Source organism: Peromyscus eremicus, chromosome 5 (assembly GCF_949786415.1).
Source record: "Peromyscus eremicus chromosome 5, PerEre_H2_v1, whole genome shotgun sequence".
Lineage (NCBI taxonomy): Eukaryota > Metazoa > Chordata > Mammalia > Rodentia > Cricetidae > Peromyscus > Peromyscus eremicus.
The window spans coordinates 129,477,738-129,534,317 of record NC_081420.1 but is presented as its reverse complement, the minus strand read 5'-3'; the positions used below and the strand labels follow the sequence as shown (position 1 = coordinate 129,534,317).

At 53.1% G+C, this 56,580-nt stretch overlaps 1 protein-coding gene across 1 annotated transcript; it reads right to left on the bottom strand.

The window, feature by feature from the left end:
- Positions 1 to 2,988: 2,988 nt before the first annotated feature.
- Positions 2,989 to 26,688, bottom strand: Adcy7 (adenylate cyclase 7). Its single transcript, XM_059264520.1, has 25 exons — positions 26,278 to 26,688; positions 24,781 to 24,984; positions 23,644 to 23,811; positions 22,785 to 22,934; positions 22,326 to 22,474; positions 21,308 to 21,419; positions 18,814 to 18,941; positions 17,339 to 17,497; positions 17,061 to 17,193; positions 14,891 to 15,082; positions 14,596 to 14,630; positions 14,003 to 14,083; positions 13,756 to 13,828; positions 12,638 to 12,735; positions 11,019 to 11,103; positions 10,661 to 10,786; positions 9,827 to 9,919; positions 9,033 to 9,208; positions 8,237 to 8,408; positions 7,857 to 8,012; positions 7,259 to 7,405; positions 6,244 to 6,348; positions 5,954 to 6,068; positions 4,891 to 5,015; positions 2,989 to 4,740 (listed from the first exon to the last, which is right to left on the bottom strand). The coding sequence occupies exons 1-25, from the start codon at positions 26,446 to 26,448 to the stop codon at positions 4,594 to 4,596; spliced, it is 3,300 nt and encodes a 1,099-aa protein (XP_059120503.1). The 5' UTR covers positions 26,449 to 26,688; the 3' UTR covers positions 2,989 to 4,593.
- Positions 26,689 to 56,580: the final 29,892 nt, after the last annotated feature.

Here is a 56,580-nt window from a genome sequence, read left to right as displayed (position 1 = left end):
TGTTTGATTTAACTGACAAAACCCCGCTTTATTACTGTGGTGGTGGTTGTTATTATTGCTGTTGTTATTGTTGTTGTTATTATTATTATTATTGGATGTATGTTATATACACATTGGGCACATGCATGCATGCCCTGGTACCTGTGTAGAGGTCAGAGTACAACCCTTGGGAGTTGAGTTTCTGCTTCTGTTGTGGATACCATGGATTAAACTTGGGTCACTAGACTTGTCAGAAAAGGCCTTTTTACTCACAGACCTTCTCACTGGCCCAGGACCTGGATTTTTAAGCATAGTCCTGTCCAGTGAGATTTTTGTAGCATCACACCATGAAAGTGAACACACTCAAGATTATGTTAAAGTTTCCTGGTATGGTTCTGCCCTCTGTGTACCTGATGGGAATGGTGTCCCCATTTATGGTTATTAGGTGCTACATCTGACCCCAACATACAAAAAGAAAACAAAAAAAGTGGGCTAGGAGATTCATGGTGATAAAACATGTCTAGTGGGTTTTTATTGTGGGTTGGGTTTTTTCGTTTGTTTGTTTGTTTTAGTTATTTGGAGCCGTAGCAAAAGGACACACAAATATGACCAAATCATCCTTAGACACATTAGAGTCTAGAGCTTAAAGGAGAGCTTGCCTCTGCTCAGTTTCTCCAAGGCCACCTGTTTCATGTGTGCCCCGGAATCATTTCCCTTTGTCTGAAATACAAAGGTCAAGTGACCAAGCAGATTAAGTAGGAGACCATTAGATATTTCCCCTTCTATCACTTCATCACTGGGCTGAGATAAGTGATGATTTTTCTAAATCTGGATCAAGATCTAATGTGTTTGAAAAGCAAGCTGGGTATGGTGGCTCATACTTAGAGTCCCAGTACTTGGGAGGCTGAGATGAGAGGATTGCCATGAATTTGAGTCCAGCTGGGTAACATAATGAGACCCTGCCTCAAAAAAAAAAAAAAAAAAGGTGGGGATAGGAGCACTGGAGAGATGGCCCAGCAGTTAAGAGCACATACTGCTCTTGCAGAGGACTAGGGTCAAGTTCTTGGCATCCTTATTGGGTAGCTCCAAGATACCTGTAACTTTAGCTCCAGGGAATCTCATGCCTTTGGCCTGCTCTGCCAGCACTGGCATGTGTGTGTACATACCCACATGCACACACACACACATACACATGATTTTAAGATAAATAAAATTTCAATGTTGATATACCCTAGTTTAGTGAACAGATAGATGTAATACCCTTTTACAGAGCCTGTCTGCAAAATATTTAGACCAGAAGACATACCTATTTTTCTTGATTTGAAATCATTATTAAGCCAGAACAAGGAAAGTAAAGAAAAGTTGATTCTCCCAAGAAATTATAGAAGCTGGGCATGGTGGTGCATTGCTTTAATCCCAGCACTCAGGAGGCAGAGGCAGGTGGATCTCTGTGAGTTCAAGGCCAGCCTGGTGTACTAACCAAGTTCAAGGGCAGCCAGAGCTACACAGAGAAACTGTCTCAAAAACCAACAAAAGAAAGTCAATTCAAGTGTGTTTATATCAAGTCTTTTAGATTTTGATTTTAGTTTTTAAAACAGTTTAAGGGCTGAAGGGTGTAGGTCTGTTGGTAGACTGCTTAAGGGTTAGCATTTGTGAGGCCTGGAGTCAACATAAATTGGCCACAATAAGCAGCAAGTGGAGGGTGCCTCGGTGGTTAGAGAGCTTGTGCAAGCTTCACAGCCCGAGTTTGAATCCCTAGCACCCAGGTGAAAAGCTGGATGCAGTGGTGTGCATGTCTGCAATCTGCACTCCTATAGGAAGATGGAAGGCAGAGACCAAGGAAGCCTGGACATAGGGCAGCTAGCATGAAGCTGGCAGAAGAGAGAAGGTCTGACTCAAGATACCCAAGGTTGTCTTCTGATTTCCTTCTGAGCCAGCAGATGTAGGCCTGCACACACATGAACGTGCATACACACCCAGAAAGAGACTGGCTGTGGTGGCACATGCCTGTAGTCCTGGTACTCTAGTAGATGCTGCAAGATCAGGAGTTGAAGGTTTAAGGACAGCCTGAGTTATAGGAAACCTTGCCTCAAATATTTAGGCAATAACCCATAATTCACCAGTAGATCCACCTGCCACAAGTCAGTTCCTGAAGACCCAGAAATACTTTAATTCAAAACCCCTTAGGACACTCAGGTTTTTAATTGTCGGTTGAACACATAAAAGAGCCAGGCACTCGTTTCTGAAATTGAAACAAAACACTGAGACAGATGTTACAGAGCTATAAATATTAAACATACAGAACAAACCATAGTTATTTGCTTGCACCTGCTCAAGGCATTGACCGGTTATCCATGAAGTACACAGTAATGATAATCTTTTGTTGGGAAGTGTCCTTAAGTAAGCCAGAAGTCTTGGCGTATTACTTCTGTAGTCGGTGAGGGCCACCTTAGTGGATAATGAATCCTTGACCCACAGAAGGGTTTAAAAAAAAAAGTCCCTATGATAAAACAAGACACTTGTGAAGAAATCACTTGGAAATTAAAAAACAAGTATGTGCATAACTCCCAAGTGATTTTTTTTTTTTTTGTCAGTTACACTTTTTTTTTTGTTTTGTTTGTTTGGTTTTTTTGTTGTTGTTTTTCGAGACAGGGTTTCTATGTGTAGCTTTGCGCCTTTCCTAGAACTCACTCTGTAGTCCAGGCTGGCCTCGAACTCACAGAGATCCACCTGCCTCTGCCTCCCGAGTGCTGGGATTAAAGGCGTGCGCCACCACCGCCCGGCTGTCAGTTACACTCTTAAGACCTGAACAATAACTTAAAAATACTCCTAGCACAGTGCTTCAGTTGAAAATAAAGAACAATGTGTGAACAGTAGCCAATTATTTTTCAAGCTAGGATTTCTGTTGCTGGAGGGAAAAAGTAACTTGGATGTTAGAAGAGAAGTGTGTCAGCCTCAGGGAGGCTCATTCCTGCTCCTGCTCCTCCTGCTCCTCCTGCTCCTCCTGCTCCTGCTCCTGCTCCTCCTGCTCCTGCTCCTGCTCCTGCTCGGGGTGAACTGTATCAGTGGACTCAGCAGGAACCTTCCTAACCCCAGGGGAGACTTGCTGGGAAGCCCTGACCACTGCTAGATTCCTTTGTGCAAAGTAGAACCAGCCCCCCTCTTCCCTGGCTCCATAGGACACAGTGCTGGCAGATAGGTCCTGTCTCCTCCCATCTGCATCCCTGACTACTCATCCTGGGACTGAAGTCCCAGGTAAACCTGGCTAGTGAAGCACCCTGGCTGGCTACACCACTTATATCTTTGCAGACTCCTGTGTGCCTCATTTTCTGTACTGTATGTAGTAGGCTCCTTGGCAACTTCTAAGAATACCATGATGTAGTGAAATTCTGTGGCAGTAAAGTCACTTCCAAAAAGGAGTGGGATGTTTGGTCATCTCTCAGTTTGAATGGTCTGGAGCTAAAGCACAGTAAGACACCATCACACAAAGATGGCTTTTGCCTTGACTCGTTTGAGTGAGAATAACTTGGCATTTGTTGAGGGGCCCAACTCACAGGCCAGGGACCTCAACACATGTTCCTGCCAAGTAGATTGTAGCTGCAGCTCTGCCGTCAGCTGAGAAGATTAGAGAAAGGGCAAGAGGTACACAGATTGTCCAAGCCCTCTCTACACAGTCTTTCCCAGGGAAAAAAAGCTGGCCATGGTAGTGCGCATCTGTATTCAAAGCATGCAGGAAAGTTGAAAGTTTGAGGCCAGCCTAGGCTGACCTTGTTTCCAAAAAAAAAAAAAAAAGTGCAGACAGAAGAACTGAAACATTATACCTCATTTCTAGACTTTCAGCTTCCTGAACCTTGTCCCAAAAGACATCAAAAAAGCTTGATGCAGATCCAAGGCTTCACTGCTCCTTGCGTCTTGCTGTGAGCCCCATTCCTCAGACCTCTATCCTGCAGCCAAGCTAATCCTATAAACTGACACTGAACAGCAGTCCTATTTACATGTAGTCAGTGGTTAAGAAGAGAAAATATACTGGAAAGGAGTTTTTTTGTCTAGCATCTAAGAGTCCGTAGTAGATAAAACTCCCATTAATGACATGTCCATTTCAAACATAAGCCAGAGTTGGTAAAAAGTGACATATCAGTTAGAAATTTTTCTCTACTGTTTGAAACTACCTACCAGTATGCACAGTTTTCAACTCCGTTTACCAGAATGCCTACAGGAGAGATTACTGTCCCATTGTGGGACTGATGGGAAGAGGGAGGCTTCAACCTATGCAAGACAGCCTGGCTGAGCCTGCTGGGACCAGGAGAGGGTTTGTCACCCTGTGTATGCTCTTCACTGGCCACCAGGTGGGTGTTAGTTAGTCTTGGTCATGCACTAAGCTCTCTTCCCCAACACCTTGGGAACACCCCCAGCCTGCAGTGAACCAGTGATCTAGCTAACTCGGAACTGCAGAGGCTGAAGCGCAGAGGTTCTCTGGACAACTTAGCTGCTTCAAACAGAATCTGACGCACGTGTCAAAGCCATCCTGTAGTGCAAGTCCAAAGAAGCCATCTGCAGCTGGCATGGGGCTGCATTCTTGGCTCCCTCAGGGGAGGAGACTGACTGCCAGACACCTCAGTTCAGCCCCAGCCCTTGAAACTTGGCAGTGTCTGCACAAACAAAGTAAGTCCGCAGCTCTCCTTTGCCTTTGACGTTGATCAGCCCTCGGCACTCACAGGAATAGCCTAGTCCCTGGAGGATGGTGCACGTCTCTTCTGTAACCTGACATGAAAAAGAGCAGGGGGTCTGTTGTCTGTTCCTCACAGTGACAGCCAAAGCCACACAGCCAGGTGAGAGAAGGGCCAGGTCCTGAAAGGATACCTCCTCGGGACATGTCTTTTCCCCGAGTGGATGCTTCCCAGTGGACTTTACCTGGATTTTCCCAAGCTCCCCAGTGCTCTCCATTCGGCTGGCAACATTGACTGTGTTTCCCCAGATGTCATACTGAGGCTTGCGTGCTCCAATCACTCCAGCAATCACAGGCCCATGGTTTATGCCTTAAGATGGTTTACAGTTAGCCATTTATAGTAACACTGAGGGAGCCCATAGGGGGTTAACAGGGCAATGGGGGTGCAAGTTCCCTTGGAACTGTTCTCTGCAAGTTGTGCCCCTGCGGTGTGAAAGGCCCCAGCTGTCTCTTGTCCGTACTCCGGGACTCATTAGCTCTTCTCTAGTATCTGTTAATTTCCTTTTTAAACCAAAGTAAACAGGCATTAAGTGCCTACCTGTAAAGCTGACTATAACTGGTTAGTTTAATAAATCTGTTTTCTCTGTATTTTAAGATTATTTATGTGTAGCCATGATTCTAGCCCACATTTATATAGTTATATATTCCTAAATTTTTCAAAGGTAAGGGTGGCAAGATGGCTTATCGGGTAAAGATAAGTCTGGTGATCTGAGTTGAATTCCCAGAACCCACACAATGGAAAGAGAACCAGGACCTATTAAGTTGTTCTCTGACCTCCATACATGCACTGTGGTATGTCACACACCAAATAAATGTAATTTTAAATTTACTAATAAAAAGGGGTTGAAGAGATAGCTCAGTTCGTCACACACTCAGTTGGATCCCCAGCACCCCATGTAAAAAGTGTGATGAGACCTGCAGTCCCAGTATTGGGGATGTGGACACAGGCAGATCTCTTGGGCTCACTGACCAGCCAGCCTAACCTCATTAGCAAGCCCCAGGTCCAAGGGAGACAGTCAAGAAATAAGATAGTCAGCTCCCGAGGTTGACCTGGCCTCCATACATACATGCTCCCACAGATACATTCACATTTTCACCCAAAGGTAACTAACTACATCAGCATATGCAAGGGAGGTCAGTGTTCATGATAACATCAGAGGGTCTGCTGAAACCTCGTAGCAGAGGGCCCAGGACACCCTCCAACCAGGAGAGAGTGCACAAGGCTGAGCTGCCCATGTGTGACCTCACCAACTCGGAGGCGGAAGGAATTGAAGGAGTGCCTGTTGATTCCATCCAGCTTGCTCATCAGGGCCATGCTGAATTCCACCAAGACACCAATATGCACATGCTGCCGCTCCAGGTCCTGCAGGACATGCATTGCATACTCACTCTATGCAGCCTTGACTCGGCACACACATCCCGTGGGGATAGGGTTCCTGTTCCCACCAGGGGTCTCCAGGCTGCTCCCAAAAAAGGCCTCTGCTCCCTGACACAGAACCTTTAATATAAGGGTTAGGACTAGGGATAGCCTGGAGTACCTGGTTCTCGTGTCCTGAGGGGACACTGAGCCCTGCTGCGGCCATGTAGGTGCTGCCGATGGTTTTGATCTTCTCCACGCCACTGAACTTGGGCTTTAGCAGCAGCTGCAAAACAAAAAGAAGTCACTATAGCCTTGAGAAAAGGAAGAGAGGACCCACCCGCCTTCCCCTGATGGACAGTGCAGACACATCTCATGCATAGCCTTGTCCATCTGAGCTCACGCCTGCAGATGGGGACTCCCGTCATCTCATCCCTTCCCTTCTATGCACTCTGATCCTTTTTCCTTTATGTTTTGTTTTGTTGTTTGTTGTTTTTGTTTTCGAGACAGGGTTTCTCCGTGTAGTTTTGGTGCCTGTCCTCGATCTCCCTCTGTAGGCCAGGCTGGCCTCGAACTCACAGAGATCCGCCTGGCTCTGCCTCCCGAGTGCTGGGATTAAAGATGTGCGTCACCACCGCCCGTTGCACTCTGATCCTTTTAAGAGCAACCTATCTAGCATTATTTACTTAGAGGTGGGTCAGTGTCTCCCACAAACCAGCCCAAACTGACTTCCTGAAATGGTTGAGTGCATGGGCTCAGCCTGAGTCAGTTGTTCTGGAAGGACCTAAATCTACCTGTTGGCACCTGTCCAATAGAGAGTTAATAAAAGTTCACTTACTCACTTGAAAGAGAGAGAGAGAGAGAGAGAGAGAGAGAGAGAGAGAAAGGGAGGGAGGGAGGGAGGGAGAGAGAGAGAGAGAGAGAGAGAGAGAGAGAGAGAGAGAGAGAGAGAGAGAGAGAGAAAGAAAGAAAAGAAAAGAAAAGAAAAAGAACCTACCTGTGTCTTGGTGTTTAATGTAATAATACAGTTCCTGCTGGCCTCGTGTTTTGTTTAACTACTGTTTTACAGGACTAAGGATCGAGCCAGAGTCTCACACATAACTAAGCTTGCATTCTACCACTGAGCCCACCCTGCCCTCCCTGCCACCACAGGTGACCGGCTGGCTGTACACCCCTTGCAGACTGGCCAGGCGCACCTCGTCAAAATCAGCGATGATCTCGTTCAGCAGGCGCAGGCACTCCAGCCCTTCTTTGTTGACATCGCACTCGGTGTAGAACACTTTGAAGTCCGGAACGGATGCGAACATGACGCACACACAGTCATAGGACTGATGGTACCAGTCCTGCAGCAGGGCAGGACAGAAGAAACGGACCCTAAGCCCACTAACCTAGGGCTGCAGGTGCTGGTGGAGTGCCGCTCCAGGCCGGTTAGCTGGGTGAGCGTGACAGCGTGAGTACAGCGAAGGCGGAGGAGTCCAGTCAGGGGGGGTTTACACTGAGCTATCTGTCACTGGGCCTGTTTGCCATGTCAGAACGGGTCTGCTGTATGCACCTTATAGGAGTCTTCTCAGTATAGAACATCCAGATGACAGACACCTCAGCATGTGTCATGATCTGTTTTCAGGGTAGAAGTCAAGGCCAGGGAGGCATCTTGCCCACAGCCCCTGGTAGACAGAGTCCTCTGACTTGACTGCAGGCCTGCCCTTGCATCTAGCATACTCTGGGGGTAATGTGCTAGCACTGTGCTAGCACTGGGCAGCTCTGCCCACAGACTAGTACCCCGCCTTCACATACCTCAGCTGCCTTGTCACCAATGAAGTGGGCAGCCACGTGCGCCGGCAACACGTTTTCTAGGAGGAGGCGGTTCACGTTCTCCATTGTTTCAAACTCCTCATGCTCCTTCTTGAACTTTTTCTTCCACAGACAGTCCAAGCGGCAGTAGTAGTCAATCTGCAGACCAGGGAGCCAGTGTCATACCTGTCACACCTGACCCACCAGCCAGGACTGGGACTTAGGGTGCTGGACCAGCCCACCTACAGTGCTGCCCACCCTGCCCAGCCCTGGGCAGGACAAGACCAGCACCTCCACGGCAGGCCTCTGCCATGCTGGTATCTCAACCCCAGCCCTCCACACCGATGTCTGCTCGGCACAGGCTGGGCAAGGAGCCTACACACCTGTCTAGACAGCAAGATGAGGGTGGCATAGAACAGGACCAGGTAGAAGTTGATCATAGTCTTCAGGTCTCTCTCTAAACATCTGCTGGGGAAGAGGGCAGTCGCCTGGGCCCCCAGAGCAGGGGTGTGGCTGTGCGTGCCTTGTGCAGCAGGCTCTGTGTGGGGAAGTGTCCTAAGGAGTAGGAAGTGAACAGTTGGAGCCGTGCAGGGAAGCAGAGGGACTGAGGTGGCAGCCTCAGTGAAGGGATTTCTGGGTCACTCCAGAAGGCCCGTTTGCTGAGTGAGGAGCCACAACCGTGACTGTAGATTAGCATAAGGAAGGACCTGGCCAGAGGAAGGCGGACAATTTTTTTCTAGCTCCTCAAGCTTCTAACCACATGGACTGGAAGAGATCCAAGTCCTTGAGGGCTGCAGGCCCCTTTTCAACCCACAGGAGTGTGCACCTGCCCAGGAGGCAACAGGCATCTACACTCCTGACACTTGTGATCCAGGCCACAGGGCAGACTTAGTTGGCTCAAGGCTTCCTTCTCAAGGGGTCTTCACCCCTTGACAGGCTCAGAAAGAGAAGGAGCCTGATTGCTAGGACCTCCCCAAGAACCCATCAGTAAGCCATACACCCAACTCTCAGGGCTGGAGACCTGGAGCCTGGACCAGTCCCTGTGGCTCTGTAAAGCGGAACTCCATTTGTCCACAGTGCCTGGTTCCGTGCGACCAGGGACAGAGATGCACCATGCTCTAGCCAGGCGCTAGGTCAAAACAAGCCAGCTTGCAGAGACACCAGCAGGTAGGGCCCCACCTATCTGTACTGTTGGCCTCAGTGCCATTGCCTGGGACGTGCCAGCATGGGGAGAGGTTGAAGAGCAGCAGGTAAGCCACCAAGGCCACTGTCAGCAGCATGGCCTTCAGTTCCAGACTCATCCGCAGGAAGACGGAGCACGAAATGAAGCCCAGGATGCAGCTGCAGGTGTAGTACTGTGGGGGGGACAAGGTCCTGTGTCAGTCACCAGGAGGCATGCCTGGAGCAGGCTAGCATTACCAACCTACTGCCAGCTCCCTCCTCGGCCCACTGCCTCCCTTTCCAGCAGAGATCAGCAGGGGAACTGCGTGGCACTGGTGTGAGGGTCAGCCCTAGCCTCTCCACTTCTCATGGCTCCTGTTCTTGACTTGGGCCTCTCCAGGCACAGACCTTGGTTTATATCAGCTGCCCTGGCCCAGCCCTTCATTCCTTTAAGGCCTCAACCTCTCTGAGTGCAGAGAATCTGACTGCACAGGGGAAGTGACCCACAGACACCCTCTAGTGCAACGGATGCTGGTCTGCAGGCCCTGCCCACCCCAAGGCTTAGAGCAAGCAGCTAAGACCCAGTGTCCTGTTTCCCTGGCATTGGGGCAGGCAAGGAACGAGCTTGGCTGCCTGGCCCTCCTGGCCTTCTCCACTTACGCTGGGAGACATCGGACTCATTCTTCCTCTCCAAGGCCTCAAGATTCAGGCCTTCGAACCATGCGTTGTACACTCTGGCCAGAGAGGCCCAGCCGCACCAGAGGACTGGCCAGGGGCTGGGTGGTGCTAAAAGCCAGGATGAGCATACTCACCGGGAGGAGCTCACAAGGGGTCCCAACTCCGTTCCTGGAGTGGCTTGTGTCATTGCCGCTGGGCTGCTCTGGGCCTGAGTTAAGCATCAGTGGCTGAGGAGAGACAGATTGCCATTAGAGCGGATCCAGGGATGAAGACCTGCCAGGCCCAAGGCGGGTGACCCAAGACAACCGTGGGCACCAAAGGTGCCCTGAGGCTGGGTGCTAGGCTCTCAGCTGAGCCCAGCAAGTGGCTGTATCCACAGCAACCACCAGGTGTAGAGTACCTGGGGTGGGGAGAGATATAGAACAGAAATGTTGAGACAACAGCAGCCCAGGGCGGGCATGAGAGAAGGCTAGGATCGGCCCTCTCAAGAGCCCCTTTCTCCTGGACCCCGAGAGAAGGGCATGAGAGTACACTCCCAAAACTACAGCCCACAGTGTCGGGGACAGTGTGGAGGAGACCTGTCCTAAAGGAAGGCGCAAGCATAAGGCAGGGTTGGGAGTTCCTACAGGCTGCTCGGCATGTGGCTCGGACCAGAGGGCAAGTCTTATCCCTTACCGAGGAAAATGAGTTCCAAAGAGCGTGGGAAGGAGGAACTGGCAGCCAGCATATATCTGTAGAGTTGCTGGGCACCTCGAGCCCTCCCTTGAAGGGATAAAGAGCTCTAAGCCTGTGCTGGGGACTCCACAGACCACTGCAGAGCTGTGGAGGGGTCACACCCGATGGCACTGCTCAGGCAACAAGCTGCAGTCCTAGGATCTGGCTTCCCCGGGTCTAGGACGGTTCCTTTCCCTGGGGATATACCCTTGGCGCGGCCTGCCGGGGCTTGCCGTCCTCACCCCCTAACTCACCATGTTGATGACAGCAACAGTCAGTAGGCTGCCAACGGTCAGCACAACCAGGGACAGCCTGAGCAGGGGCTGCGTCTCCACACTCTCCGAGATGGCCTGCAGTGTACCTCGGGCTGGAAAGCACCGCTGTGGAGAGGGACAAGTCATGCAAAACAGCAATGGGACAAAGACTAGCCTTCTGCAGGAGGACGGAAGGCACTAACCAGCCTGGGAGGCTGAAGACTTGGGAGCAGTCTGTAGAGACTCAGTTGTCCTGGAGGTAAGATGGGGCCCCCAACTGTTGCCCAGAGCAAGACTACTGGTGAGGGAGAGGCCACAGGGATCAGAAGGGGTGCACTGAATTCAGGGATCCACTCACCGAGAACTCGGTAGCAAAGCAGAAACTTAGCACCAGCACCAGCAGGCAGGCCACCAGTCCAAAGGACACACCCAGAGTGGCCATCCTGGAAAGGAGGGAAGACTTGAGTCCAGGTCCCCCCACCGCTCCCCATCCTCCAGTTCATGGCCACCTGTCCCTCCCCAGCAGATATTCTGCATCCAGCAAAGGAGACTTTGAAAAATGACTCCCAGTGTCCCAGAGACAATCATGAAGATCAAGGTTGTCATCAAGTACCCCTAGAGGCCAAGTTTTTAAGAAGTGAGTCACATCGTGAGCTTCTGGAACCATGTCTGGCATGTAAGACACAAAAGCATCCGTACAGGGGGCTGGAAAGATGGCTCAGGGGTTAGGAGCATGTGTTGCTTTTGCAAAAGGATCCCAGTTCGGTTCCCAGCACCCACATGGTGGTTCCCAACCACCTATAACTCAGGTTCCAGGGGATCCGACAGCCTCCTCTAACAGCCTCAGGCACCAAGCACACGTGTGGTACAAGTACATATTCGGAAACAAAACACACAAATACAATAACCAATTTTAAGCATCCATATATAATTTTATTTAGTTTGGTTTGTTTGGTTTGGGTCCTGTTGTTTTGGTTTTTCAAGACAGGGTTTCTCTGTGTAGCCCTAGAACTCATTCTGTAGACTAGGCTGGCCTTGAACTCACAGAGATCCACCTGGCTCTGCCTCACGAGTGCTGGGATTAAAGGCGTGCGCCACCACCGTCAGGCTTTAGTTTGGTTTTGATACAGGGTCTTACAGCTCTGATTGACCTGGAACTTACTATGTAGACAAGTCTGCCTCAAACTTGCAGCAATCCTCATGTCTCTGCCACTGAGTGCTGTGGAATCACAGGCCTAGGTCACCATACCTGTTTTTAGCCTGTGTGTGTGTGTGTGTGTGTGTGTGTGTGTGTGTGTGCGCGCGCGTGTGTGTGTGTGTGTGTGTGAATGTAGGCACCTACATGCCATAGCATACACGTGGAGGTCAGAGAATAAGCCTGGAGTCAGTTCTCGCCTTTAACCATGTGGGTGGCAGGGATCGAACCCGAGTTCTCAGGCTTGTTGGCAGGCGCCTTGAGCTGCCGAGGCATCTCACCAGCGCTCCGTAGTCTATTAAGCACACCCGAGCCACAGTGCCGGCACAGCCAGGCTTTGTTTTAACTGCCTCTGGAAGCTATCTGTTCCTTCTGGCCCCTTGTCCCTGTCCACAGCAGCAGGACCCCAGAGCCTGAAGTAGGGATTGCAGGGCTCTTGGGTCCAGGCTGGGTGCCACCGTCCCTGTGAGTCTCACTGTCCCCACGTGAAAGGAAGAAAATGACAGCGCCCACTGTTTCCAGAGGCTGAGACCACACAGATAACAGGACTGGGCAGCAGACGGGGAGCCTGGGACAGTTTCGCACCCAGTCACGAGGGGCCAGTAACTCCAGCTCTGGGGCTGTAACCCCTGCTCCAGTAGTGGGGGATCCAGAGCTGAAGTCACTGGTCCCTTCCAGCTAGCCATGAAGCCCCTTGCCAGTTCCTGCTGGGTCCTGCCAAGGTCACCTCCCCTCCGGCTGGACCCCAGTGGGCTTGCTCATCCTCCCCACCACAGGCTGACCTGGGCATCACTAGAAGGTGGACAAGCAGGATGCAGACGAAGACAAGGCTGGCACAGGCGAAGTCGTAGCGAGCCCGGGGGATGGGCACCAGGCGGTACTGGGTGGGGGGACATGACCGTGAGAGACAGCTACCAGCAAGGTCCCTTTAATGCCCACCCCAAGTTCATAATCCTAAAATGAAATGCCTGGCACCACTCCTGGAGTTCGAGGGAGTGCTACACGCAGTCACTCACCTGCCAACATTATACAGTTCCTCTCTGCATGGGCAACGCTCAGTGCCCAGCAATGTTCTTGTTCTCACTTCTCAGGCCCCGTGATGGGACCCAAGCTTGAGCTCCTGGGGCTGTCAGTAGGCATGACCTCACCCCTTACAAGGAGTATTATCTGGGCCTGGGGCCCTGGACAAACAGGTAGCCAGGACAAAGGCCACCCCTGGGGCTGTCCCTCCACATGGCACCACTCTGTTACCACATCATCGTGCTCCGATGGTAGAGGAGCATCCAAGACTCAGGCCATGTGACCCACAGCCAGGGGAAGCCCCGTCCACTCTCTTCCCAGTAACTGCTCGGAGATCCCCAGGGAGAAGGTTCCTCCCCTCAATATTGGACACCAGGCCATGAAGGCCAGTACCCTCCTCAGATGGCCACAGCCTAAAGCTAAGGACAACCTGCTTCAGCACCTGTGGGCTGCTATCCAAACTGGACCTGCCGGGATGCTTGGGAGAAAGGTAGATTCGATCCTGATACGGACCCAAGACTTGCAGGGAGCCATGGGTTGCTCTAGACCTATACAGCCATTAGGGCACAGTAAGTGTGACACAGCACCCACGCAGGAGGTCCCACAGTTATGCAACCAGAGCCTGGATTTGGGGTATCTTCTTCCTGGAAGTCTGCAGCACTCACTCATCCCAAACCTCAGGGACAAATCTTTAGGGTGGTGTCAGGTAAAGGGGTGAGGACAACAGAAAGAGCCACTGCACAGAACCCTGTCCACCCCAACAGCCAGTTCAGAGACCCCCACGGGCCTCCCCACCCTGTGGGATCTGCTGGACCCAGCAGGTCATGCCCCGCCCACCAGGCCTAGACCTGCTCCTCGGCCGTAGCCGCCCCAACCTCACCTCACGCTCGAAGCCCTTCTCCAGGAAGATGGGACCAAAGGTGTGGAAGTCATCAGACTTGGAGCAGCAGGGCCTGGGGAAAACAGCAGCACCATGTGCCTGCCCACAGAGCAGGAGAGGGCCACACTCTTGGAAGAAGCCCCAGGGGAAGGGAGAGTACAGACCACAGCCAGGGCTCAGTATCCAGCAGCAGGGGACCAGCCCTGCTGTTGAGGGGGAAGAGGTGGGTAGAGATCACAGTTCTCACCTGGTGGAGCTGAGCCCCTCAATGGCTGACAGCATCTCATCATCACAGTCATCGTCCAGGCGCCCCTTGGGGGATGCACTCCTGGAATTAGACCCAACTACATCACCCTGGGAACCTACTTGGCCGGAGGCTAGGCTATGGATGTTGGATTTACCAATGGGATTACTAGTATCAGGTGGGGGGGGGGGTCCCTGAGTTCATGAAAGGGGGTGGGGTTAAGTGAAGGGCCAGCAGCCCAGCAGGAAGCAGAGGACACATCCCTAACCCCCAGACCAAGGCCACCTCAGCTAGGGGCAGGACCAGCACAGAAGCCAGAGAGACACCTTTCCTCAGCACCGACACACAGCAAGCCGCCACCCCAGCCCTAGGGTAGCATGCAGCAGGCATCCCATCCCAGCCATTCAAAGAGCCTGGGACCTGGGAGTCCTGCACCCAGAGAAGACAAACCTGAGCCCTGGCAAACCCAGGGAGGCCTGGGCTGGGCCTGGAGGGGCTGCCCCAGACAGAGACTGGTCAGAGCACCCGCCTGCAGGAGGAGACTGGCACAGTACCACCAGTGAGCAGTGTGCTGGGCGGGCAGGGCACCTACCTACCTGTCAAGGGCACGGTGGCGGCGCAGAGAAGTGGCCTACAAGGGGTGAGAAGGAGAAAATGACCACCCCTGCAGACTGACCCCCATTCACCATGGGTCTGTCTTCCTTCCTCAGACTAGAAAAGGACCAGGAGATTCTAGGACATTCCAGACCCTACTGGAGCATTCTCCAAATATTCCAGAAGCGGGGTTTGGCAGAGACTACCCACAATGCAGCTAGAGGAGAAGGGGGGCAGAGCCTTTTGCTCCCTGTCCCTTCTCAGAGAGGTCCTGACCCAGATGGGAGGGGAACCTACCTTTGGCCTCCGTCCATTGGGAATGGGGGTCTCACTGCTGCTCACACTCTCCCGGTGGTTGAGGTGTGCAAAGGGCCGCGCTGCCCCCCAGGACTCGAGATAGCGGGTTACACGAACGGAAGCCCGCATCTTCAGGGTAGCATCCCCCTTGGGCTTGGGGAGGTGATGGCTGGGTGGGGGCGGCTGCTGGCTCTGCAGACAAGACACGACCCATTCCACATGCTCCCCTCTCATGCATGCATGTGAGCGCGCCTGGAGCACCGGCTGCTCTGGTAAAGGGGGAAGTGGTAGGTTTCTGAGCCTCTTCTTGAAGCATGGGGTGCCCTGGGGACTGGCTGAAGCCCTCAGTTATCACCCCTGCCCCAGGTCAGGAAGACGCTGGTGGCCACACAGCTCAAGCTCAGGCCGTCTCGAGGAAGGGGTAAGCAGGAGCCCTGCCTGCCCACATGTGGCTCACACATGCTCCCTCTGGTGAAAGCAGTGGGAGAAAGATGGCTGCTGGCCTGAACCCAGAGTGCCAGCCCACTCCAGGACAGCCTTTGCAGGCGGGCCACACCCAGCCTCAAGTTCAGCTCCAGGCACCATGCTGGCATCTCAGTGGCTTGGCCAGACCCCGAGTGAGGGTCCAGCTCTGCCCCCGGCTCTAGTGCCCCTGAGCTCCAGGTCCCCTTTAGCCCACGCCTGGGTCTTCTCCAGTCAGGGTGGCCAGGTATGGCTGGAAGCAAGAGAGGAAAAGAGAGAGCCCCAAGGTCATCAGACACAAGCATGGCCTACTTTGTGTCTGCTGAGGCTCTTGTTCCCTCACCCCCAGCATCTCAGACACTCCCTCCAGAACCACCTCCTCAGACTTGCCAACACCAACAGGCAGCAGCCCACCGACAGCCCCAGACCTGGCCAAAGAACAATGGCAAATTTACTGGAAACTTCCAGTGTCTCTGGGCATAGAAACCTCTTTAAACCCTCACTGCCCACCATCTACTCAGCCTAGGACCAAGATGTGGAGACCCCCGCAAAGTTCCGAGAGTCCATACAGAGGACAGCCAAGCCACGCAGTGAGCCAGAGCTGCGGGGTCTGGAGGTGTCTGAGACTCCTCTCCTGCTGGTAACCCTGGTCACACGCTGGCTGGAGACGAGAATGAAGAGGAACTCCCACAGGCCCCTCTAAACTGCCAGCGACATGAATGAACGGAGGAGCAGAGCTGGAGAGAGGGACCAGGCGGAACCACTGTTCCACACTGCCAGGGGCACACACATGCCGCTGCTTCTCTGGAGCTTGGCTGGAGTCGGGCCAGCATCCTGCAAGTCTGCTGGCTCAAGCCGGCAGCCCTGGGGGTGAGCTTTGGAACCATGCCTGCAGAGGAGGCCTTGGAGGCTGGGGCTTCTCCATTTCAAAGCCACTAAGTGCATGCTTAGAGCGGAGCTGGCGATCTGCAGGCTGAGGGCCAGTGGTCTTTGGCAGAGGGAGTGACAATAAACAAGGACAAAGATAAATAAACAGGACCACACGGGGACAGTAAGGCCAGCAGCAGGCATTTTCCTGGATGTGGTGGCTGCCCTGCAGACGTTAGCCAGGTAAGGGGGACAGAGTGAAGCCAAGACATGCAGCGGAGCCTAGGTGGGTTCGCAGGCTGCCCCCCGTCAGAGCCAAGGGCCAGGACCGAGGGAGCTGGAAAACGCTCCTGCCAGTGTTCTGGAGCAAACTCCAAGGATGGTCCAGGAGGCTAAGGCCACAGACAGCAGAAAGCAACAGACTGCCAGCCTGGAGCAGTCAGCAGACAAACCCAGCTGCCTCTCCTGTTGGGCCACCAGGGCAAGCTGGGCTCCAGGAGAGGAAGCAACCTGAGTCACCTGAGAGGCCCAGACCCGCAAGCTCCAGGAGCAGGCTGCCTGGCCGTTCCCTGCGTCTTCACAGGGGTGAAGAGACCTCCCTGCACTTAGCTTCACGGGACTGCACTAACACCACGCTCTGTGCCCGGAGTTGCTCACACAGCCCTTGCTCCCCACCTCACAGAAACACAACAGGTTGCTCCTTGGTGCCTAGAGTGTGCCCAGTTCAAGGAAGTGCCCTCCTAGCCTCTGCTACCTCGCCACAGTCTGGAGCGTCAGTTGCTAGTAGTTGGGACCCTGCTCCCAGGCTGCCCAACCCCCACCCACCCCCAAGCCCTCGTACCCGAGGGTCGATCACCAGGTAGGTTCGGATGTTCATCTCTTTCAGATAGGGGTCGCGCTGCTGCCCATTCCCATCCTCCACCTCGTACGCCTTGTCCAGGTGGTTCAGTGTCGCCTCTGTGATGTGCACCCGGCTGGGGAGACCCAAGTCAGACAAAGCAGCATGGCCCAGGAGCCCACTTAGGGGTGCGCAGCAGCTGGGGCTGGCTCCATCCCCTGCCTCCACACCTGGTCCCACCCTGTCACCCTGGCCTCTGCCTCTGCCCTGCTGAAACTCACCCGGGGACTCCAGCTGCCTCCATCCTGTTGGCGAGGGACACATCATGGGACCACACATCATACTGCCATTTGCGGAGCCCGATGACCCCACACAGCACATTCCCAGAGTGGATACCCACACGCATGCTGATGTCCACTCCTGTGGCCTCACGCACCTGCCTGGAGCAAAGCAGTCTGTCACCTACAGCAGCTCAGGGACACACCGGAGGTCTTGGGCATGGCAGGGCTTCCTCTTCAGAGAGGCCAAGAACCCCATCCCTGGGAGTGTGCAAGCTCACACCCAGCTCAAGGGTGTGTAGGAAGAGAAAGGGACTTAGGATGCCATTTATGCTGATGGGCCACATTCTGTCCCTGGTATCTCTTGCCCAGCACCCTGGTTGGCTCTGATAAGGCTTCCAGGGTATTGAGGATGCTAAGCCCTACCTAACACCCAGCATAGACAAGGACCCTGGGGGCTTCTCTACTCCAGCTGCAGAAAGTGAGGGCCCTATTCAGTACAAGGAGCTTCCAGGGTGGAGCCTCCCAGGATGTGGCACCCACCCCCATTCCCCAGGCCTGAGCAGAGCTCTACATTCCTCAGGCGAGCTGGTGGTTAGGGACACAGGAGCCACCAGCACCTGTGTCCACCACTAGAACTGGGGGTGAGCTGGTCACCAAGGCTAGAGGCAGCAGGAGCAAAAGCTGCCTCTACACAATGCAGAATGGGGACCTGCTGGGTCCCATGGCAGCCATCTTGGGAGTCCTGCACTGTGGACTACCTTCCCACCTGGGGGAGTTCTGGAGGCACAGCAAAGTGGTACCGGATGGAGTACCTCCTCTGCTGCCTAGAAAGGCCGCCTCCACCACCACCTCATGATTCTTCCTGCACACCCCTGAGCACCTCGCCAACAGACGTGCTAGCTAGCAGAAGGACCCAGAAGATCCAGGCCTCCCTGTCGCTAGAGAGTAAGTCCTCTGGCACCAGAAGCTTCCCAGAGGAATGGAAAGCTGAAGGAGTCCTGGAGCTGGACCTTGCCTCTGGAAGGCCTTCCTGCTATCTGCCCCAAGCTCCTCCTACAATCTCAGTCCTTGGAAAGGTGGAGCCCAGCTGCCCAAGCTCAGCTTTTTAGTTATTTTGGTTTTGTTTTGGGTTTTTTTTGTTTTTGTTTTTGTTTTTTTTTTTGTTTTTGAGACAGGGTCTCTCTATACAGTCCTGGAACTCACTCCGTACACCAGGCTGGCCTTGATCTTGCACAGACCCACCTGCCTCTGCCTCCTCAGTACTGGGATTAAAGGCATGCACCACCATGCCTGGCCTAACAGCTTTTTAGATGCTCCTAGGGCTTGAAGCCACGGGTGGCCCAGAGGAAGGGAGGCCAACAGGAGTTTGCATCCTCCACATGGTGTGCTGAGAATCTGGCAAGCCTCACACCCCCCCACCTCAGTGTGTGGTTCGGCAGGGACATGCTCCTGTGCCCTGGCCCACCCGCACCTACTTAATGGCCTCACATATGTCCAGCCCCATCTTGACGCAGTTGCGGGCGTGGGTGGGCAGCGACACAGGCAGGCCTGACACACAGTAGTAGCAGTCACCCAGGATCTTGATCCGCATGCACTCGTTGGCCTGCAGGGTAAGCAAGCAAGGGGTGTGCTCAGGGCAGGTCCGGGGCCAGCTGCTCGCCGCCCTGCCAGGAACGGCCTTCAGTGCCGGCTCAGCAGCCGCTGCAGAGCCCGGCAAGAGGACCCGAGAGACCCGGATGAGAGCAAGGCTTAGTAAGGGCTACGCAGGAGGGACTGTCTTTTTTATTTGTCTGTGTAATGTCTGAGCACCTACTGTATACCTGGCCAGGGAACACGACACAGCAGCAAACTATGATATAAATCTCGCAGCTGTGGAATGACCATGCGAGTAGAGGGTTGGGACTAAATCAGTATCACCCGGAGATACACCCAGAAGAGGATGAGGCACTGGAGAAAGAGGAAGGGCCCAGGAGACCAGAGCCATCACAGCCCTCGAAGAAGAGCACTCTAGGGGCTGGAGAGATGGCTCAGCAGTTAAGTACACTGGCTGCTCTTCCAGAGGTCCCAGGTTCAATTCCCAGCACCCACATGGCAGCTCACAACTATCTGTAACTGTAGTTCCAGGGGGTCTGACACCCTCATACAGACACATAAGTAATTAATTAATTTTTTTTTTTTTTTTTTTGGTTTTTCGAGACAGGGTTTCTCTGTTTAGCTTTGCACGTTTCCTGGAACTCACTCTGTAGCCCAGGCTGGCCTTGAACTCAGAGATTCACCTGCCTCTGCCTCCTGAGTGCTGGGACTAAGCCTAGCAATAAAATATTTTTTTAAAAAGAAGAGCATTCCAACATGTGCAAAGGCCCTGAGGCCAGGAAGCTACTTGAAATAAAACTAGAGCAGTCAGTGTAGCTGAAGCAGAGGAAGTCAGGCAGGGGTTGTAGCAGGCATCCTGAGCAGAGACCAGCAGCAGTTAAGCCCGGAGACGCTATGCTGCTAGATGGGGGCCGAGGAGGGCAGGAGGGAACCAACAAGGGTGAGACTGGGTCCCCACAGGAAATGCTCAGGGAAGGAGGGTCCTGGATGGGAGTCTACAGTCCCACCAGAGACTGTGCTCAGGCCACCTGTGGGGGTCTTTGCTTTGCAGCTTCTCGAACCCTGCTCGTCACCCCTACCCCAGTGCCCCAGCAGACAGCTGTTCTCTGGCTCTCAAGGGGAGGAGCACAGGGCTGGAACAAGGACATCTAAGTAACTGTGCCCAGGCCAGCCCTGCCCTGTGTCCAGCCAGTGCTCAACTGGCTCCTGACCCCCTGTGCCTCTCTTGAATGCCCGTAACTCTTGGGTCATGAGTGCCCGAAGGGCAGCCCCCACCACACAGCTCAGCACCAAGGCTCAGGAGCCACGGGGAGATTTGGCAAAGGATGAAAATCTGTTCCTGGGGGCTGGAGAGATGGCACAGAGGTTAAGGGCACTAGATACTCTTCCAGAGGACCCAGGTTCAATTCCCAGCAACCACATGGTAGCTCACAATTGTCTGTAACTCCAGTTCCAGGAGATCCAGCCCACCCACCCCCCCAACATAGACATACATATAGGCAAAACACCAATGCACATAAAATAAAAATAAATTAATTATTGAGAGAGGGAGGGAGGGAGGGAGGGAGGGAAGGACGGAGGGAGGGAGGGAGGGAGGGAGGGAGAGAGGGAGGGAGGAAGGAAGGAAGGAAGGAAGGAAGGAAGGAAGGAAGGAAGGAAGGAAGAAAATCCTGTTTGGTACTTGCCAGGCTTCTCAGCACCAGAAGGACAAATCCCACTCTTTGTCTAGACCACCATGTCCTTGTCTGTCTCCCTGATACTCTGCTCCACACACACCGAGCTGTCCTCACATCACATCTTTGTGTCTGCTCGTCTGCTCCCCTACCCCACAGGCTTCTCTTCCCTCCCTGGGTCTGGGTCTGAGTCTGTGTCTGCTCCCCCGCCCCTGACACACACACTGCTGGCCTCAAACTCACAGAGATCAGCCAGCTCTGCCTCCCAAGTGTTGGGTTAAAGGCGTGCGCCATCACACTGGCCATGAGTTTCTTTGGAAGGCTTCTCAAGCTTTCTTATATGCACAGTTCACCTGGGAATTTGTCAAGCTGAGACTCTGAGTGTGGCTGGACATTCTGGGTGCTCCCAGAGCCCCAGGTAAGGCAAGGCTGCCAGACTGGAAGCCATGTGCAGGTTGCAAGTTTAAGCCCCCACCTGAGCTGGACCCATAAACACCCCGGGCATGCACTCATAACTTTGTTCTCCTCCTGCTGAGGTGGGAGCCAGCTTCTGCCCCTTGGAATCCCACTCACATGGAGCACGCAGAAAGCACGTCCTACCCAGACACTAGCACTGAGCCCCAGTCTCCCACCCACTCCCAGCTCATGCAGCACGGGATGCCCTGTGGCGGCAGCAGCCGGCTGACAGCATGCCCAGGCTCACCTTGGCAATCTGGTCAAACTTCCCGAACAGTTCATTGAGCACCACCACCAGCTCCTTGGGGGAGCAGTCGCTGGCCAGCCGTGTGAAGCCCACGATGTCTGCGTACAAGATGCTAGTCCGGGGGGGGGGGGGGGGAGACAGAGCTTGGATCAGATCCCTGGGAGGTGGCCCTGCCTCGGCCCCCATCAGCCCCAAAGGCCAGAAGATTGCTCCCAGCCAGCTTGACCCATCTTAGTTCCAAAGGCCTCTCACTACAGCAGGGCAGAGCACACTACCCACACTACCTGTCACTGCTCAGCTCCCAGCACCCTCCCTGTCCCTGCACCTGCACCCAGAGAGTCGAGAGACCTGAACAGCCGGAACACATCTCTCCTCCTTCCCGTCCTCCCCAGGCCCTGAAAGAACTACATGTGAGCAAGCTGAGGTCCCAGGAGGTAGGCGGCGATGCCCTCAGGCCTCGCTGTGTAAGACCCCAGGCCGATAGACGGAGCCCTGACTTGTACTAATAGACGTCTGCTGGTACATAATGCTGGCCCTCGGGCAGACACCAGGTGGAGCTGAGAGTGACCACACTACACCTCACAAGAGATCCTGCACCCTGTCACATCACTAAGGCCAGGTAAGGGCAGGGGCACCTGGTCACCTCCTTTGGGGAGAATCATCAGAAAAACCCTTTCCCCGCACCCAAGTGTCTGGCTAGTTCACATGGACTGCTTTGATTATGGAGGGACACTGGGTCTTCTTCCCCTAGTACCACCCTAGCCCTTTAAGAGCCTTGACCTGATTCACCCCGTGAAGAAACAGGAGAGGGGTTAGGGATTTAGCAAGCGCAAGGCCCTGGGTTCAGTTCTCAGCTCCAGAAAAGAAGAAGAGAAACTGAGGCCCACAGAAGGGCCTGGCCGCCAATCCCTGTATGGACTGAGGCTCCCGACAGAGCACTATCGGCCCAGGACCAGGGGAGTGGTGGCTGAATTCTCAAAGGATGCCGTGCACCATGCATTTCCCGAGCCCTGCCCACCTGACATTCTGGTGCCGCTTGACATAGAGGCTGTGGAAGTTGTTGTCAGGCATGTGGCGGTTGTCGCCACCCTCTTTGAGGCGCTCAATGATGGCCAGCTTCATGCCCATGGATATGTGGGCTGGGAGCACCGAAAGCAGCAGGTTCTCCTGGGTACCGGAGGGCAGACCAATGGGAGGACCGGTGGAGACAGGCAGAGTATCAGCAGGCCCTAGGCTAGCCCCCTGGACATCATTCTTCCCACTAATGCTGCCCATGATGCCATTGTTCCCTGCTGGGTTACATGTACACAGCATCACCCTGGTGGAGCACCTCCACCCTGTCACCCAAGCTCCCAGGAGTAAGGCCTGCAAGGGACCAGCTACATGGGCCACATGTGGGGCACTTGGCCCAGGGAAGGGAGGACAAGGTGGGGTACATGGCAGTCGGGGAGAAGGAAGGGGGGATGCAGGTCCCTACCTGCTGGCGCTTCTCCACACGCAGCTTCCGGCGGATCTGGATGCACTTGACGGTGTAGGTGAAGAGGTCCCGGGAAGCATCCTGCAGTTGGTGCTTGTGAAAGGCCCCCGTGAAGTTCCCACCCAGGAAGATAATGGCGTTGGCCAGAAGCTGAGGGCAGCCAAGGGTAAGCAAGGCTCAGCGTGGGCCAGCCAGCACACTTGTTCAGCATGAACCCCACAGCAGACATGGTGGCATTTGTCCCCATTGCCTGACCCAAATAACCTTCAAGTTGTCGTTTTCCTGGGTTAGGCAAAAAACTGAGGCCCAGGTGGCAGCTGACTCCCTAATGAGTTGCTATGACCATAGGACCAGGGCTTGGGCCTTCTTTGCCCTACCAGACACCTGCTCTGTCTGTGACGGCCAGGGTACCAGAGTCCAGGGATGCCAAGTACTTCCAAGGAGATGGGGGCTACCTCACTGAGCCCCAAACCCAGTCACCGAAGGTGCAGCACCCAGCTGGCTGCCCAGACCTCTGACCTCTCCCCCAGAAGTGGACATCTGGGCCAGACAAAAGGAAGACACATCCCTGCACCCCAGTGATGTGACTTGGGGGCACACTTACTCAACAGAGTTACACACACCAGTACTGGGGTGCTATCAAACTAGGTCAGAGTCCTGGGGAGAGATGCTCAGGGCAGGACCTTACCACAGCAGAGCCCTGAGCACAGCGAGGGCCCGAGTCCACAGAGTATCCTAGACCAGCATCAAGACAGACAGGACAGGGCCCTGCCTGCTGCCACAGGTCTGCAAACACAGTCCCCGTGCTCAACCTCCACCAGGCCAGAGCCTGCCCCCACCCAGCCTCTGTCACCCTCACCTGCAGCCCCAGCTGTGTGCCGGACATGGACATCTTGAAGGCTCCTGTCACGGCTCCGAACACCAGGAGGTGGGAGACAGTGGAGACCATGCCCACTGTGATGGCTGCCCGCGTGCTGAGGGGCAGCAGTGCGTACACCACAAAGACGATGAACAGGAAGAAGGGCACCTGGGGACAGTGCACCCCGAGATGCAGCATGGCCCAGGACCAAGTAGGAGAGGTCCTCAGCCTGTTGTCACCTGGGACATCCCAGCCCTGGGACCTCTCGTCTCTCCCCTACATGGTGAGGCACAGGGACAGACACACAGCAGGACAGGAAGACCTAGAGCGCCTTGCTCATCATCTGAATCCTGAGTTTCTGTCTGTGTCAGCACTCTCAGCTCCTGGCCTGGAAACCACTGGAAGGCTGGGATGGGGCCAGACCACTGTTGTCTCCTACAGGCTGAGTAGCCTCATTCCCTGTCTGCCCTTCAGTCTACGGTTTCATGAGCCCGACCACCCTACCGGCGGGAGCCCACCCTACCTCAGCCCGAGCCCATCCTACCTCAGCCCAAGCCCACCCGACCGCGGCCCGAGCCCACCCGACCGCGGCCCGAGCCCACACAATCACAGAAAAAGGCACACCAGCTGTGATGGGTGTATGCCACTTCCTGGCAACTGTGACAAACCAGGCCAGGCCGGTGCAATTCAGCCAAGGTCTCCAGCCGTCACCTGGGATGGCTGGCCTAGTGAGTGAGCAGCCATCACAGGCTCCACCTGGGGACAGGCTGCTGAGGGACAAAGTAACACAGAAGAGACAGAGTCCAGAGTGGCCAGGCTGCTGGAGCGAGGGCCAGCCCTGCTCAGTTCTTCCTGGCACTCAAACCCACTGGTGCCTTTTTGCGTCCTTGAGTTGGAATTCTGCCATCTTTAACCACACAGGTTCTATCCAAAATGCCAGATACCCAAGGGGACACTCCGAGAAGAGAGTCAGCTTGGGGCCATCTTAAATCCAGTGTCATAGCCTGCAGGGAGGCCACAGCACAGGCCTGCGCTGGCCCACTCCCATAAGCCCGAGGCCACACGTGGGCAGAAGGCGCCGATTGCATATTCCAACTGCTCGCACCCAAGCCCAGGGCCATCGGTTCCCACCATTACCTGCTCCCACGCACAGGCTTCGTTCTTCCAGGAGTCCCACACCAGCACGGAGCCTAGCATCATGAGGCAGGCCCAGGTGAGGAGAGCCAAGGCACGTAGCCATCGCCGCACCAGACACTCAACATAGACCAGCGCGTAGAGAGCCAAAAACAGCGTCAGCATGAAGAACGCAGTGCCCAGGAGAGCCTGGTGTCTGGGGGGACCCTGGGTAGAGCAAACAGACAGAGTACCCTGACTTCCCTCTGTGGAGCACCCATTCCTCCAGGAAGTCTACCCAGAATCACTTCCAGCATCTTCCACACAGCAGCGTTGGGCTCCCCATAACCTCAGGCCTGCGGGTTACGGCATCTCTGCTAGCACTGTACTTCTCAGTCTCTGCAGCAGCTTGAACACCCCCCCACCCTGCCCTAAGAGAACATTGGTCTCCTGTGGGGAACGGGGGGACCACTGGAGCCAGAACAGGGCTCTTCTCAGGCAAAGCCTTGCTTAAGTCCTGAAGGAGAGGAATTTGCGCACCGGCTTTGGAGGGACACAAAGAGCAGGCACCCCACACAGAGGTACCTTGGAGTAGAGGAGCAGGTGGGAAGAAGGGTCCTGAAGACAGATGCACCCAGAAGATCCTGGGTCCCCCACAGACGCTAAGCGTCAAGAGGGCTGAAGCACTGGCCACCTCTGGACAATGACGGGAAAGCGGTGCCTGTGTTGTAGCTGCAAGGTCTGGCTGTCCCTTTCCACTCCCTACAGGGCCCTGGCTACCGACACAGAACCCCTGCAGCCTCTGATATGACTTCGGGAACTTCTGATGACGTTTACAACAGTCACCAAGAAAATGAAGAAGAACAAAAAGCTCTCGGCCACATGCTGAGTGACCGACAACTGCACATGCCAGTGGCTGCTGCAAAGCAAGGACACAAGTCAGGAGCGATGCTGGCGATGTCTGCCCCGACAGTGGTAAGGATTCTGCACCAGCACTTAGGCTGTGAATTCAAGGCCAGCCTGGGCTACATAATGAGACCCTGTCTCAAAAAAAAAATAAAAATAAAGAAAAGAAAAAGGAGGAAGAGGATGACAAGGAGGAGGAAAAGGGGGAAGGAAAGAGGAAAAGGAGAAGGAAAAGTGAGGGAAGGAGAAAGAAGATGAGGAGGAAAAAAATCTGAGATCACAGCTAGATTCAGAAAGGAATACAGGGATCGATTGGTGATGTCTGCCATGGTCAGACAAGGGAAGGAAGTGATAGACAAGCCTTGACTCAGAGCTTTAACAGATTGAATTTCATGGTGAAAAAAAAAAAAAAAAAAAAACCTGAGGGTGATTTCATACAGTTGATATAATAGCTAAAACCAATCAGACTTCAAGATCAAATTCAAATTGACTTGTTTTCCACCTGCCTAGCAGTTCACAAAGGAAGAAAATGAAGCTTCAGGCAGGCAGGCACCACCATGCTAAAGCTTTCCCATCAGAGCAGGAAGGCCAAAGTGCCCTAGCCCAGGGTCTTACCTCATGGCTGAAGGCGATGCTGATGAGCGCGATGCAGGTGGCCACAGCCACCAGGAGGAGCAAGAGCAGCAGTGGCCCATGCTGGCTGGTGAGGCGGTACTTCTCATAGAGCGCTGCCTGGTTGGGGCCTTCATCACCCTCATTTAGGAAGTAGCGCCCCTTGGCTGGCATCTTCTTCGCCGGTGGCCCGGTCCAGCAGCCTGCTCACGAGCCTCACAGCCTGAGATGCATCTGTCTGCTGACACTCTTGTATGTTGCCTACGCCTCTGGCTTCTCTGAGGCTAGCAGGCAGGACTGGACAGAGGCACCCAGAGCCTGTGGCTCCATGGGCACATGGCACCAGCTCCAGACTGGGTCTTGGTCACTGGTGTCTTCAGGGTGTCTAGGATGGGCTGACAGGACCTTCCAGGTCCTCAGATCTGTGGAGACAAAGCAGACCAAAAACATTTGATATCCACAGGCCAAATTAGGGAAGGGCAGGTGTGAGGAAAGGTGGGGCCAGTTCCATACAGTGTCTGGGCATGTGTGAATTCAAAGTCATTAGAAATGGAATTATGGAAGCTGAGGCAGGAGGATTGTGAGTTTGAGGACACCCTGGACCCCATCTAAGTAAATTCCCAGCCCCCTCAGTCACACTAGTCACTTTCTAAGGGCCACAGGTGCACATAACTTGTGGGTACTACAGTGGATGACACAGACCCACAGCACCTTTATTACCCTGGAGACTGGCTCAGCACGCTGCCACTCAAAGCCTGCCTAAGCCACTTCCTGTTTGGTGACTGACTTCCCAACATCATCTGTACGATGTGAGGCTAGGCCACAAACATTTCTTTTTCTAAGTAGATCCCTAGTGATCTCCACAGACCTCGTAACTCAGCCTTCCTTTGTTCCCTGAGCTTCAACAGAGCCACCTGCCAGATCAGATGAGCATGGTGTAAGATCCGGTCTAACCTGTGCTCTATTCCCAGGGTCCCTGTGTGAACAACATACTCTCTGGATGCCTGGAGCTCAGTCTGCATCTTCAGGTCTACAGGGTCCCAAACTGAGATCCTGGCAGCCTGGGATTAAGGCAGTCTCAGGATCCAGGTGGTTTGGGGAGGCCGAGAAGCCACAGGCTCAGCTTCCACACTGCTAGCTTTAATCAGGGCAACCTCCTGTACCTGGGCTCTGCTAAGTATCCACGTGAGACCGTGTTTTCTTTATTTTATTTTATTTTATTATTTTATTTTATTTTATTTTGAGACAGGGTTTTCCTGTGTAGCCCTGGCTATCCTGGAACTTACTCTGTAGACCAGGCTGGCCTCAAACTCAGAGATCTTCCTGTCTCTGCCTCCTGAGTGCTGGGATTAAAAGCATATACCACCACCACCACCCAATTATTTTTATTTTTAATTATATGTATGTGAGTGTGCGTATGCCACACGTATGCAGTTGCCCACAGAGGCCAGAAGGCATGAGACGCCCTGGAGCTGGAGTCACAGGCAGTTGTGAGCCACCCACCGTAGACAATGGGAACTGGACTCGGATCCTCTGTAAGAGTCCCAAGTACTCTCAACCACTAGCCATCTCTCCAGTCCCGGAGGTGTTTTTCTTGTAGGTTTGTTGTTGTTTGTTTGCTTCTGTTTGAGACAGGGTCTCACTATGTAGCCCTGGCTGGCCTGGAACTAACTTTGAGGACCAGGCTGGCCTCAAACTCAGAGATCCACCTGCCTCTGCCTCTCAAGTGCTAGGATTAAACACCACGCCTGTGTTGCTAGAGTTTTCCTGCCTGGCCCACGGTCAGGGCAAATCTCTCTCAGGCTGGAGAATTTCTCTCCAGCTCCCGCCACCAAGTCCCGCCAGTCCCAGAGCCCACTTATAAAATAAACACACAGACTCTTACATTATTTAAACTGCTTGGCCATTAGCTCAGGCCTGTTATTGTCTAGCTCTTACTCTTATATTTAGCCCATTTCTATTAATCTTTACTTTGCCACATGGCTCATGGCTTACTGGTACCTTACATCTTCCTTGTCCTGATGGCGGCTGGCTGTGTCTCTCTCTCCGCCTTCCACTTCCCAGAATTCTTTTCCTTGTCCCGCCTATACTTCCTGCCTAGCCAATGGCCAATCAGTGATTTATTTACTGACCAATCAGCAACACACTTGACATACAGACCATCCCACAGCACTTCCCCTTTTCTTTTCTTAAAAAGGAAGGTTTTAACTTTAACATAGTAAAATTACATATAACAAAACAATTATCAAGCAAGAATTACAGTTACAATATTAAAGAAGAGATCCTATCTATCTTATATTTGTAAGTTTAAGGTTTTATATCTAACTTATCTTTTATTATAACTAAGGAAAATTGTAAGTATCTAGTCTTTAACCACATCAAAGACCTCAGAAAGATATACTACTACCTGAGAAATGGAGAAGGATATAAGCAACTTTTAGGAGTCTTGTAGGGTAGACAGAGACAGCTGGCAGCCTGGACAGTCATTCAAAGTTCTCTTGTAAAGTTGGGGCATCTGTCTTCAGCCCACAGGCCTAGAGTCTCTTATTTACTTTTCTCTATGTCTTGTAGAATGTCTGGCAGTTTTCTCTGCAAAGCAGGAACCTGAAGGACCATTTTGTCAAGCAAAGTTCAGTGGTCACCTTCTTATGGGTCCTGCATGTCCAGTTGATCAAGCAGTCCAGGCAAGAACAGTTTCTTGCCCAAATGGCTATTTTTGTCAAGGTGAAGATAAACTCCATATGGAGTGTCTTCGATGCCCATCCTCCTCTCTGAAGTAAACCGGTGCCGTCAGGAGCAGACATGTCTCACTGTCCAAAAATTCTAAACTTTTAAAACATTTTAAATGCCATATTCTGTAGGTCTTTGAAGTGTTTGAAGACTACCTATCTATCTGAAATATATCTATGTATACCTAGAAGACTTAACTAACATGGCTACAAATATTATCATAGATGACTAACTATTAATCTATTTTTTAATTATCCATTACAATTTTAAATGAGTTACATAAACATAATACCTCAAACAAGAATAGAAATATATATACAGTATAACAAAATTAAGTTTAAATTTGTATCAATAAACTAAAATCTATAGCAATGTAAAACATTTTAAACAAGTTGTTACTCTTTCAAAGTAGGTTCATTAATCTACCCTTTCATCCTATCATATCTAAACTATCCCCCTTTTTGTTTTAGAAAGAGATTGTATTTATAATCAACCTGATTTAAATAAAAATATTGGTTTTTCTCTGTCCCACACCAGCCGCCACCACGCCTGGCTTGAGATGTGTTTTCTTAAAGGACCCACAGACACATGAGTTTCTTCTGATACCAGGAGTTGAACCTGGAACCTCACATATGCTAGGCAGACACTTTTGTGGAACCATAGCCCCAGGCCTCTCTTTTCTCTATTTTGAGACAGGGTCTCACTAAGACACCCAAGCTGGCCTTGAACTCATTCTGTAGCCCAAGTAGGCCTTGAACCTGCCATCCTTCTGCCTCAGCCTCCTATCTAGCTGGGATTACGGGAACGTGACAGCCTTCACTACGAAGCTACAGGTAGACTCCAGGCTGGCCGTGCTCACCACAGACCGGCCCCTCTACGCTTGGCGTCATCCACCCATCAACACAACTGTGTACTCCCAAAGGGCTTCTCAGCCACACTTCTGGTGTGGCAGCTCAAGACACCTGTGGCTCAGGCTATGATGGTATTCTTGCTTGTCAACTTGACAACATCTGGGTTCAACTAAACCCCAAGGCCTGGGCACACCTGTGAGGGACTTGTCTTAATTAAATCATTTGAAGTGGGAAGACCCTCCTTTAGTCTGGATCTTTTGAGGTGGGAAGATCTACCTTTAATCTGGGCCACACCTTCTGGTGGCAGCCTATGTAAAGGACATGGAGGAAGCAAGCTTTTGCTCTTTGCCTGCTTGCTCTCACTCTTACTACCAAGGCCCTTTCTTCACTACATTAGAGCCCACTTCTTCAGGATCCCAGAGCACACAGAGACCAGCTGAGACATCCAGACTTGTGGACTGAACAGCTACTGGATTCTTGGACCTTCTGTTGGTAGACAGCCATTGTGTTGGACTACAACCTGTAAGTCATTCTAATAAATCCCATATATATATTCTAATACATTTTATATTTCTATATGTGCTAATAAATCCCATATATTTTTTTTCAGTCAGTAAGTTCTTTTCCTCTAGAGCGGTTCTCAACCTTCCTAATTCTACAACCCTTTAATATAGTTCCTCAATGTCGTGGTGACCCCCAAGCATAAAATTACTTCCATTGCTACCTCATAACTGTAATTTTACTACTGTTATGAATCGCAATGTAAATATGCATTTACATTGTAAATATGCAGGGTATCTGATACGCAACCCCTGTGAAAGGGTCATTTGACCCTAAGGAGTCACGACCTACAGGTTGAGAACCACCATTCTGGAGACTCCCGACTAGTACACAGGCTGACCTTCCCAACCTCCAAGAGAAGTACAGACCGAGAGACCACCACAGACTCCACCTGGAGGCAGCTGCCCTACCTACCGTAACAGAGGCCTTGTATAAAGAGCCGGCTCGCACCAGGAACTAGTGACCCCTCTAGATAGGCCTCGCTTTGGGGTGACAGGGCAGAGGGCACAGGGTGGGCAGGCTGCAAGAGGTCACAAAGGGCAAGCAGCCAGCCGCCATTAGAAACGGCAAAGAAAAGTATCCAGGAGGGAACAGAGCCCTCAGCGGCTGGCGCAGAGTCCCAGGGAGCCCACTCAGTGCCCACTGCTGAGACATCCCTGGCTACTCCTCCAGCTCTGCCTCCCTCTGCCCTGAGCACAGGCCCAGAAACAGAAGGAAAAGCCTAGGGACTTGGGACCACACCCAAGCAGTTGTCCACAGTACCTGTCTATCCAGGGGTCCTGGGCCTGAGCCCAGGCTTCCCAAAGCCTGCAGCAGGAGGCATCTTACCAATTGCTATCTAGGAGAAAAGACCTCCTCCAGGCCGGCAGTCCTGTTAGCACGGAGCTCCCTGCCTCCCCTCCATCTAGGCAGGCCGTTTTCCCATCCACAGGAGTGCTGACTAAGCACCGGCTATCTGTGCCCAGCCCTAGACTGTGGGCGGCAGAACAGGATCAGGCCTATCCCTGAGCAGTGCCCAGCCTGGGCAGCCTGAAGAAGCTCCTCAGCTCCCGCACACACACATTCAACCACTTGCTAACAGATGCAGAGCTGAGCCCAGAGAGGCTCAGTAGTTCACCTCAGATCACACAGCAGGAGGTGCTTGCCAGAAGCGCTGGGATTCAAACCACAGCTCCCAGGCCGCAGGCTTCTCCACTGCCACTTCAGGGGACAAAACCAAATGCCACAAGCACACAAACAGCAGTCCTGCCTGACCCTCTGGTTCAACGCCAAACACCAGCAGGCTAGGACTGCTGGGCCAAGAAACCCCAGACACCAATGGTTGAGACAGCTCTCCAGGGACACTCCTCCAGGCAAAGCCAGGCTGCCGGCCACCAGGACACAAGTGTGTGGTGTGAGGGCACACACGTGCACACTCAAACACATGCTCATGCCTCCTCTGGTCCCAGGCATGACCTATCTCCCCAAGCACAAAGCCAGGCTGAGGAGCTGCTGCAAGAGCCCCCACCCCACCCCCAAGCCAGTGGGGAACATCTTTACTTGTGGATCTGATTAAGCCACTTCCTGGGCAACAGTGGCTGGGGATGGAAGTGGACAATGGGATGCAGCAGGCTTAAGGCTTCAGCCCACCCAGGGCTCTCGTTCGGCCCCTGGAGCAGCTGAGCAGAAGAATGCAAGGCTGCATCTGGGAACAAAGTTCCTGCAGCTGGACCGAGGAGAAGGTTCAGTGGGTAAGAGCATGCGCTGTGCAAGTCAATGTAAAAAGCTGGGCCTGGTCTCGCACGCTCCTGAAAACCCAACACTGTTTTGTGCAGAGATGGGTGGATCTCTGGGGCTCTGTGATCACCAGCCCTGTCAAAAAAAACGTGCTCCAGGCCCAGTGAGCGGCCCGTCCTTAAGTCTGCACACCTGCCTGTAGGTCTGCTGTCCCTATTCCCTGCACGCGGGAAATGAGTTACAGAGAAGCTCAACCATTTGCCACACAGCTAAGGAGACAGAAGACGGTAATTTGAACTCAGGCCATGTACAGCCCACGCCTCACCCTGCCTCTCACCCTCACAGAAGTAACGACCAAAAAGCCCCTGACACCTCAAAAAGCCGACCCGACCCCTTTCCTGTCCCTATCCCGTAAGGCCAAGACAACATGATAGTGAGAAAGGGTAGGAGCTAAGTGGAGGCCTTCAGACCCTTCCCTCTGCCCTACAGGGGCAGGGGCAAGCAACAGGGTCCAGGAGGGGGGCCTCATCCAGGAAGCCCTCTGAGCTATGCACTTATTCCTTTCCGGTGTCCCAGGCAGGACTGGGAGCTCCTCGCCTATCCTGACCAGTGGAGTCCGTGTTCCTGGTAAGACAGTGACAGAGGCAGACGGCTGGGACATCACAGACTGGCACACGGTCGGGCCTTCAGGCTGCCTGGGAGACCCACCCCCGGGGAGCCAGCAGCCGCATGTTCTAAACCACCCATACTCGTACCCACTTCCTTACCCAGACAGAGCCGGCAGGAACCCCAGTCCAGCTTCCTCAGCAAGCATGGAGCTGCAGAAGGCCTCGGGGCCCTGGTGTCCTCAGAAAAGGGAAGTGGGGCCTTGAGGCATGAGGGCCCCTCTGTAGGCCTGTGAGGAAGAGAGGCCCCACCAGGCCCTGGCCCCACCCCAGCCTGGCCATCTACTGCTCCGGACACACCCACAACAGACCCTGTTCCCGAGCCTCAGTGGGGACCACTGCACAGTGTCACCACGGCCAGCAGGCTCATTTGCTGAGAAGGTCTCATGCCTAAGCCATCTCTTTCAGAAGCCCCTGAGCTTCATGCACATTCGACTAGAAGGGGCAGGAGCACCCAGGAAACCCCAGGACCAAGTGATCCCACCCTATGGCCTCTCTCCTTATGCCTCCCCAGCTTGGTCCTGGCCCCAGAGCCCTGAGGCTTCCATGCTTCCTTCCAGCTCAGTATGTGCTGGTCAGACCCCAGTACCAGCCTCCTCCCAGACAGGATTCCTTTTTCTGTCTGTCCTACAGCTGGACCCAGCTAGTCTTTGAGAAGTAAGCCTGCAACAACGCAGGGTGGGGATGGGGAGCCTGCGAATGGCCAGGGAAAACAGAGAAAGCAGCCATGGGCCGGAAGGCAAGAACCCAAGGGGCTTGCTTCCCTTAGTAGAGTGGAGGAGCCTGCGGCCTGCTGTACTATACGGCTCCCGGGTGCTGGTGTTTAGCCAGCTCTGTACTGGCTGGTGGAGGGGCAGTGTTGCTCATACTCTGTAAGGGCCCTAACTTCCTCTGGATGGACAAGGGGGTCTACAAAGTTACAAGCCTGCTGGACCAAGCTTGCAAGATCAAAAGGACATGTGAGTCCCAAGATAAGGGCCAACCTAGACCAAGGAAGTCCTTCAGGACCAAAACCGAGCAGTGAGGCCCGACATGCAGGGGTAAGTGTGGTAGGACCACCATGGGGAGGTAAGTGTGGCAGGGCCAACATGGAGGGGTGTGGTAGGACTTGGCCCCAATGTGTCTTCCACCTCCCCACATCTCCAGAGGACAGCCTGCCAAGCCCCAGGCAGAGCAATCATTAGACACTCCCAGGACAGCTAGCTTCAGATTCCTGTTTCCTCCAGGATGGCTTCACCTGGTCCCGGAGCCACAGCTGTGGTCCAGACAAGTCACCATCTTGAGGCCCTGGCCTGAGTTGGGCCTCAATTTCCCCTTTATCAAAAAAATGCAGTATGCCAGATCTCTGAGGGCTCAGCTCTGACCTGGGCTCTGCTGGGCCTTGGATGGAAACTTTCTCACTCAGTGAAGAATCTGAAGGCTGAGGACAAACCAAGGCCAGGCTGGTACCACACCTGGGCTGAGGGAGAGCATGGTCCTGGGCAGTGCGATCCTCCCTTCTCCCACGGCGAAGCAGGAGGCAGCCTCCTCGGCCTCTCCCATTCCCTGACAGCTTTTCTTCTGTGTGTGGGGGGGGGGTAGGGTTTGGGGTGCCTGTGGAGGCCAGAAGAAAGCCTCAGATCGGTTTGCCCCTGGAGTTACAGGTGGTTCTGAAAAACCAGACGCAGGGGTTGGGAACTGAACGTCAGTCCTCTGGAAGAGCAGCAAAGGGCCCTTAACCACTGAGCCATCTCTCCAGCCCCTCATGGTTTGTGACAAGGTCTTACTATGTTGCTCACACTGATTCCAACTCCAGATCCTCCTGCCTCAGGCTCAGAAGTGCTCAGTGCTGAGATCACAGGAGTGGGCCAGCACAGCTTCTCTGTAAGATGCAAATACAAGCCGGGCGCAGGTGGCGCACGCCTTTAATCCCAGCACTTGGGAGGCAGAGCGAGGTGGATCTCTGTGAGTTCAAGGCCAGCCTGGTGTACAGAGCAAGATCCAGGACAGGCACCAAAACTACACCGAGAAACCCTGTCTCGGAAAAAAACAAAACAAACAAACTAAAAAAGATGCAAATACAAGAGATGTGTCCACCAATCTGGTGAGGGCTGGTGGACCTGCCCCGGAAGAGCTGGCCATTCCTTCCTTCACTCATCCCTGGGCACGCATTCCAAATACAGTAACAACACCTGTGTGCCAGGCACCTGGCCAGGGCCAGCAGAAGCTACCCACGACAAGCTCTAAAAGGCAGAGGACTCAGGGCCTCCATATCATGTCTGGGGACTCTGCACACGGTGGGAGCCAGGCCATGTGTTAACTGACACGTGATCAGCCGCCCAAGGAACATCAGCTTTGCCCCCCCCTCTTCTTTAACTTTAAAACAAAGATTTACTTATTCATGCGTAGGCGTGCTCTATTTGCATGTATGCCGGCATGACAGAAGAGGGCATCAGATCCTGGGAGAGGAGGTTGTGAACCACCGTGTGGGTGCTGGGAATTAAACTCAGGACCTCTGGAAGAGCAGCCAGTGCTCTTAACCGCCATCTCTCCGGCCCCTTCTTTAACTTTTTACACTTCTTTACTTTGTGGGTGGGTGCACACGTTTGTAGGTCAGAGGACAACTTGGGGGAGCATTTCTCTTCTTTCACCCCGTGGACCCTGGGATTAAACCTACATCATCAGACTTGGTGACAAGTGCCTCCACCAGCTGGGCCATCTCACTGGCCCTGTCCCCGCCTCGGGCTCTGATTCCACTAACTATGATTCACTCTTTCAAAGGCTTCCTTCTCGCTCTCCCACCCTTTAGAATGGAAACACTTTCACACCCACGCCGACAACAGAGTTCTGATCCCCTTTCCCTTGATAAGGAAGAACAGAAAGGGGAAGTCTAGCCCGCCTGGGGACCTCGCTGGTGCCAGGCCCAGCCCACACAGCAGTTCAGGAGGCTGCCTGTTGCTTCGCACTGCACAGGGCCTCACTCAGACACCGAGTTGCTGCGATGGATAGAAGCTAGGAGAAAAGCTGTTTTCCTAGTCATCTAGAGAAGAGCAAAACTGAGCTTGTGAGTCTTTAATGAGGCTGGCCAGAGTCCCAACCGGCACACAACAGGTTCTGAAGAGGGCAGGAGACTGAGAAGCAAAACATGTCAACACTCACGTAGCTAAGGCTTTTTTGTTTGGTTTTTTTTTTTTTTTTCCAAGATAGGGTTCTCTGTGTAGTCCTGGCTCGCTCTATAGACCAGGCTCAAACTCAGAGATCCACCTGCCTCTGCCCCCTCTCGAGTGCTGGGACTAAAGGTGTATACCACCGCCAGGCTGGCTAAGGTCTTCCTAACCCAATTCAAACTCAAGAGCCATAAAGAGAAGACTGACAAACTCAAGCATTTAAAATAACAAAATTTACTACTTGATCTGAAAAAAAAATCTTACCAAAAGAATAATCAACAGAAGAACTTCACATGAAATATATTACAACCCACATCACTGGGAGCTAATCTCCCTCATATGTAAAGAACACCTACACATTTAAAAGACCAAGAGTGAGAGAAGATCATAAACAGAAAGGCCAGAGAAAAGTCAACACAAACAGCTTTTAAACATTTGGAAACAGGATGACATCACCTATACTAGATATAGGAAATGCAAAGTAAAACTATCATGAAAAACTATGTTACCTGTCTGATTGGCAAAGATGAGGACGCATCGTGAAGTCTGAGATGTGGGCACTCACGCTCACTCTTGGCAGGAACACGTGTCAGCTACGCATACACACAGACCCCTTTTGACTTAAAGATCTACTGCAGTAACTGATTGTGTACATTCTCTTGCATGTGTGCAGGGACACATACAAGAGCCCATGTTCCTGGTACAGCAGATGACCGAAACTGTGGTTACCACTCTGGGCTGGCACAACGCATCTTTGTGGTAGAACAGGTGCAGCTGTTCATGGCGTGCCCAGCTTCCTGTGAGAACTCCAGAGTCAATGTCATGCCTGGTAGATACACACAAACAGGAACATGCCACCCCCCAAATATCCACCCTGGTCCTAATGGCTGAGTCTCAGTTCTCATTCTTACTGTCTAGTCCTGTTGCCGTACTACCTGTACAGTTATAAGAAGTCTTAATAGACTCCATCAGACACAGCTGCATGACGGCTCTATGCCTCAGTTTCCTCTTTTGGAAATGGAGAAGAGCAGTCTGACCACAAGGTTTAGAGAGGGCTCCACGGGGTCATTCAGGCAAGGTGCTGAGCCAGCATCAGGCTCAGAGTGAGGACATCACGTGGCTCTATTACCACAGCAGCAGAAAGCATCAGGCGTGTGCAAAGGAGTGAGCTGGGAAGAACCGCCCCCCCCCCCCCATCCTGTCTGAAACCCACAGCACTGGCTTCTGGGGAGGACAGCCCAGAAGTCATCTCCTCAAGCTGCCTTTTGGGGTCCCAGGCAGCAGCAGAGCTGATCCCTTGGGTCAGCTGGTCCAGCTGGTCCTTGAGGAAGTAGCCATACAGTGACTGTGGAAGGGGCTGAGGGTGCTGGCATGGGCAGGGGGAGCTGGCAGGTGACATCCCAGAAAGTGCTGGACCCTGCCCTAAGCCTCCCATTGCTGACAGACCGGAAGTGCTCTGCAGCCTCTGGACATGGCCATGAAAGACGTGGTCTGCTTTCCTCAGAGCCTCCAGATCTCCAGGAGTCACTGTTAGCCTTGGCATGCACCTCTGGGATCCTAGCCTACAATCCAAAGCTCACCTCCTGGGATGGCTGAGATTTGAACACAGGCCTGCCTCATTCCAAGGTCTAGGCTCATTCTCTCTCTCTCTAAAATTCAATTTACTATTTTTTAAAATAATTTATTTTGACTTGATATGTATGGGTGTTTTGCCTTCATGTAGTATGTGTACCCTAAGTATGCCTGATTTGAGGAGATCAGAAAAGGGCACCTAATCTCCTGGAATTGGAGTTACAGATGGTTGTGAGCCACCATGTGGGTGCTGGGGATTGAATCTGGGTCCTCTGGAAGAGCAGCCAGTGCCCTTAACCTCTGAGCCAACACGCCAGCCCTAAATTCAATGTATTAATTTTATTTTATGTGTGAATGTTTTGCCTGAATGTATATGTGCACCACATGCATGTGGTAGCTTCAGGTCAAGTGTCAGACCTAGAACTGGAGTTATAGATGGTTGTGAACCACCGTGTGGGTGCTGGAAATCAAATGCAAGTTCTCTGTACAAACAGCCAGTGCTCTTAACTGCTGAGCCTTCTCTCCAGCCCCCAGGCCCATTCTTAACTTTTCACCTGATTTCCTTGACATACACTGTGCCAAGCAAGATGGCCACAGAAAGCTAGACACACATCCGCAGTGGTCCATGACAGGCAGTGCTGGGTTCGGCTCTTCCTCGTCCCTTTAAAACTATACATGTGAGCAAGTCAGTGTCCCACAGGGAAGCGGCTGGTTGAGGGGCCTCTCTCTGCCCTTCTCTAATGAACTGCCTTTAGGAAAGGCTAGCATTGGAGTCTCCCAGACCCAACTTGGAGCTCCTCCCCCAGAAAGTCTCCCCAGGCCATGTGGGCAGCTCCCTTTCGGGCAGTGAGGAGCTCCTCAAGGCTAGGGTCCCCACTTCTACCTGTTCTACCTGAGCCTGGGTCAGACAAGGTGGGGAGACCTTCCAGGGACCAACTTGACTTTGCCCTCCTGGGTGGAGGAAAGGGAGAGAAAAGGTCAAGGACATAGGCCTGGGTTCTGTGGCTCTCATGGGTTCAGCAGTTGCCCCCAGGAAGTTTCCAGGTAGGAACACCTTCTTCCCTGGGGAAAGGCTCCTAGTGCCCATCTGCCTCAGTTTCCAGGTCAGACAATGCCCATGTGCCTCATTTTCCAGGCCACACTGGGCCCATGTGCCTCAGTTTCCAGGCCAGATTGGGCAGAGAACAAAACAAACACACATACACACACACACACACACACACACACACACACAAAACAAAACAAACAAACAAACAAAAAACACAGTTCATCTCCACATTCTCCTACCCAGCTCCATGACCCAGTCCATTCTTAACCCTTCCAGGTCTGGTCACTCCAGGGTTCCTGAGCCTCTGTCTTGCTGTTCCAGAGGAGGGTTCATAGGTAAGAGTGAGCAGCCTGCCCCACCAGAACCTAGCAGGCCACGTAGGGAGCCCAGCAAGGCCTCTGTCCCAACAGCAGCCTGAGGCCACCACCTGTCTAGCAAGCACAGCTGTGGAAAGGCTTCCCTAGCCCCAGGTCCTGAAAGCCTCACTTCCCAGGCTTCCTGAGAACCCTATCAAAGCCAAAAGGACCTGTCCATGATGGGGGAGGGGCAAGCTTGAGAACCGGAAGAGCTGGTCTCCAGGGAAAGCAACCCCGGCATCCCCTAAACCACAGCCTGACTTCCGGAGCCACACCTACCCACGGGCTCAGAGGCCCTTCCCTTAGCTACCTTGAAGCTGGGCACCCTCCTCTGGTCCCTCAATCCTTCCCCAAACTCCAGTCTTCCAGAGCTAGGCTGTAGGCTGCAGGCTAAAGACTCATGTGGAGGCTCTGTCTCAGCAGGCCCTGCTCCCCAAACCCGGGCCTCCCCTGAGAACAATCTTACAGGGTCCCTGGTCAGAACACAAAGAGTACCAAGCCCATCCCCTTTGCTTACCCCAGCCCCAAACTCAGCAACTTCTTGGGCCTTCGTGGCAGCTGTGGGGTTTGACTGATTTTGCTTCCCCAAATAAGCCCCACCCTTTCAGTGTTGGGTCTGGGTGGCCTGAAAACGCTGCCCCTCACCCACCTCCCAGCACATCCACCTAGCCAACTCCTGCCCTGCTGAGCCAGCTCCTCTAGGAAGACCACCCAGGCCCTCCCACATGGCTTCAATGCCCATGTTGGCTTCCCGGGTGCTGCCCCGCCCATAAGTGCCTTCTCCACGGCTCTCCACGGCTCAGCATCTTGCGGAGCAGGCGGCGTGTAGACTCTACTCCACACTGCATCAGAGGCAGCACCCGAGGGGCAGTGGAGGCAGGCCCAAGCGTGAGGTCCCGCTTGACCTCCAGAGAGCCACCTGATCAGTCTACGCATGGTGAAAGAGGGAAGGGGTCCACCCTGCCGTCCAGGCCCCCAGCCCCGTCACCGACTACTCTCTGGACTCCTGCCCCACACCAGGCCCAGGGAAAGGTGCCGAAACCACAAGAAGCCAAATAGCACAGGGTTCCTGTGCAGCCACACCGTGGGGAGAGGGAAGCCATGTGATGAACTTACCAAACGGGGAGAGGAAATGGGAGGGTGGACAAGGTGCAGCTTGTGCCCACAGTGGAAAACAACAGAGCCCAGAGGCTGAGAGTGCAAGTTCTGAACTCCAAGTCAGGGCGTGGATCCCACTCCACCCAGAGGGTGCTGTGTGGCCCTAGACCTGTTTACTAACCCCTCTGGGCTCCAGTCTCCTGAGACGATGGACTGGTAATGGTACCTAACCATTAGTGGCTTCATATAAAGCGAGGACACAGCCAGCACCATGACCTCGCAGGGTCACGCCAGCCTACTCGAAACACGAGGTTGACAGCCTAAGAAACCTTGATGTAGAAGGACCAGGAATATCTTCCCAGGGGTGTCCATCTGGGTGCCTGACAGCCCCTGCCCTCCCCCAAGCAGCTCTTCTCCCTAATTCCCCTGACGTACTGGTTCCGCTCCCGAGCATCACCATGCATCTCCCCAAGGGCTGAGTGAAGGTTCCAGGGAGTCTGGGTATTTCAGAAGAGGCTGCTTCCCATCAGTCGGGGCCCCATTAGAGCAGCGCCTCCAGCCCACTTCATCGGGCACCTCCTTCCCAGCCAGATGGGGTCCTGAAGACAGGTGTGGGAAGCAGGGCCAGGCTGCCTGTCCCAGAAATGGATGGACTGAGGCCCAGAGGAGGAGGTGGCCATGCCTAGAGAATGGAGACAAGAACAGACACACCCACCAGATGGGCCCCAAGTCCATATTCTTCTGAGCAAGAGACCGGGAGACAGGCCCATGGACAGAGCTGCACCCTCCACAGTACTCACCAAGGAAATTCACACTAGCCTGGTGCTGCAGAGCCCGGTGGCCCTCAGTTGTCCCACCTGTGCTCCAGAATCCTGTGCTTTTCCCCTACTCTGCCAGTGTGAAGCACTGATGGAAGTCACCTGAGCCTGTGACATGAGACTAAGCCACTTCCAAGGTGGACAGCTGGGCCGCGGCCCTGGAAGACGGGGGCTCAAATAGGGCCCTGTGGACCGGGTGACCATCCAGGGTCAGGGCTCTAGAAGCATCATTGGCACCCCTTCCCTCCCTCAAGGAGTATCGTGCTCCCCAGATCCCAGCCTGCCAGGATGCAAAAGGGGCATGAACGCCTTTCCAGGAGCCAGGCCTCTGTCCCAGGGCCACGGCCACTCTGGTAGGGCCAGCTGGGTGCTGATGCTCAGGGAAGGAGCAAAGACCGTGGCCCTGGAGGCCCAGAAGGCACTGCCAAGAAACGGGGTACAGTAGCAGAGATTTCAAAGAGGCCTCAATTGCAGGGAATTCCTTCTAGTGGCCAGCCATGGTGGGGATGAGGGACAGGGACAGGCACAGGGGCATAAGGAGGACATAAAAAGGAAGATGTCCAGTGACCACAGGAGCCTGCAACAGAAAGGGGGTTGACCAGAGCCAAGGGGAGGAGGCAGCTGTCACAGGGATGGACTTAGGGCAAACACACTGATGCCTCCTTGGCGGACCCAGAACCCCTGAAAGGGGTCCTCACAAAGGAACACCAGCCAAGTAGACGCAAGCATGCAGTGTGGAGGCTGTGCTGGTGGACAGGGGGACTGCACACAACACAGGAGAGAGCCAGTGTTGTGAGCAAGTCAGGGGGCGGGCCGAGAGTGGCCAAGGGAGCAGGGATGGTGCCGAACCGAGAGAACGGGACAGATATGATTTATTTTTATTTTGTGTGCATTGGTCTTTTCCCTGCATATATGTCTGTGTCTGTGTGGGGGTGTTGGATCCTGGAGTTACAGACAGTTGTGAGCTGTCATATGGGTGCTGGGAATTGAACACGGGTCCTCTGGAAGAGCAGTCAGTGCTCTTAACCGCTGAGCCATCTCTCCAGCCCCTAGAGAAGAGGCTTTAATGGGAGGCCTGGGAGGCTGACAGAGCTCACAACTGACCTCTGCAGAGAAGAAACTGGCCTTACACTATTAGAGGTCGCAACACTGCGGACTTCCTACTGGGTCCAGGCTGGCCACCCCTCATCCTGTGCTGACCACTGGGTTCCCCTCGGTTCTACCGAACCGGCACCCAGACCACACGACGTACAGCCTGCAAGGACAGCAGACAGTAGCAGGAAAGACCTGTTCTAGGTGTCCCTGGAGAAGGCCAGCTAGGGGAATGGAGCTCAGGGCCAGGCTGCTTCCCATTCCGCCCACCACCTAGCAGAAGAATCGAGGAACAACAGGCCTTTCAGCCAGGATGGGTCTGAACCAAGATTGGCGAAACCCAGCCATGATGCAATACTGAAACCCCGTGTAGCAGCAGGTCAAGCCGGATGCCTGCGGCTAGCTGGAGGTGCTGCACCTCCATCAGAGCGCAGAAGGCCAATGGACAAGAGAAGAGGCCATGACCTATCCCTCCCCCAAGCGGAGGAAGCAGAGGCTCCGCAAGCCGCCATTGGTGCGTGCATCTGACCCTCCCAAGTACCTGCCTGGCACCCCCAACCCCACCTTACAAATGAGAAAACAAGTACACAGAGGAAATGTGACCAGCACAAGGGACACCGGCTCCCTGGCCCTGTCTGCCCTCGCTGCTTACCACCCAAGGCGGGGGAGAGCAAGCGATTTCACAGCAGAAACAGGCTCCACTCCTTGCGGGTCCCGTACAGCAGGGTTCTGCTGGAATGGGGGTGTGGAGCCTGATGACCCCTTCCTCTGGCCTCTGATCAGATGGGGCTGACTTGCAAATCAGACTCACTCCCCGCTCTAGTTCTGCACAGGCATGTCCAGTTCAGTGAGTGCTTCCCCCTGAGGCCTGAAAGGCTTGAGCAGGGATGTGACATGGGCCTGCTCAGGGACCCCTTTGCCTGGCTCCCAGGCAAACCAAGACCATTCTCCAGCTGGGCTTAAGCATCACCTTGTGCCCAGCAAAGGGGCAGGGGGACGGGTTATCTGCTTAGTATGAAGGACCCCACAGTTTTGTCTTCCAGGGCAGAGGGAATGAGAGGCCGCAACAAGGGACAGACCACCTTGTCACTCAGCAAGACGCCACTAAGCAATAGTAGAGTGGCGAGGATGCACTATCGGAGTACACCTCTCTGCTGAAGCTGGACACGACTACACGTCCCAGAAGGCTCAGCCCAGCTAAGGCCTCAGATGGTCAGGCATACACAAAGGCCATGACATCCGGTCCTCTCACTGCTCCAAAGACAGCAATCACACTGCACAGGGACCTCTCTTTGAGAAAGCTGACTCTCCAGCTGGCAGGGAGGCCACCACCATTAGTCACCGCCCACTAGTCCACAGCCGAGCCCCTGTTCTCTGCTTTGACCCTGGACCTCACCAGAAAGGAATCGGTGTCCTGACCCCCATTCTCACCCGCCAACGTGGTGGCCACTACCCTTGTAGTGCCCAGGTGAGGACTGGGGGAGGGAAGACCTGACCCAGGACAACAGACCATGGCCTCTGATAGTTTTTGTAAACTGGGTAGTGAATGACTTCGAACCATCCAGGGTCAAAGTAACAGTCCCAGACTGTAAGGGTGCTCACATGTCCTTCAGACAGTGTCATGGACCTCTGTCCTCCTTCAAGAGGTAACTCCTGCTTTGTCCCTTACCATATCCACCTCCATCCCCGAGAGCCCCAGGGCCAAGTCCTAGCTAGCATGGAGGCCTTTCAAAGCCACTTCCGAGCCTGGAAGTGAGTCGCTAGAACACAAGCACTTCTTCCACACAGTGGGGCCTTTCCTCCTGCCATGGCAGCTTTCCTGCCGCCCCTCCCCCACAGACACCTGGAACAGGGAGCCCCAGAACGCTAGGTGCTCTCGCTCTACAGAAACCGAGAGACCTCAAGCCTGAACTTCCTGCAGCAGCGTGCCTTGCTTCAGACTTCCTATGAAGGCCAACCCTTGTCACTGCGGTCTCTCCACTCTCCGAGACAATAACGCATTCCATGCCAGACCCAGTGTCTTTCTACACGGTGTTTTGTTTTGTTTTAACACAACTCACTCAAACATTCAGTACTTCAATTTTAAATGTGCTCACTCACACACAGGCTGGGACCCCTGGGTCTAGCCCGCCCCTCACATCACAGCCGAGAGCTGGTGACCACTCAGGTATACAGAGCCTTCTAGGCAGAGCCAGCCCATATTGTGGCCTCCAGTCCAAGCCTTTGAAATCTGTCTTGGCCCTACATCCAGACACCATGCCACCCTCTCCCAGTGGCTGGCCAGGGAGAATGATCCCTGTGTCTGCCCCTGCACAGGGAAGAGACACCTGTTCCAACTGGTGCCATGCGCATGGGACCCCCTCCAAATGGCCCACCTTAATCCTGGGGCCTTGAAACAGAGGGAAAGAAACTGTTCCCTTTTCCTTAGACATTTGTGGTTTTCTGTCTCTTAAGTGTATCACTTTCAGAATATTGTTTTATTTTTTTTCTCTCTTATTATTGGTGCTGTGGATGCAACCCAGTACCTCAGACATGCTAAGCAAGTGCTCTACCACTGAGCTACACCCCAGCCCCCACATTCAGAACTACTTTTTGTTGTTTGTTTAGTAAGTTTCTTTGATAATTTTTATTTTCTGTGAGAAAAAATGAGATGTACTTGTGAATGTAAAATCACAATCTTGAAAGGAACACGGACATTTAAGAGTATGCAGTTCCCAGAATTCCAGGTAACAAGGCCAAGTGAACAGCATCACTCCCTAAGACCCGGCAGCACCGGTTTGCCAGACTGGGAAAAGCCCAGCCCAAACTGTCTGGGTTTCCCAGTGAGGAGCCGCCCTCCAGGCTGTCTGCCCAGGAGACTGAGGAGCCCCCACTCCCCACCAGCCTGCCCAGGCCACCAGCAGCCAGGGCTGGGCTCACCTCCCTCCCACAGGCCTGGGACCCAAGGCCTGTCTGTCCTGCTGTCCCTTAGGCCCCGAGCCAAAGAACAGACGCCAAGCCATCCCATGCCCAAATCACACTTTACCTGGCTTCCGAGGCACTGAAGCCGCCCAGCCAAGCTCTGTGCCTGCAGGGAGGTGGCAGGGCCCTCAACAGCCTGTTCCAAAGGCGTCCAGCCTCACACATGGGAAGGCTCCCTCCACCGGCTACCTAATGAGAGTGAGTCACATCTGGGACCCACCACTTCCTGCTTGGTAACGGCAAAGGGCTAACTAAGGCTGGGCCTTCAGCTCAGCTCAGCTCCTGCTGTGGTGGGGGTGTGAGGAGGGCCCCTCTCACAGCCTGAGAGCCTGCCACAGGAGTGGGGGAGCTGCCAGGCCAGGCTCCCAGCTCCAATGACTTCATGGAAATTTGAAGCTTGAAGCTGGAACAATTTTTTTTTTTTAATTATAAAACAAGAAGTGAAAATCTCCATTAGCAGCCCCAAGACGACTGCTCCAACCAGAGAGCAGACGCATCTTTACTGAGCAATTAAGCTGACAGCCTGACCCGAGCCTCCAGCTCAGCCACTCCCAGACAGGCCCTTCCCCCCTGCCCCCCCCCCCCCCCCCGACTCATTCCACTGTAGTGATATGGCGGCCTGGGGTGCCCACCTGAGAGGTCACAAATCTTTCTGCCCTCCACATCTGTCCCCAGTCGGGGCTAGGGCAGGAGTAAGGTCTAGGCTCGGCTTAGGATGCTGATTCCAAACCAGCAGAGGCCCTGCCTGAAGCCCCCTCGGCAGCCATGGTCATCATGAGCCCAGGACTCAAAGCTGGCTTCCCTTCTACCGTGCCTCACTTCCCCTGGGGTCATGGGGAGCCCAGCAGTAACACAGCACACCGTGCCTCACTTCCCCCTGGGGTCATGGGGAGCCCAGCAGTAACACAGCACACCGCAAAGGGCTGGGAGGCAATGAGCTGGACCCTCCTGACACAGAGAGAGAACACCACCTGGTCCTCGGGCAGCCTTCCCTGCATGGAACCCAGAGTACTGAACTTTTTTTTCTACCTTTTCTCTAGATCCCCCAAGTCCATGTGAGCTCCTCAAAGTGAGGCATGTCTCCCCCTCCCACAGTGTGGGACCTTCCTGGTGTGGCCCCCAGCCTCGATCCTTCTCCCCTTGGGTCTTCCCACAGGCTACACCCTTTTTTACCCAGCATCCAGAACACACTGGCCAAGTACCAGAACACAGTTGGGATTTCAGAACCAGTCCCTCTGCTGGGGAGTGGGGTGGGGGGTACGAGGTGGCCTACAGGAGGGCAGAGGGAACCTCACAGAGAAGCCAGACATTGGTAGACCCTTCACGGAGCAACTCTCTCCCAAGCCTGGGTGTGCTGAAGCAAAGAGGAAACAGGTTGTCACCGAGGAGGAGAAAAGGCCAAGACCTCTGCTACGCGCACAATTGGAATGACTCCTAAAGAATACACAGGGGGGGGCTGGAGAGATGGCTCAGAGATTAAGAGCACTGACTGCTCTTCCAGAGGTCCTGAGTTCAATTCCCAGCAACCACATGGTGGCTCACAACCATCTGTAATGAGATCTGGTGCCCTCTTCTGGCCTGCAGTCATACATGCTGTATACCTAATAAATAAATAAATCTTTAAAAAAAAAAAAAAAAAAAAGAAAGAAAAAAAAAAAAAAAAAAAGAATACACAGGGATCACCCAGAGAGCCAGCAAGATGGCTCAGCGGGCAAAGGAGCCTGCCACCCAGCCTGGCAACCTGAGTCAAGCCTGGCAACCCACATGGTAGAAAGAGAACCGCCTCCCACAGGTTGTCCTCTGACCTCCACATGTGCATGTGAACACACACACACTAAATAAAAATGCAATAAAACATTTAAAAATTAGATTACCTACAAATCAGTAACAAAAAGACAACCGATGTAGTGATACACGCCTTTAATCCCAGCACTTGAGAGACAGTGGCAGGAGGATCTTTGTGAGTTCAAAGCCAGCCTAGTCTACAGAATGAGCTCTAACCCAGTCAGTACTATATAGTGAGACCCTGTCACAAAAAACAACAACAAAATAATAATAATAGTAACAAAGACACTGGTCCAATTAAAAGACAGGCACCAGCCAAGCATGATGGGACACACTTTTAGTCATAGCTACTCAGGGGACTGAAGCAGGAGGATTGTTTTAGTTCAGAAGTTTCAAGTCTGCCTGAGCAACATAGTGAGACCCTGTCACATGCAAACAATAATAATTTAAAAAAATAGACAAAAGATTAAACAGGTGTTTCAACAAAGGTGTTCCTTAAACAATCAATAAGTGCCTAAAAAGGTACTTAGCACCACGAACCAGCAGAAAATTAAAGCCACTCAGATTCTGCTGTACCACAAGGTCAGTTAAAGGAAAATATCGTGTTGACAAGAATGTGGGGCAACACCAGTTCTCGATCCTGCAGACAGGACCGGGAACACTGGAAAGCTGCTGGGTGTGCAGACTCAAGGTAACCAGAAGCTTCCCCATCCAGGTGTTCCACATTAAAGGTGCAGCGTTAACCACGATCGGCAGACTGAAAACAGCCTGCCTGCCCTGCGACCGTGGCACAAGCCTTCATGGACCTGCACAGCACAAGCTTCTCCACGGTAAGAAGGTGGACCGCTGGCAGAGGTAACCACACCATGAACCGGGGTAGACAGAGTGAGAACCTTAGTGCTCCCTGGGCAGTGCCCCTAGGGAACCTGCTGATTAGAGGACACAGGGACCTCCTGGTATCAAGGGGGCTCTACCTCTCCCTCAGGTGTTAGCCACCTTGGTGTGCAGAAGTAACTCTTCCCCGCCCCCTTCACACCAGAGTCCTTGACTGAATTACACATCTTTCTCTCATGGTCACTGATTAATCCCTGGGCATCCATTTATTCAGGAGGCTTGGTGCTGGGCACCATCAGACTCACAGGTCTGCCTTACACCAGAGGACAAGGTTCGAGGAGGGGGGCAGCAGGAGAAGGATGCTGCCAGGGGGAGAGGTGGACCCCGACTCTGACTGGAGGTTATGGGGGGTTGGAGCTTCTAGCAGGGAAGGCTCACGGGCCTGGGAGTTCTCAGGCTAATGGAGGAGGAGCCCTCTGCCCCGTTGCTAACTCTGAAAGGTGACCCAGAAGCACTGGTCATTGGAGAGGATGCTAGCTGTGGGAGGGAGGAGAGACACCAGGCTGGACCACCCAGAGACGGCAGGAGATAAGTGATAACAAACCCAGCAATGGCTCCTGCTCTCCCCTGGCCTCCTGCCTTCCTGTCCTTGAAAAACGTGGCACCCCCAGGCACACTCGACTCCTCTCACCCCACACCTCACCCTCCTCTGAGGTCCTCTCAGCACTGAGGTTGGTGGCCCCTGTGGTCACATCTGATACTTTGCTGTGTTCTGGGCAGCATGCTGACTTCACAGGCACAGCTCATTAATTCCGCCGTTGTCCAACCCCGCTGCCCTCCTCAGAGGAGGATGTAGGTTAAGAGGACGCGGCACCTGCCAGTATACGCAGCTTTGAGAAGCTGTACCTCAGCTACTCCCTGGGAATAAGACAGGACCTGCTTAGGGCAGATGGGCCCTCAGGACCTCCAAACCCTAATCCACAGGACCCCCAAGCCTTCTTCGAGGATCCTCCATCTTCCCCCAGCTCCCCATCTTCCTGCGACTCCCCCAGAACCTGATGTCCTCAGGCCTGGGAAGCAGAAAACAGGCAGACTGGTTCCTGCAGGTCCCACCGCTAAGCTTCTCTGTCAGGACTCCACCCAGTCTCCTCTCCAGGGTTAAAGACACAAACTGATTTCGAGTGCCCAGGCCAGGAAGAGGTGGGACGGAGAAGACTACCACACTAGAGCACACAGACCTGAAAAGCTCCGCTCTGAGATCCAGGGTCCCAAACTCAGGAAAATAATCTCACCCATGGCCAGGAAATGTTTGCTCCCTACAGAAAGGGGTCCCAAGGTGAGGCTGGTGCCACATGCTGGGTAGGCAGGGACAAACAGGCACAACTTGTCAGCCAGCCAGCCAACAAATAATACTGAGTGCTGAGCAAACAGCGTGACCCAGTTGACAAGCCCAGTTGTGGCGTCCCGCCCCCATGGAGGAACTCCATAGCACCCCAGTGCCTTTCAAACTCTGGGCCGTTTCTGCAGGGGCAGCAAAGACGTGAGGAGAGAATCCGCCCTGACTCTGTTAGCCTCACAGCCACGGTCTTCCTCCTCTGCCTCAGAGCTCAGGACCCTCACTGGGCTGACCACAGTCTGAGCAATCGGCTGGACACTCACGCCAGCTCAGTTCTTGACCTGGGGCGATGAAGCTCCACAGACAGAGCTTCCGTGTGTGACCTCACCCAAGCCACAGCGTTCCAGCGAGCGGCGGTAAAGTCTAGGCAATGCTGCACTAGGGGCTGAGCATCTGTGAGGGCTTAGGTTCATAGTCAGTTAAAGAGACAGGCAGGGTTGCTGGCTGGGCTTCTCCTCACAGTTCCAATCCCGAGAGTCTGGCTCTGCTTCCGGCCTACTCTCCTCACAGACTTTACATGACTAGCCTGTGCCTCAGAACGAGTCTCCTCTCTCAGCCCGTCAGACCCCAACACTCAGGCCCATTCCTTTTTCCACCCTGTCTCCCTGATGCTACCACCCAACGGCCTCACTCTTCCAGGCCCCTGCTCAGACCCTTTTGCTTCCGGGTCATGTCAGAATACTATGGACCCTGTCAAGTCAGGTGCAGCAAGCCTTCCTCTAGGCCCCAGGCTCACGGCCACAAGTCCCTCCACAGAGAACAGGCCGTGCTAACCTGTGCAGCTAGCTCCCCAGGCTTGAGGTTAAGCAGCCCCAGGTGTGCTTGTGACCAATGAGAGCCAAGGAAGGGTCAGGCCTGGGACTTGTAGGTGGACCACTGTGACCTCTATGGGAGCAGGGCTCTGCTGTCGCAAGGCTGTTGGCAAGTGAGCCTCCAGGGACCCTGCTTCCTGGGATTCATACCTGACATAGCCTGGACTCCCTCCCTGTGTGACCAATGGGGAAGGAAAAAAGAAAAATACTGAAATCACGTGACCTCTGAAGTCAGGAAAGACCCCGGGGCTTCTCTCTTGGATTAGCCCCTCTAGGGGAAGCCATCTTGGGAGCAGATCCCCAATCTTTATCAGGCTTCCAGCTGACTTGGAGTCAGCTCCACGGGCCGTCTGGCTACAAGCTCAGCTGACCCCAAGTCAGAGCCACCAGGCTTGAGGATCAGACCACTGCCACCGAGGGAAAGCTGGAGTAATCAATCAACCACAGCAACAGACAAGGGAACAAGAGAGGACTGTGCCTCAGCAGTGTCTCAAAACAAAAGGACTGGAGAGCTAGACAGAGCAATCTTCGTGGCCATTGGAGCCCTGGGTCCAGCCACAAGCGGCTTGTACCAGAGTTCCCTCGGCTTTGAGTCCAAGCCTTCTTTCCTTCCTTTCCTTGGGTTGGAGCAGAGTGTCTAGCACACATCCCAAAACTGCTCTTTCCCCTCTTAGGTGGCAGCCCTGCCTGTTCAGAAGGGCCCAAAGCACCTCTTGTCTCTTGCCTCAGAGCCCCTGAAGAAGGTTTTCCTGCAGCAACAGGGATTTCAGGACCTCGTGGTGTTCCTGCCAGACTGAACTATAGAACATCCCTCCCTAGACAGCGCAGCACAGGCGCACAGAACCCACCCTGCTGCCAGCAGCAGGAGCAATATGGGGGCTCACCTCCTCTAGAGGCAGAGCAGGCTGGCTCAGGTCCCCCCAACCCTCTGCAGCTCTTCCATACTCTGGGCAGTCAGGGGTGCCTTGTCAGCCTTGTGGTCCTGTCACTCAGCCTCCCTGGAGATGGATTTTCCCTGAGGTCCGGGGAGCATTCCAATGCTTAGACTCAGCTCCTCCCAGCCTGGGCTCAGGGACACGCAGGGATCTCTTCCTGTCCAGGCTGGGCACACAGACAATGTCCTGGTCACACCTTCATTCCATAGGCAGACTGCAGGGTTTCCAGAAGAAAGGGACTTATGAGGGCCATGCAAGCCATGACAAACGAAGGGAAAGCTAGGGCCTCATGGAGTCACTGTGGCCATTAAGCTGCTCCATAGGCCCATTTCACTGAGCAACATACCTTCCCCCATGCAGCCCCCAACGCCCCTGCCTGTGCACAAACGCCAACCTGCTGCTTGGCCTAGTCTCATGAGACGTAAGAAGAGTCCCGCACCCATGAGTGCTGCAGCCTGCCCAGAGGCAGGAGCTGGCTCTGTGGTTGCCAGATGTTGGCCAGGCCTGGGAGACGGGGCTTTTGCAGAAGGGAGAGGCCAGTCCAGGTCACAGTATGTTGAGTAACAGCAGAGAATCCTAAAAGAACAGATGTGGAAGCAGTGATCCTGCCAGCCAAACGCTTGATTTCCTTTGAAAGACTTGGCAGTAGGGACGCACCAAGTGCCTGTCTTTTCCTGTCTCCAGCCTGGAATGACCTTGGGAGGGCAGGGAGGAAGACCATCCCTTCCAGCAGAGCCTGGGGAACAGCTCAAGCAAGGAACATAGCGTGGTGTGCACCCGGCCCTGGCTTCACACCCAGAATCACATAGGAAAACAACAATCAGGAAGAAGCTATTCCAGGCCTTGAAAGTTACTATTGTATGACAGCATTTAGCCTTTTCATTTTGTCTTTTAAGAAAGGGTCTCTAGCCCAGACTGAATACGCCATACTGCCAAGTGTGGCCTGTGGCACTCCCCACCACACCCTGTTTATGCTGTGATGTAGGTAGAATCCAGGACCTCCGGGATTCCAGGCAAGCATCCTACCAACTGAGCTGCACCCGGGCCCTAGCACATTTTCAGTACCTTTTTATTTATGTCTCCGGTTTTAGCTAAGGAGAGAAGGCTAGGGCTTGGTAGCAGAGCCCCTGCCTCGGTGTTCTGGGAGGAAGAAAGGAAATAAGGAAGGAGGGAAAGAGGGAAGGAAGGAAAAATCAGGAGGAAAAGCCGCGTGGGTAAACTGTGAAGGAAAGAGGGAAACTAGAGAGATGCACTGATGGCGGGTGCTCCCAGCCCCCGCCACACACAGCAGCTGGAACCGGGTTAAAAACGAACGTCTGTCCTCCAAGGAAGCCCTGGAGTGAGCACTCCACCAGGATGGCCCAGCAGATACTTCCCAGAGGCTGCACAGCCAACTTCTCCACATGGAAGATGGAGCACAGTCAAGCTGGACTGGATAAGCCCGTGGGTACAACCAACTGACAAGATTCAGGGGACCAGGAACACAGTGGGAGACTAGTGTCCATGGGATGGGCAAGAAATGAATATCAACCACACATATGCAACAAATGAAAAATATAACAGGAACCTCCCAAGACCCATTTGAATCTGGATTTTTGTTTTGTTTTTTTTTGAGATAAGGGCTCACTATGTAGCTCTAGCTACATTGGAACTCACTCTGTAGACCAGGCTAGCCTCAAACTCATAGTGATCTGCCTGCCTCTGCCTCCTGAGTGCTGGGATGTGCCATCACACCTGGCTTGCATCTGGATTTTTTTTTTTAATGTTTTTTTCGAGACAGGGTTTCTCTGTGTAACAGCTCTGGCTGTGCTGGAACTCACTTTGTAGACCAGGCTGACCTTGAACTCACAGAAATCTGCCTGCCTCTGCCTCCCGAATGCTGGGATTAAAGACATGAGCCACCACTACCCAGCTGGATCTGTATTTTTTAAATAATGAAAAATAGCTATTTTGTTTTTTGAGACAGGCAGTCCAAGCTGGACCTCCTGATCCTGCCTTGGCTTCCTGAGTGCTGGTGCATGTACACCACAATCTGCTCAATATTTGTTGTACCAATCAAGTTGGTAGAGAACTTGAAAATCTCCATAAATTGGACATATGCATTATGAACAATAGTCACCATACTGGGCCACTGCGCTCCTGGTACAGTGCTCCATCTAATCAGAGCTTGTCCCTTTGGCTTGCCTCTCCCCCCCCCCCACTCCCCCACTTCTGCATTTGATTACCTTATATCTCACACAGACGTGAGAGCAAGCAGGATTTGTGCTTTTTTCCCCCGTTCATCTGTATTGTTGTAATAGAATGTCCTCCTTTTAGAGGCTCCATAGCACTTCACTGTGTAACTTGCCACATTTTCCCCACCATGCATCTGCTGTTGGGACCCAAGGATGCCTCTCTACATTGCTATGGTGGATGGAGCTGCCAACAGCATGGGAGTGTTGGCAGTGTCTCTCCAGCAAACCAACATGGAGAGTTCTGGCTGTAGACTAGTGCCAGAGCATGTGTTAGCCCCGTTCCTAGTTTCTTGAGAAGCCTCCTCTCCGTTTTCAGTAATGGCTGCACTGACCTCATTCCCACCAGCACTGTGCCAGGGTTCCGCATCTCCACATGCTGCCAACAGTCATCTCTCATCGTTCTGCTAATAGCCATTCTGACGGATGTGACATAGGCTCGCCTTGCGGTTTTGCGTGTGCTTCCCTGACGACTAGCAAGCATGTATGCCTGTTGCTCACTTGTAGGACTCATGTCCATGCTTGCCCTGTGCCCATTTCAAACAAGGCTCTTTAGACTCCTGCTATAATTTTACTATCTCACATGTTTGGGATATTACTCCCTTATCAGATGTTCACCTTGCAAATATTTCCCCTAGTTCACACACCCCCTATTTCCACACTGCCTCCTTCCCCATGAAGAAACTTTAGTCTGATGTGATCCCATAACCTGAGATTTTAGAATAAAATCCAGATTATTTTCCAGAGCAGTACCACAGGGATCTGTCTCTGTCTCTCTCTCTTCAAGAAGTTTTATAGTATCAGATTACATGCCTTTAGTCCTCTTGGGCTGGGGTGTGCATGTGTGTGTGTAAAATCTGCGGAAAAGGAGCCTAATTTCATGTTCTCGTAGGTGGATCCCTTTTCACTATCCTTTCCCTTTGTGTATTTTTGGCATCTGGTTGGAAATCAGTCATCAATGCACAGGTGAGCTGAGCTCTCCCTACCCTGTTCCATTTTTATGCCAGTACCAAACTGTTTTAATTTCATAAGCTTTGTAGCATAGTTTGGGACTAAGATGTGTAGTATCTTCAGCCGGGGTCTTTTCACTTGAGGTAGCTTTGGCTGTTTGGAGTCACTTGTGGTTCTGCATGAATTTTACAGTTATGTTTCTTCTATTTCTGTGAAAATTGTCATTGGAATTTTTATAGAGGTTACACTCAATCTATAGATCAACTGGGTGATTTGGACATTTCAACAATACTAATCCTTCAAAACCATGAATATGGGATGTATTTCCATTTATTTTTGTTCAGTTTCTTTCATCAGTACTTGATAAATTTCAGTCTGCAGTTTTTCATCTCCTTTGGTCAAATGTATTGCTAAGGTCTCTTCTGGGCTGTAATGCCCAGAAGAGATGGGATTTATTTCTTCTCTGGCTACTTCCCTGCAAGTGTGTAGAAACATGGCTGATTGCCCTGTATATGGATTCTGCCCACGAACTTCACTACATTCCGTTATCAGTTCTAACAGATTTTAGTGTTGCGTGTGTGCTCCAGAACCATTATCTGTTCGTGAAACAAAACAGACTCCAACTTCTACGGATGAAGTGATCTGTTGTCTGGAGGGGGAAGTGTGTGGGCAGCAATGACTCGAAGCTAGCCAGGATGTGGAGGCTGAGGATGAGTCTATGGTGTAACCATACTACTCTGCACACGTTCATTTTTCCACAATGAAATGCTAAAGCACATCCCCACCGGAGCCCTGACACCTGTTGTCACATCCCAGTGACTTTTAGCCCCTTCTACAGTGAGGTCCTCAGAGGGAAGGTGGCTCCCCAGGGCCACAGCCAGTGTGCCTTCCTCCCAGCTGGAGGAAAGACAGGCTGACATAGCCTCCCCTAGTCTACAAGAGCCTCTTGATGGAAGTTCAGCAGGCTACAGGGCCTCTGCCTTTCAGCACCTGTCAGCCAGAACACACTAGCCACCTTCCCCGTGTATCTGCACCTCACCCACTGGACTCAGACTCCAGGTTCCAGCCTGGAGAGCATCTCTTGCCCGTCCTGGCAGAGCCCTCTCTGGAGAGCTCCTCCCTGTCTCATCCCTGACCACAGAGGAGCTTACGGGGTAGCCTGTAATGTCCTGCAATGTCCATACCCCAGACACAGCTTAGCACAAACCTGTGTTCATCTGCGGCCACCACTGTGTCAAGAAATGGACCCATGTTAGCTTAGCCTAAAATGGTCTTCCCACTGCATGCAAGGATATGGCTGCTGCTGGTTGTTTGAGCGGAGACATAACTACAAAAATCCTGAAAAGGGGTCTGGAGAGATGGCTTAGCATTTAAGAGTGCAGGCTGTTCTTGCAGAGGACCTACGTTTGGTGCTCAGCACACACGACAGCAGCTCACAACCGCCTGTAACTCCAGCTCCAAGGATCAGATGCCTCTTGCTTCTGCAGGCACCTGCAGTCACATGCTCAATGGGTCTTCCTCCCCATCACCACCACATGTACATAAACATAATTAAAAATCATTTTTAAAAAAGTAAATGTTGAAAACCACTGAGAACACGCTTAATGTCCAGGTACAGGGGTCAGGGAAAACCAGTAAACTCTCCTGGTTGAATGCTGCTCTGTCTGAAAGGCCTTAGTCTCCAGTCCCCAGCTCCACAAAGAGCAGGGTCACAGCCGGGCGGTGGTGGCGCACACCTTTAATCCCAGCACTCGGGAGGCAGAGGCAGGCGGATCTCTGTGAGTTCGAGGCCAGCTCTGGTCTATAGAGCGAGATCCAGGAAAGGCGCAAAGCTACACAGAGAAACCCTGTCTCGAAAAAAACAAACAAACAAAAAAAAGAGCAGGGTCACACGACAGTCTTCTTTGAGAGCAGTCAAGAAAGCTCTGATTCTCTTTTCCCTTGTCTGTACTAGACTGAATCCAGGGGCTCGAGAGTGCTAGGCAAGCGCTCTGCCACTAAACTACATTCCCAACCCTGGTTTAGATTATTTTGTTTGATTCGTGTATGTGTTTACACGTGTTCACGTGGGGAGTGCACATGTGCTAGCTGAGTTTAAATTAATGTTATTTCATGCATGCACATGTGTCCAACTATGTGAGGTTGAAAGCTGACACTGAGATGTCTTCCACAGCCACTTTTCCCACCTTATTTTTCTGAGACAGGGTCTCTCACTGAACATGGAGCCCACTAATGTGGCTGGACTGGCTGGCCAGCACCCCTGAGATCCTCTGTCTCCACCATCTTCCAAGTGCTGGCATCACAAGTGTGTACACTGGCCTGGCTTTTTATGTGGGTTGAGAGATCAAGTCCCATCCTCATGTTCGCACAGCCAGCATGTGACTGACCTTTATCTCTAGGCTCGCTTCCGATTTTGATTTGAGACAGGGTTGCACTAAGTTACGCAGACTGCCCTGGAACCCACTGCGTAGCCCAAGCTGCCCTTGAACTTGTAGTCCTCCTGCCTCAATCTTCTGGGCAGCCAGGACAGGACTTGCGTGTGTGTGTGTGTGTGTGTGTGTGTGTGTGTGTGTGTGTGTGTGTGTGTACAAATGCCAAAGTTAAGAAAAAATGTTCTGAAAAAACATACCCCAGTATCAGCTTCCAAAAAAAAAGACCCAATCAAGGTGTGGTGGCACACACCTGTAATCCCAGTGCTTGGGAAGACTGAGGCAGGAGGAACAAGAGTTCAAGGCTAACCTGGGATAC

Excerpts from the sequence above, each read along its gene's own strand:
- Adcy7 (XM_059264520.1), bottom strand. The coding sequence starts at position 26,448 with ATGCCAGCCAAGGGGCGCTACTTCCTAAATGAGGGTGATGAAGGCCCC. Across the intron at positions 22,475-22,784 it reads GTGTGGAGAAGCGCCAGCAG|GAGAACCTGCTGCTTTCGGT; the intron begins GTAGGGACCTGC and ends TCCGGTACCCAG. Across the intron at positions 8,409-9,032 it reads GAGGCCAACAGTACAGATAG|GACACTTCCCCACACAGAGC; the intron begins GTGGGGCCCTAC and ends CCTACTCCTTAG.